We start from the raw sequence: 67,216 nt of genomic DNA, 5'->3' as shown, positions 1-67,216 counted from the left end.
TCTGTGAGGCAGCCGTCTTTCTCGACCAGTTGGGCTAAGATAGAGAGACAGCGTAGAAGGACAGATTGTAGACAGGGAGAGAGAAAACAGGAACCCGAGTGTTGAAACTGTTTGAATGCATTTTCAACAAAAACAAAAAAATGTGGTTTGCTGAACTGAAAATTGTAGTTACATGTATCATATATAAATATCCCCATGGGCCTCGTACTCGAGCTGAGTGTTGTGATTAAGGCACAAACAGAGAGAGAGATACAAGCCAAAGCCATTTCTGCTTTTGGCTGTGGAAATTGAATACTGTAATTGCTTTGATGGGAAGGCTGCCGCATTCGAACAAAAACACTATTTTGGGCAGGTTTTAACACTGACTGACAGCAAACACACTGTAATAAGTATATCTACATTTACATTCATGGCAAAACTGTGACGGCCCAGCTAGGTTTTTAAACCCCGAAACAGACAGGAGCGTTGTGAATGTTGTACAAAAACAATCTGCACATGCTCCAAACTTTTTTACTAGGAGCACAGTGGCCCCGAACTTAAAATATTACAAGCCAAATCTGAATTTTTAGGGACCACAAAATCGACGTGCAAAGAAATGTTCACATTTCTTATCATTTCCACTGTATTACTGATAAATACTTGAAAAATAAATAGCAACTGCCTTCACTAACCACCCTGTTTCGGTCACTAGCTTCTGGAAGGCCTCTTTGGTGGCATCATATACACCTTTAAAACGAAATCACATCTGTCATGTTATGACTGTAGTGGACAATTATTTACTACTCCTTTAATATTAACTGTCGACGAGAAACCACCAGTCTGTCATCACATCTAACAGCTTAATCATTATCATCATATGTTGACTTCAAACATAGTTTGAATTAAAACAGGGGTCCTCAACCACCGGGCCGTGGCCCGGTACCGGTCCATGGGCATGGCTGAACCAGACACATGAAAAACTTTCAGAAGCAGTGATAAAAAAAAAAAAAAAAATCTGTCTTATCTATCTGCTTAAACAGGACAGTATACATTCACATTCACATTTGAGAGGCTGAAATCAGAGGATATTTACATTTCTACTGTATATACAGTAGACGCCCCTACAACCAAAATAATCCGTTGCTAATCCGTTGCGAGAACGTTTATGTTATAGGGTTTTTATGTTACACGAAGCGTAAAATACATGTAAATAGCCTGATCCGTTCCAAGATCTTCCCAAAGTCACCCCTTTGGCCCTTCAAAATATTCAAAGTCAACCAAATATGGTGGGAAAATATAAGAAAACGTTAGCATAGACATAGTAGAGTAACATTCCAATATAAAATAAGGTAATAAATAAGATTACTGTAAATGAATAAAACTGAAAAACAAAAACAATCAACTAGTTTAAGGGCGACTACGATGAGGAAGGGAGAAGCCTGTCTCTCACACAAACTCACAGACGCCCTGGATAAGTCAGCCAATGAGATGAGAGCGTAGGCGTTGCCCCTATAATCAGCCAATGAGATGAGAGTGTAGGCGGTGCCCCAATAATCAGCCAATGAGATGAGAACGTAGGCGGTGCCCCGATAATCAGCCAATGAGAGCGTGAAGCATCAGAATTTCTGGATAATTTCCTGCTTGGTTTCTATCGACAACTTTTCCCTTTTTTGCTTATCACTTACACTTGGTTTAGGACCCATTATTACGGTAATTCTATGGTAAGTTAACACAAAGAAAAGTAAAAAAATTAAGAAGAGATTTCAATGCATGCAAACTTGTTTAAGGGCGACTACGATGAGGAAGGGAGAAGCTTGTTTCTCACACAAACTCATAAGTCAGCCAATGAGATTAGAGCGTAGGCGTGTCCCTATAATCAGCCAATGAGATGAGAGTGTAGGCGGTGCCCCGATAATCAGCCAATGAGATGAGAACGTAGGCGGTGCCCCGATAATCAGCCAATGAGAGCGTGAAGCGTCAGAATTTCTGGATAATTTCCTGCTTGGTTTCTATCGACAACTTTTCCCTTTTTTTCTTATCACTTACACTTGGTTTAGGGCCCATTATTACGGTAATTTTGCGGTAAGTTAACACAAAGAAAAGTAAAAAAATTAAGAAGAGATTTCAATGCATGCGAACTTGTTTAAGGGCGACTACGATGAGGAAGGGAGAAGCTTGTTTCTCACACAAACTCATAAGTCAGCCAATGAGATGAGAGCGTAGGCGTTGCCCCAATAATCAGCCAATGAGATGAGAACGTAGGCGGTGCCCCAATAATCAGCCAATGAGATGAGAACGTAGGCGGTGCCCCGATAATCAGCCAATGAGAGCGTGAAGCATCAGAATTTCTGGATAATTTCCTGCTTAGTTTCTATCGACAACTTTTCCCTTTTTTGCTTATCACTTACACTTGGTTTAGGACCCATTATTACGGTAATTCTATGGTAAGTTAACACAAAGAAAAGTAAAAAAATTAAGAAGAGATTTCAATGCATGCGAACTTGTTTAAGGGCGACTACGATGAGGAAGGGAGAAGCTTGTTTCTCACACAAACTCATAAGTCAGCCAATGAGATGAGAGCGTAGGCGTTGCCCCAATAATCAGCCAATGAGATGAGAACGTAGGCGGTGCCCCAATAATCAGCCAATGAGATGAGAACGTAGGCGGTGCCCCGATAATCAGCCAATGAGAGCGTGAAGCATCAGAATTTCTGGATAATTTCCTGCTTAGTTTCTATCGACAACTTTTCCCTTTTTTGCTTATCACTTACACTTGGTTTAGGACCCATTATTACGGTAATTCTATGGTAAGTTAACACAAAGAAAAGTAAAAAAATTAAGAAGAGATTTCAATGCATGCGAACTTGTTTAAGGGCGACTACGATGAGGAAGGGAGAAGCTTGTTTCTCACACAAACTCATAAGTCAGCCAATGAGATGAGAGCGTAGGCGTTGCCCCGATAATCAGCCAATGAGATGAGAACGTAGGCGGTGCCCCAATAATCAGCCAATGAGATGAGAACGTAGGCGGTGCCCCGATAATCAGCCAATGAGAGCGTGAAGCATCAGAATTTCTGGATAATTTCCTGCTTGGTTTTTATCGACAACTTTTCCCTTTTTTGCTTATCACTTACACTTGGTTTAGGACCCATTATTACGGTAATTCTATGGTAAGTTAACACAAAGAAAAGTAAAAAAATTAAGAAGAGATTTCAATGCATGCGAACTTGTTTAAGGGCGACTACGATGAGGAAGGGAGAAGCTTGTTTCTCACACAAACTCATAAGTCAGCCAATGAGATTAGAGCGTAGGCGTGTCCCTATAATCAGCCAATGAGATGAGAGTGTAGGCGGTGCCCCAATAATCAGCCAATGAGATGAGAACGTAGGCGGTGCCCCGATAATCAGCCAATGAGAGCGTGAAGCATCAGAATTTCTGGATAATTTCCTGCTTGGTTTCTATCGACAACTTTTCCCTTTTTTGCTTATCACTTACACTTGGTTTAGGACCCATTATTACGGTAATTCTATGGTAAGTTAACACAAAGAAAAGTAAAAAAATTAAGAAGAGATTTCAATGCATGCGAACTTGTTTAAGGGCGACTACGATGAGGAAGGGAGAAGCTTGTTTCTCACACAAACTCATAAGTCAGCCAATGAGATTAGAGCGTAGGCGTGTCCCTATAATCAGCCAATGAGATGAGAGTGTAGGCGGTGCCCCGATAATCAGCCAATGAGATGAGAACGTAGGCGGTGACCCGATAATCAGCCAATGAGAGCGTGAAGCGTCAGAATTTCTGGATAATTTCCTGCTTGGTTTCTATCGACAACTTTTCCCTTTTTTGCTTATCACTTACACTTGGTTTAGGGCCCATTATTACGGTAATTCTATGGTAAGTTAACACAAAGAAAAGTAAAAAAATTAAGAAGAGATTTCAATGCATGCAAACTAGTTTAAGGGCGACTACGATGAGGAAGGGAGAAGCTTGTTTCTCACACAAACTCACGGACGTGCTGGATAAGTCAGCCAATGAGATGAGAGTGTAGGCGGTGCCCCGATAATCAGCCAATGAGAGCGGGAAGCGTCAGAAGGCGTCACCAAGTGTACTCTGTTAGTCATGGAAAATGTTTCCCTCTCTCTGTCGCACGAGCTATTCAAATGAACTTGCACAGACTTGGCGCTTTACGTTACATGGAGTGTCTTATGTTATACGATTCAAAAACTTTACATAAATTCTTTACGTTCAGTGGAATTTACATAAAAGGAGGTTTACATTATGTACTATTACTATTACTAAAAGCAATTAATCGCATACCAAAATAGTTGTTGATTAATTGGGTGATCGATTCCTCAGTGATTCATTATTGCAGCTCTAATAATAAGCATCTATTTACTGAGTCTGGAAAAAGTATGGAATTTTGAAACGTCAAATCAGTAGGAACCCCGGGCCCAAATAAACCCACTGTATGGTCATGGTAAAATATATTTAAGTATACGTAGAGTATTATTATTTTTTAACATTAAAGGACCAAGTCTCAATGTCCCAAAGCAAAACAAAATATCTTCTAAAAGTCAGATGTGCATCAAATCCGCAAACCTTATTTGCTCATATCTCATAAATTATACAAATCAAGGAGTTTGAGTCTCCAGATGAGCAAGTGTGTTAGATTTGATTATTACATTTGCCCCAGATGCTACGTTATTGCTTTGGTATGCCCTGGAGAAGGGATCACTGTACTGAAAGTCTAACACTCAAATCAAGCATGACCCAAATGGGTCAGCTGTTGGCGTTGTTTACAACAGAAAGTAAAAAAAAGGACTTACTGTTTTATTGTATGAAGGAGCAGGAAGGAAGCAGGCGGCCTCAGTGCGAGAGTTCACTAGTGAATTAAAAATCCAAATTATATCTAATAGTACCAGGCCTGCACAGCTCCACCTTCCTTGGAGAAAGAAGATGTACTCACTGTGAATTTGATATAATGGCACCATATGAATCCACAGTCGATTATAACATAATGTATTTGGGTTGTGGCCTCTCAGTCGTCTTTGTCAATGAAGACAATGGAGGCTGCAGCCTGCGGAGACATTCAAACCCACAGAAAGATGATGTCTGAAACGACATTGGAAGCCTTCTTAACTTTATCACGATTGATTTTGGCAGTGATACATTTCAATGTTCGTACGGTAAATGATCGATACCGTGCACTTACAGAAAGCCGAGCCTGCAACAGAAATATCCTCAAACACAAGGGTGTCCAAACTTTTGCCACCGAGGGCCGTATGCAGGAAAATTAAAGGATGCGGATGTGTTTATGAAACCCACTAAAACCGATCCAATGTCAATCAACATATGCTCAGCAGTTAGATGGACAACATACAACAATAGAGAGCAATGCATTTTTAAAAAATCTTTTTTAACTTTTAAAGTAAAAAGTAACCAAAAAAAAGTACTAGACCGTGCAGCGTTCCTGTGGATATGACATTTCAAAATTACATACTTTTTCCAGACTCAGTAACTAGATGTGTATCGTTAGAGCTGCTGCAATTAATTCATGAATCGATGATTAATCAACTATCCAATTAATCAACAACTATTATGGTATTTGATAATTATTTTTTTATAGAACAAAAATTAAAATGTAAATATCCTTAGATATAGACTCGCAAATGTGAATATTTAAAATTTCCTTCGTAATCCACGAAAGCAGATCTATCTATCTATCTATCTATCTATCTATCTATCTATCTATCTATCTATCTATCTATCTATCTATCTATCTATCTATCTATCTATCTATCTATCTATCTATCTATCTATCTAACAAAATGCCTTCTCTTGTTCACATAGGTATGCATATTGTTAAGTACATTAACAAACATGCATCCATGAAGCAGTTGTGCTACCATGATATTGTTTGGAATAAAAGGATCCAAACAGATTATGGAGAGAAACATCAGCATCATAAAAAACTGAAAAACACAAGCAAAGGCAAACAGGAGGGTAAAAATGATTTCGAATTCCATAATTTCTCCTCTGGAAGAAAAATCAATTCCCCATTATAGAAATAGGATACAGAAATGGATTAAAAGTTAATGATGTCTTCCAGCTAGAGTCCACATGCTGTTAAGCCGAGACTCGGCAGCACTGCGGGCAGTGCTTGACGGCCTGCATCTGCCAGGTTACATGTGTGTTGTGAAATATTTTCCATATAAACTTGGTCCTAAACTTGGTCTCTCAGTGCTTGCCTGACAACAAGAGCAACAGAGATGCATCCTTCAAAGCGTGCAGGTATTCCTGCTCATTTGTCTCGCACTCAGATTTCTTTCTGTTGTCAGTACTGATCTCCCGTGGAGACGAGGTGACAAAAGACAAAGCTTTTCATGTGACAGGCAATTAGACGGCTGCGGTGCCTGCCACACGGCAACACTGGTCTTAATGCTGTAAGAAACGCAATAAGAAAAGATAATCTGCAACCGATTCCACTATGCTTACGCTCAACTTATCACTGTTTCCTCAAACATTGTTTGATTACCTTGAGAGCCTCGCAGCACATATTGATTTTGGTATTATTAGCTTTCATAAGAGACGTGCACAGTGGGATCCAGTGGCAAACCAATCAATCCACCCATCCATCTTCTAGCTGCTCATTATTGCCATCATGCAGACTCCGGTGTAATCACTGTCAAGCACACTGTTTATCACATTTGTCAGATTGACATGTTTTTGTAATCTGCGGACAGTAGTGTAGCTGTTGACGTAAGGTGACCAAATGTCTTGTTTTCCCAGGACCTTTTTTTTTTAAGTAATGAAAATATTCTGTTTTTCATTGTTTTTCAAATTAAAGTATCTATTTCATGTTTGTTGAAGTAATAAATTCTCATGCCAATCCTGGTGTGATTTGTTTTTGCACCTTTTCTCTTTTTGCCAACCGCTACTACTTAGTAAGTTCTTGTGCCTTTTGCCATTTATGGTTTTTTGCTACTTGTCAGTGTTTTCGTTGTACTTTATGTTGTACTTTTCTACTGCTTGTAGTGCGCCCTTTGTTCTTTTTATTAAACCATGTCAACTAGCTCCCTTCTCCGTCTCTACTGAAAAGTTTGTGTGAGTTATTCTTGTTAAAGCTGGATTTGCTAAAACAGTAATCCCTCGCCACTTTGCGCTTCGAATTTCGCAGCTTCACTCTATCATGCTGTTTCAAGGTTGAATACTGTCTTAGTCAAAAATCCGCATATTTAAGCCTAAATAAGCCATTTTTTTGCCTAAATGAAGCATTTTCCAAGCATAAAAATGGCTAAATGAAGCAAAATACAAATATAAGGCATTCACAACATGCATTCAAAGGAGGTCAGAGGTGTCAGTAATGTTACTGTAATGTTTGTGAGACACACAAGGACCAGTCTTGATCGCCGGAACAAGAGGCTTTTATTGCTTGCAGGTTTGAATTATCTCACAACAGGCACAATAATCCCTAACATGGGCTACTGTTGCGGCTGTAACCCACGACAAGCTAAAATTGAACCGTGATAAACGAGGGATAACTGTATAGCTAATATTGTTTTACATTGTTTTATTGTTTTTTAGTTACTGATTTGTCCAGTAAGGCATGAAAAGAAAGCTATTATTTTCTTACAGGCCGTTTTTTGTAATACAGAAGCGACATTATTTGTTTGATTATTTAATTTGATGGATTTTAAAGGTATTTTTGCACCAGTGAAACTTATGAAAGCGATATTACATTAGACATAGTAAAACGTTGGTTGTCTATATGTGCTTGCTATTCACTGGCGACCGCCTCTTGCCCGAAGTCAGCTGGGATAGGCTCCAGCGTACCCGCGACCCTAGTGAGGATAAGCGGCATAGAAAATTGATGGATGAATCGTAACTAGCTTTTTTCTAATTGACATTCAGGCAACAAAGAATACAGGAAGTAAAACACTCCTAACGGTATCGGTAGCTTAGCTAATGTTTCTAATGGGATGTCAGCCTCAGCACATGCTGCTACAACATCCTCACCAAACTGTAATGCCCGTGCTTGTGATTAAGGAACATGTAGTCACAGATGTACTGTAATTCCAATTGCGTTATTAATGTAATATATTTTAATGATACCCTTATTTTGTTTATACAATTAGACAAATGTGACAAAGAGCGCTCTTATTTTGAAGGCCGGAATGTGTTGAGAATGGCAATTGACGGTCAATACGCGCTGGGTGCGAGAATAAACATGCCTCTCGTTCTTTGTCACGAAGAACCTGCACGTCGTCTGTGGGTTTTGTAAATGGTAAATTAAAGCAGTAAAACACAACACAGGGAAAATATGCTCATCCCGCATGATTCGCGCGCACACACACACGCTCACACACACACAGCTGCACTAGCTAAACTAAGCGAAACTCGCTAGCTTCCATTCACGCTCCGTAACAGAGGAGTTTCCAAGGTTTTTTGGCGCTGTTTCAGCATGTTTAGTAGTTTTGTGCGGTCGCTATTATAGGCAATAAGACCGACACTTCCTGTGCGAGCTCCCTACACCATGACGCAGTGAGAGGGAACTACCGCTGGTAGACACGGAAGTGAATGTCCAACGTTCAACGTGAAATCACTTAACCACGGTACACCGCGGACATGTCTGCATGGTGGTGTTACATTTTCTTCTTCTTTCGGGTGGCGGGAGTCGCGTGGCAACCAGCTTTGAGGCGCTTTACTGCACCGACCATGTTGGAGCGTGTCTCAGAGTTACGAACGTGACACCGCCACCAGATCGGGCCGATCTCGTGGCGGAAACCGATATTATCCGATCTTCACAAATACAGTGGATCGGCAGCCGATCGGGACATCCCCAGTTGAAATAGTTGGAAAATAAAGAAAAAAGAGCAGATATGGGAATTTGAGGAGAAACAACAAAAAAGCTCAATTTTATGACAAAAAACGGAAAAAATAAAAAAATATTTTTGTAGCATAGAGTTGAAATAATAAAGAAAAAATATGTTGTTTTTTTTTAATTGTCATAATATTATGAGAAAGAAACAGAACAAAATTTGTCATTTTTAAAAAATTAAGTAGATGGGAATAAAGTCAAACTATTATGGGAATAAATTCATAATTTTATGAATTTTTTTATAAAGATTATTAATAAAGAAACATCAAAAATGGGAAAAAAATAGCAACAATCAAAGTGAACATTCATAACATGCTTTTTCACCTGTATCACAAAGCTGAGATGTCGTTAAATATATTTAAATTCTTACATGTGTTGGTTTACAAAATATCAAAGTCCCTTGCATCCTTTCATTTTTCAGTATGTTGCTCTCGTTGGAAAAAGTTTGGTCACCTCTGTAGTAGCTGGAGAGAAAACATTTATTTATTTTGGAAATGTTTTCTGTTTTTTTTTTAGCAAGTCGATCAAGCTTAAGGTTTAAGAAATGTAATAGGATGGCTTTTCGAAAGAGATGAGTCGTTTATCCCACATTAGAGAATGTGTAGCCTATGCTGAACGGAATTACCCCTTATCAAAGTAGACCCTTTGAAATGATCACAGTTTCTCAGAGAATGTGATAGGTGGCAGTCGACTTCAAAATTCAATCTAATGGTTGCATGTTAATGCTGTTTTAAATTTGATTGGTGGTGGTGAGCATAGCATTGTCTGTTTATAGCTGAAGATTAAAATGGATGTTTTGATACCAGGCCCTTTTGTGCTTTAAGCAAAATTATTAATTATGGTGGCTGTATCACATGCCAAGTGTAAAACATAAAATACACTCGTTGGTTTTTTTTTTTTTTACTGAAAAAACAACAAATTGATGACAATTTTGGGTAGTGGGTAGAGCTTGCCTAGGTTCATGGCCAAGACCAGGGCTCTTGGGCTCAGAAAAGTTGGTGACCACTGGCCAATAGTATCCAATCAGAAAGGAAAATAGAAACATATTCAATTATATTTTCAGAGCTGTTTATAGTGCAATGGTCCACAGGCAAAATACAAATATCAGGAAGTCATAGAAGATAAGAATGCAAAACAGTCTAAGAAAATAACTACGAAAGAACTAACCAAAAGCTACAACTCAAGAATTGCCAGGCGAAAAGATGCAACCGGCGCAGAGCAACAAGAACGGCAGGAAGATGAGGAATCAGTGGGAGAATTAAGCATAACATAAACTCCAAAAGTAGATACACAAATACTGGACTGGGATATAAGAAACTGTAGGATGAAAACACGATACAACGCTCGCAGTTCCTGTGCTTTTGGAACACCACTTTCTGGAACACCACTAACTGCCGGTAGTAAGTAAAGGAAATTGCAGAGGAAACACAAAAAAGGAACCAGTAGGAGGAAACAGCACAAAATAAAAAGCAGGAGGGTGGAAATATTGATACTTACATGCTAAAGCTGTAGAATCTTTTCCATGCAGAGCAGCAGCGATATTTGGAACCAGTGTCAAGTATAATGTTATACATTTTTGTCTAATGACGGGAGTTAAATGTCCTCTGTCAAACAGGGACAACTGTCCAATCTAATTAGGTGAATAAAAAAATATCGTTTGTCAGTGTTAATTCTGGATCTAATTTTTAACTTTATTGCAGAGGAGGCAAATGGGGGTAATACATAGCAGAATAAAGCCATTCATGTCCCCCCGCCTATTACTTATGTCTGTATAAAAGCGGGGAGATGTATTTAGCAGGCAATTAGGCTTTTCATTAAATCTATAAATGGAGTTTAATTTCTAGTAGATGAATTAAGACTTTACACACTATATCCAGACTGCACATTCACGATGTCGAAACATAGCAATGATTTGCCATTAAGCATTAGCACTGTTCAATATACAGTAATCCCTCGCCACTCCGCACTTCAAATTTTGCGGCTTCACTCTATCACAGGTTTTCAAAAATATATAAATTAATAAATCATACTGTTTTATGGTTTAATACGGCCTATTATCAGTGAAAACATTTGCAAACTAAAGCAAATTTTATGGATTTCTGGCCGAGATTAAACATTTTCAAACATAACAGTGGCTAAATGAACTAAAATATAAATCTGAGGCATTCAGAATACGCATTCAAATACAGTAATCCCTTGTTTATTGCGGTTATTTGGTTTCAGACCGGACCATGATAAGTGAATTTCCTCGGAATAGGATTCCTTATACTGTATATAAATGGAATATTTTCATAGTTAGAGCACTTAGAGCATAGAAAGCCTGTTTATGACCTTCTAAATACAGTTTTGGACATTATTAGTGTCACACTCCACATTGACACTGGTTTGGGTGCGCTGTTATTTTTGTATTTCTGTTGTCCTTGCATTTTCTTTGCCCGTTTGCTGACGTTGTGTTTCTTGTTTAGATTCTGGCGACTCCCATACGAGGCGGAGCTATGAGACGTGCTGCAGCATCGTCCTCTTAGGCCCACCTGTTGTGACTGGATGGCTTGAGACTTGAGACGCCAAGCCATGTGCCATCTCTTCATTTTCGTTTTATGCTAGTCTGCCTTTGACTGTTCATTGTGCCATCCAGTCCAGCTTGGTATTTCATCTGCTGCACGTCCAGTAGCTCCGCCAGGCCAGTTCGGCCATTTGTGTTACCATTTCCTTTTGCACATTTTCCCTGGTGCCCTTTTAGTTAATTTTTCTGGCACCGTAGCTTTTTGTTCTTGTATTTTTGAGGAAGTCATTAAAGAAGTATTTGTAATTACCTCTGTCCACTCTGCATCTTGCTATCCAATCTCTGTGTCCAATCTCAAGGAAAATGCTCGGTAAGGAGATTGTGCGGTCTTAGCTTGAATCTAGCTTGTATTCCTTTGCACCTAACTCTCATTTGTTTACGTTCTCGACGCCACCTGCGAGAACCTCCGCCCAGCTGTGTGTTGTGGGTTAACTGTGGTACTCTGGAAATCTCAGGGAAGAGTCGAAAATAATGAGTCGGTGATAAAAACGTAGCCCTTGGGAAATCCGATGTCCAAAAGCTCTTGTCGGGTGTAGGATGTTAAACCAATGTTGCTCTGTAGGGACAGACCCAATATGAGCAGAATAATAACTGCAAAACTTCAAATCTGAAAGGAACGCTGGGCTTCGCAGTATGTACGCACCGCCATCTTGCCAACTTTATTGCATATTATTTATTATATTGTACACTAACCAAAAAATGTATGCAAACCGAGGCAAAAATGTAGCTTAACTTTTTGATGTTAACCGAAACACATTCTAACGGTAACCAAGGTTCCACTGAATTGTAATTATTTAGCAAGTCAAGAGTTTGAGAGGAAATGTACTTCACTGTAACTTTTACAATTACGTTGTTTAAGCGCTTCAAAGTGTTTGGTGTTTACCAAGTGCTTTATTCTCCAGTTAACGGTCGAATGGAAGTGCACATTGATACAGCATATTGTTGAAGACCGTGTCGTGACTCTTCTGCTCACATACTTCTAGCATTAAATCTTCATTCACCTCTCGCATATCTCAAAAACACAGCTGCTTTTCAGGGAGCAAGTCGTTTAAATTAAATATTGTTCAGGATGAAACACGTGGGGGTGGTTTAGTGGTTAGCATGTTGGCCACACAGTCACAGTCTGGAGATCGGAAAGACCTGGGTTCGATTCTCCCTTGGAGTTTGCATGTGTGTGGAGTTTGCATGTTCTCCCCGTGCGTGCGTGGGTTTTCTCCGGGTACTCCGACTTCCTCCCACATTCCAAAAACATGCATGTTAGGTTAATTGGTGACTCTAGATTGTAAATTGAGAGTGAATGGTTGTTTGTCTATATGTGCCCTGCGATTGGCTGGCGACCAGTCCAGTACCCCGCCTGTCGCTCGAAGTCAGCTGGGATAGGCTCCAGCATGCCCCCGCGACCCTAAAGAGGAGCAGCGGTATAGTAAATGTATGGATGGATGAAATACGTGCTTTATTTTGTGGAATAAGCCAACAGAGGCTTTCTGCTAAGAGATTAATTAATTAATGAATTAGATTAATTAATGCAGGCTCCCCCCTTTCTGCTACATTCCTTAAATATGAGTGTTTAATTAAGCAGCAGCATTAATTAAGACTTCATGTGTGACTCAGGTCACAGGGAGGTGGGACATGTATATTAAATGACAAATTACGCTAATATAGCAACATGCCCACTAATAGCATGAGCAGTTAGTTTGCCAAAGCAATTTAACGCTTGTTATTTGGGGTTTTAGTAGATTAGGCCCTAAGTGGGCCAACTGAGACGCATCACACATACAAAGAACTTGCTAATTTAGTGCATATAGTTATGTATTGTCTTATGTATAGTTATGTATTCTCTCAAGCAAATGAGGTCGTGCTTACCCCGCACCCCTTTCACTGTCGGCTTTGCGTTTCCATGATGACGACTCGTCACACAACTCCTGGGAAAGCTACCATGGCGAGAGAGACACTCAAGCTAACAGACAGGATCAGGATGCTGCTGAATGGTTGGTTGCTAATGAACATTATGCCATCATGACGCTTGACGTAGCTAAAGTCCTTGCATGTTTTTCTGACTGTATGCTTGTGATTAAACATCAGTTCTGTGGATTTTGGCTCATTATATCAGAGAGCTCACCATATTTCAGACTAAGAGAATGACGTTTAGGGTATTTTTTACTTAATGTTTGTTATCAATCATTTCATGACAACAGTCGTACACTGTGTATAGGCCTACTGTACATTGCTCTGTCAGAATAGACACACGCAGAGATAATGAAAAAAAAGCATTTGCAGCTTTAGATGGGCTTCAGCATGCATTACTAACATTGATAGAGTAAACTGGCAAAATTGGATCGTTTGGAAAAAAAAAAACGTTTATCAGATTTCCACTGTTTCATTTCTTAATTGCCTGTGAGTTGTTAAGTTTGGGTTAATTACCAGTAGCATTTTAATGATGAAGTAGCATTTCATTTAAAGCTGAGAAGCTTTTTGTTATTGAATTCAATGCTCATTGTATAAATATTCTAATCCATTGGGTGATAAATTGGGTGCATGAAGCGTTGCATCATCGAGTTTCAAGCTGTACTGCTGTATTTTGTGTGTTATGTATTTTTTCAATGTCATTATCGTTGCACTCAAATTGTCAAATGTTAACGCTTTACTTTTACTATATGCACTTTACTTTGTTTACCTTATATTCCCCTTTTATGACGAAAGTGGAACCTTGGTTAGCGTCATTAATTCTTTCCAGAAAGTCCTCCTCTAACTGAAACGGACGCTAACCAAATAAATTTTTATCATATGAAATAATGTAAAGCCGATTAATTTGACCCAAAACCCGTTTGCACATGTTTTATATACAGGAAACAATTCTAAATGCGTAGAAATACAAATAAATGATGAACGAACGGGATAAATGAACATCTAAGTTTACTTTTACCTAAACACGTGACTGTTGTCAGAGATATGATGTGGGCAGTCAGATCAACACGGAAACCACCTTCGTGTTTTGCCATGAGTTATTTCTTGAATTCAGCATTGTTTCTCACCTTCAAGTCTCTGCTTTTCTTTTGATCATGGCTACAAAATACCGTATTTTCGCGACCATAAGGCGCACCGTATTAAAAGGCGCAGTCTCAGTTACCGGTGCTATTTCAGTCCACAAGCACAGGCATTACAGTTTCTTGAGGATTTTATAGCAATGTGTGCCGAGACTGACGTCCCATTAGAAAAGTAAGCGAATCTACATCCGTTTCTGAAATACTGGGTATTGTCTAATGATGTATAACATCAATAAATGTAAGGATTTCTGCAAGGCTGTCGACTCGCTGTGTAACAATTATGCAGGCGTCGAGTAGCGAGGTTTTAGCTATCTGTTACACGTGCACACTGCACATTTGCTTGTTGTATTCTGCCGTTCTAACAGTCAAAATTTAAAAAAAGAAAGTTTGCAGGCTGTGTTATGCTTTGCGGCTCCAGACTATTTGTCTTTCGTGGAAGAAGGGGCAAAATGGCTCTTTTGCTCATAAAGGTTGCTCACAACCTGGTCACATGGTGTAATATTAGATAGTTCTCTGCTCCGGGGAGTTTACTTTTTTTACCTTCCCCCTAATACTGGACTGTTATTCCAGTTCTCACCTGTGCTTTTGTCGAGACTCTTGTTCACACTCACGTTCTGGTTTGGCCCTGAAGTTGAAAAACTTAGAGGACATAAAGGTGAAGAAAGCATAAATACAGCAAATTAAAAAATAAAGGGAACTTTGAAAGGGACTTTGAAGAGTCCAACTGCCCTTTCCCCTGAGGCCATGTTTCCCACATGAGTTCTGGTAATCAGCAAAAGCATACTATGACATGTAACAGTCTAGTGTTCGGGGCGCACCAACCCCTCATAATACAATCGATAGCGTGGTGGTTATGGAGAACCAGTTAACTTGCCCCATCTGTCTCTGTGCAACGATGAATCCTAAAACATCTATCAAATTAAAAATGGAAAAGGGCTAAAAAAAAATATTGCTCCATCTTTATTTCTTTCTTTCTGCAAACAATAGACATTTTGTTGTTTAAAATATGAGATTGGTGTTTGGAGTGACATAGATTTAGGTTGTTTTTTTTTTTTTTCCTGCCTTGTGCTGTCACGCCAGATATTCTGAATTCATTGCATGGGTCTGCATAATGGGTTCCTGGGGACAAGCAAAGTGAAAGTGAACAAAGGGATGAAAAAAAGTAAACTCATTTGCAAAGGCCCACTAAACTTGTAATTAAATTTCATGCTAAAAGCCCCGTTCATCATGCACGCATTTGCATCCTGCTTAAATATGCATGACTTTATTTTGCATGAGCAGAAAGTGTCTACACATGAAACATACATACTTTGACGTTCGAAAGCAAAGCAATAAATGGCTATATTTACACTTTGTCCAGATATACTGTATGTGACCATAACTACGTTACCATCATTCTAACCATATACTGTATTTGCGACTCTTAGTTATAATTTCAGTGACGTGTGGTGAGGTTTCTGGCTGGTGAGGCGCTTACTTTTTTATCTTAATACAGGTTGCTCGATTATAACAAGAAAAAGGAGAGAATAATTTACTTTGGTTAAAAAAAAGTTGTAAAATTCTTTTCAAACACTCACATGTATTCTTTTTTTCTTAACTGAAAATCATTTGTGTTCTTGCCTTTTATTTGTATATGAAGTACATAAGTTCCCCAACTTACGAACATCCGACTAGCGAACACTCGCGGATACGAACACAAGCCGACTGGTCTATATTTTATTTTATTTTGCCTTGTAGTCAGTCGCTCAATCACTATTTATCCTGCTACTGTACATGCTTGACCAGTAGAGGGCACTGTGACACTGCTAATAGAGCTAATTAGAGCTAATGAGACCAACACAGGAAGAGTTAGACGCTGGGGAGCTAAATGGAACGCTAAATTGTACAACCCGGACAGAGCGTGTGATTAAAGTTCATGAAGAGTTAATAGTCCTGCTTAATTCTACACCACCCACAGAACACTACCTCTTTTAGAAGAGTCTAACGACGACGACGATTTGTCCTTTTTTTCAATATCTCCTCCTCCAACTCCTCCAAAACGACATATGTTCGACTACTCCTCTTCAAAGGTAAATAACATTTATCATTACGTATTATTATATCACTTTTATTATTGTTTTTTTCATTAATTATCCTCGTTTAATATTACTACTGCATCCAAACTCATATTTACATACATACGCATATACTGTATATGTATACACGTACATGTAGTACCTATATCATTGGTAATATTACCTTTTCCCCTACTTAAGAACGATTCAACATAAGAACGGTCGTCTGGAAACAATTGTGTTGGTTAGTTGGGGACTTTGTGTACATGCACCCTGTCCTTCTCCAGGAAAAGCTCTGATTTTTTTTTGTAAAAGCCTGATCACCTTCTAGTGACCTAAGGTATATCTATAGAGGATTATATAGTCAAGCTCACCAGAAGCGATCAGACTTTTACAACAAATTATCAGATATTTTTTTTCTGGAGAAGGACAGGGTGCGTGTATTCATATACAGGAAAAAGGTAGGAACACAAATGTCGTTGTCGCACCAGCCATGCACCTCACTGCATGTCACTGACGATAACCAAGACAGTGTACGAGAACCGAAAATGTTGAATCAAAAAATGAATCATATCAAAACCGGGGCATTCGAAAAACAAGGTTTGATTGTAGTAGTATTGATACTGGGTTACTGTACGACACTGGTGGGATCTCAGTGGCTGCCACTAAAAGGCATCACGTGTTTAAATCGCCACAGCAAATGTATTGTGTTCTCTAAACGTCTCACTCCCTTCCTATCAGCGTCACATTTAGGTGCAGTCTGAGGACAAGAGCATTTGACACGGCATTCTACTGCATATTTAACACTGCGGGATTAGCAAAGGGAGGTTCACACTGCGTGAATAAGTGAAACACTGAAGTCAGTTTGTGTGTCTGTGAGAATGGGGAGGGGCTTGTCTATGGGTAAAGCACAAACAATGTCTCTCTGTTGAAGGTTGCATAATTTAGAAGCCATCCCCATCCTGTTGCCTTGTCTTCTGCTTCATTTCATGTTGTGTTCTTTAGCGAGTGCTCCACCTCAAACTGCATTTTGCTAAATCCTCGTCAGAGCAAATCACAGTTCCGTGTTTACTGCACTCCGAGCCGTCGTTATATTATTTCCCAAAACACACTTTGCATTTTAATGAGGGCCTGTCCTGCATACTAAGTGCACATTAAGCTGGCTTTGCGGGGGCGAGCGCAGCGATATGCCGCCGTCAAATGAAGCGTTGCTCGTGAAATTTTTAAAATTTCAAAAGTTTCAGTCAAGTGGTTTTGAGTGGATGTTGTTATTTTGGTTTCAGTGGTGTGTTTGTTTCGGGACGTGGACCATTGGGGGTGGGTGTGGTGGAGGGCAATAGGAGAAGAGCACATTTTAAAAGGTGGTGACATCAGTTAGGTTTCAGGACTTTTTAAATAGTTTATTATGGATGGGATTAGAGCTGAAAGGGCTGGCAAACAGAATTACTGTTTAGGAGGCACTGAAAACAACACACATACATGCATACCGCCTAAGTCACATGTTGGAAACATTTAGGAGTGGTAGTCATGTGACAATCATGTGACTATCCCAGGATATGGCTTTTTTTTTACCATGAAAGCTCATTTTAAAAGCCATTTAACAATTGTAATGCTTTAATAGGCTGTCAAATATTACAGTTCAACTCTTATTATGTTTCTTCAAGGAATTTACAAAAACAAACTTAGCAAAATATCACTAGCAGGCATTTCTCTCTAAAATTGCTATGGAAATAATGACATTACATATTTGTCAAAATAGCAAAAATGCTAATAAGACATTCAATCAATGTCAGTTTCTCAATGATTTTATATGTCTCCACATAGCTCCACCATTGGTGGGGTGGCCTGTGAGTGACCAATGGTGTCCACTGGGGATGAGCTGGATACTCAAAAAAAAAAAAAGTTCTAAATGTTATAAATGAGTATTATGGATAATGCATTTTTGCCGAGAACGAGCATGAAACGAGTACATCTCGTCATTATGCGTAATTGTGATGAAAGAAAATCCTCATTATGTATTCACTCTGTGATTGGCTAGTCACACACAGCGACCGCCCCTCCTGAGACAGACTCTGCAGGCTGCAGGCTGCAGCCACGGAGGAACTGAGCGGTGCCTCATTCACGTACACGGTGCAATTGGCAAGTTGAAAACGGCTTATGTGGCGCTGCCCACTGCCTCCACTTTATTAGGTTTTCCTCAGCTACCCTCTATTTCGGTTTGTATCTAAAGTACTTGGTAAACTTGGTCAACGCTGTGTGTGACTGGCCAATCACAGAGCGTGAAGAGTGAATACCTAATGAGGATTTTCTTTAATCACGAATACGGATAATGACGAGATGCACTTGTTTAATGCTCGTATTCGCAAAAATGCATTATCCATAACTGATACTCGTTTACTATGAGTATCCAGCTCATCCCTGGTACCTACAGTGTAATAATTTGTTTAATTTTGAGTTGGCAGTACACAGACAGTGATAACAGTAACCTGCTTGACTGGCCACAACATTAGGTACACCTGCACAGTACAAGAGCTGCATCAAACATTCTTCCTGTATGGCTATCATACTACATTATTTACATAAGCGTGCTAAAATATTACACCCCTCTCAATACGTTGCAGTATGCATGTTGCAATCTTAAACATGTTTCGTAAAGCATGGGGTGCATTTCACAAGACAGCTGTACACCCGCTCGTGCGTCAGTCACTACCGGTGTTTTGGGTTTTTTTGTCTGCTTGCTTATAATTAGACTGGTGATATAAAGTCAGTTGGAAAACTTTGCTTGTAGTACTAAATGTGGTGCTTTTGAGAAAATACAGTTAACAAGGCTGACAGATTATTTCCCTGTTTGCCATCACTGGATGTTTGCATGAATCACCAACTTCACACAGACCATTAAAAAAGTCTTACAGATCACTTACACACATACACAGTACACATAAAGATGAATAATAAACAATAAATATAGCAACTTGTGATTAATCCATGTCAATTTCAGACTTAAAATAATGTGCTAATTTAAGGCCCACCCATTTCCGGTTATGCCCCGCCCACTCATAGTACATATACGGATAATTTAGATGGGTGAACAGCTACAGCTGCTGATAGTGGTGTATTCGCTCATCCCTAGTTTCCACAGCCACCACTGACTGTAGCTCCGCCACTGACTGTACAAGAGTTTTTCAAAAATATATACATTTAAAAATTATACTGTTTTGTGGTTGAATACGGCCTATTTTCAATAAAGATAATTTTGAGAATTTTCAAGCATAATAACAGCTAAATGAAAGATAATGCAAATGTAAGGCATTCAGAAGATTCATTCGAAGGAGCGAAAATATGTAGTATCCTATACTGGTCACTTGGTGTCAGTGATGTTACTGTAATGTTTGGTGAGGCACACATGAAACAGACTTGATGGCCTGAACAAAAGGGATTTATTGTAGGTTTGAATTATCTCACAGCAGGCACAATAATCCCTAACATGGGCCACTGTTGCAGCAGTAACACACACCAAGCTAAAACTTAACTCTGAACCCTCATCGTCACTTCCTGTCCGCTCGACACTCAGTTCTCCCAGCACCAGAACACACTTACAGCAACACACATGAGCACAAGTCTCATTTATGTCTTAAATTGCTTATTTTCTCTTATTGTCTCTACTATATTGGGTAATACGGGTGTAAAGGTGACTATAGGCTGACTATGCTATTTCCTGACTAGAGGGCTCTAATAATGTTCAAAAAAACATATTTAGAAGGCTGTAAACATAAACATATTTTATTTATAAGGAAGAATCCTATTTTGCGGAAATTCACTTATCACGATCGGGCCTGGAACTGCGATAAACGAGGCATTACTGTACATTTAGCATGACCAATGTAACATATATGTAACATCACACATGTTTGATTTGTAATATTTTCCAAAAAAACTCGAACAAATGTCTTTTATGTGTTCCAATTGGTCTGTGGTGTAGCCACCATCATTTTACTTTAAGCACAAATGGGTCTGTGTTCTTATGTCTTCTTATAGCTATTATTATTAAGCATTATACATTATCCATAATTATTATACTTATTACGTAGCTCTCGGATTGCAGTGAGTGTACAAACTGTGTGCATATGCAAATATCAAACAGCAAGCACACTATCATCTGTCTTCCTTAAAAAAATCCACAAGGGAAGTAACACAGTGTGACACTTGGTATAAGAAAAAAATCCATGTTTACTCCTTCATAGCATGTGTTTAGCTAAAAGGGATATCACACTTGATTTAACCACTAAACCTCTGGGAGGGAAACCTGGACCTGGGGGCAGTGCTGCTCCATGGCTATGCTGTGGGGGGATGGGGTAGGAGGAAGAGGTGTTCATGGATCATATCATATTTTCAGAGAGGTATGTCAGACCCACAAGCAATGTACTTTGCCTTAATCCCTTTTGACGGCTTGTATAAAATACAGACGGTATTTGCAGCAGTTGTAGACGATTGTAGGTTGAAAAGCTAAAGTTGAATTCTTATGGCTTGCAGATACATATAGCTTGTTCCAGGTTCAGAAGGAATGACAAGGTTTGTCAAAAAGGTTTTCATCAGCAAACATTGGATGGGTTTAGGCATAGTTTTACCTCAAACACTTTCTGAAAGGTCATCCATCATTATTGCAAAAACCCCAAAGTCAAGGTTGATTTATTACACTTGGTCAAGCTGCAGACTATAATGACTTTATATTTGAAGCAAATTTCCCTTTTCTGTGATGGCCCGCCTAGGATTTGGACTTCGATGCACACAAGAGACAGTAGACTTAAAATACCTAAAATTCCTATATTTATACCCCCCTGCACGGTTTCTGGTGCTATTTGGCATGAAAAAGCCGAATATCACAACCATTATTTTCTAAAACATTGGGAACCTTTGCCTCAAGCAAGAAGCTCTCATGTATACACATTTTCCAAAATGCTGGTTTCACAGCATTCGGAGGCTTATTTCCACCTATGTTTTTAATAATAAATTTGCACAAGCAGGTTATAGAAAGTAATTACACTCTGACTGATATAATAGAATGCATAGAAACATTTACAGAAGTATTTCTTATGATATTTAGTGAAAAAAAAACTGAAAAAATCTGCATTTTGGGGTGTTGAGAGAGTACAAAATCAGAGTAAACTCAACAGGAGAAACGGAAACATGCAGCACAGTCAGTCTTAAGTAATTTTCTTAATTATAGTTACAAATATAGGACGGTTTTTGCATGACATGTTATGATCTGTTGTGTTTGTAGCATATAACCACTGCACAGTTATTTCTCAAAACCCAATCTCAGCCTCAACAACAAGAAGGAACAAGATGCTGACGAGGTACCACATTAGTCAAGAATACATGACAGCCTTCAGTGAGGACCCTCCCCAGTACGCTGCTCTCCACTGGGATGGCAAGATGTTGAAAGATGTCTTGGAAAGTGACCCTGGGACCATGTCAGAGACTTGGCTGTGCTTGTCTCAGGTCCACCTACATATCCTGAAGGCAAGCTTCTGGGAGTACCGGTGATAGACAGCTCAACAGGAATGGCTCAGGCAGAAGCCTCCATGGATTTACTGGAGGCATGGGGGCTTGCAGGTGTGGTGACTGCCCTTGTGTTTGATACAACGTCTAGCAACAGTGGTGTACACAAGGGAGCTGCTAAACTACTGGAGCAACAGTTGGATAGAAAGGTCTTCTACTTAGCATGTAGACATCACATCCTAGAGGTTGTGGTTGGGGCTGCCTGGGAGAAGCTTTTTGGAAAGGTCAAGAGTCCAGACAATCCATGGTTCAAAGCATTCAAAGATGCACGGACAGATCTCACTACAGTCAACCCCAAGAACCTGTCCATCAGACAAGGATGGCTGAAGGAGTGTGATAAGAAGAAGAGAAGAAGGAGTGTGGGGAGCTGCTCCAGGGAATACTGACTTCTCAGAAGCCTCCAAGAGCAGATTATCGAGGCAGAGCTGACAGTCATACTGCTTGGTGGGACCCCTCCTTGTGGCATCCACTGGAGTCATCCTGGAGCCATTCATCAGGCTAGATGGATGGCCAGGAATATCTACTCTATGAAAATGTACATGTTTGCAGAGCAGATGCACTATGATGATGACACTGTGGCAAAGCTGGAACCCCTCAATGTCTTTCTCTCTCTGTTCTACACACCAATGTGGATGACTGCAACGTTTGCTGCTGATGCTCCCGTGAATTATCTGCAATTCAGGAAGGACATGCTCAAATTCAAGAGAAGGGACCCAGCAATTGCAGAAGCAGTGCTTCAGAAACTTCAGAACCACAGGTGGTACTTGACACAAGAGGTTGTGCCATTTGCTCTCTTCAGCACCAGGCTCAGTGATGGAGATAAACAGGACATTGCCACTAAGCTGCACGCCACTGAGAAGCCAGATAGTTTCAGGAGAGGGAGACCTGTGTTCCCTCAGGTTACAGCCAAGACAACTCTACCTGATCTGATTGGCCCAAAGAATCATCTTCTGCTTGACACCCTCGGCATCGAGTGCAACTGGCTCCTGCAACCTGTGTCCACATGGTCAGGGAGTGATGGTTACAACAAGGCACTGGAGTATGTCTGGAATGTGAAAGTAGTGAATGACATTGCTGAGCGGGGAGTCAAGACGATGAGTGATTTTGCAAACATCATTACTACAGATTCTCAACAGAGAGGGTACGTGCTTCAAGCTGTGGAATACAACCGTGAGCGATTTGACAGCTTCAAGAAGCAAACTCTGAACAAGTGACTGTGATGTCTAATTGCGACATGACCACAATATTTTTGTAATTTGGATATTTTTGTGGACATGATCTCTTTTTTGTTTTTTTCAAATGTATACTTGAATTGATTCTGCAAATTATTCAATTTCATACCCATCATGTTGTTCTATCCCTATTGTATCAAAAGTTTTGGGTGAAAAAAACGGCAAAATTTAGCGTTTTTCTACGGTCGCGGGATTTTTATCTTTATGTCCAATGAGGCAAAGGTTCCTGACATTTTAGCTCAAAATAGTTGTGATTTTCAGCTTTTTCATGCCAAATAGCATCAGAAACCGTGCAGGGGGGTACAAATATAATAATGTTATGTATTTTGAAGAAGTCTAAAGAGACAGTGATAGTAGTATAAAACAGTATTTTAGAAAGATATACAAAACGACAAAAAAAGCAATGCAGTGGAACCTCGGTTAGCGTTTGCCCTGGTTAGCGTTTTGTTTAACGTTAAAAATTTACACCAAAATTTACACCTCCGGAAGTGCCATTAGCACTTCCCTTTTATCACACCTCACACCTCCGGAAGTGCCATTAGCACTTCCCTTTTATCGGAGGTGCTAATGGCAGGATAGGATTATACCACCACTCCGCCCAGGCTTAGTGTAAGGAACCAATAGGAGGAGGGTGTTGGCACACCAATTCCGCCCACTCTTACTGTATTTAAGGCCTAAGCTACCAGCACTTATTAGTTCGCTGACGAAGCTCTTCGGATGAGGAGCGAAACGTCCGACACCTTCTTCACAGAAGTACAGATGACGTCTCAAGAAGCCTTTTCCTCAATAAACAGGGGTCTATGCGGCTCCTTTTCCCTTGTTCTTGGGTAAATGATCATCTCTTTGGTCTTATCTGTATTGAGAAGGAGATTGTTATCATGACACCAAGCTATGAGGTCCGCCACCTCTCTTCTGTATGATGTTTCAACATCACCAGTGATCAGTCCGATGACTGTAGTGTCATCCGCAAATGTAATGATGCTGGTGTTGTTCTGGGAGGCCACGCAATCGTAGGTGAAGAGCGTGTAGAGGAGCGGACTCAGCACACACCCCTGCGGGGTCCCAGTGCTCACAATTCTTGAGCTGGATGTGCGATTGTGGACTCTGACCGACTGGGGCCTGCCTGTTAGAAAGTTAAACACCCAGTTACAGAAGGAGGGTGACAGGCCAAGTGTGAGGAGCTTATTTGTGAGTTTGTGGGGGCTGACTTATTAAAAGCAGAGCTATAGTCTATAAATAGCATTCTGACATATGTGTCATGGCCCTGTAGGTGAGAAAGGGCTGTGTGGATGGCAGTGTTGACTGCATCATCTGTGGACCGGTTCTGGCGATATGCAAACTGTAGAGGGTCCACAGTTGCCGGGAAGCTCTTTTTGATGTGGGTCATGACTATTCTTTCAAAGCACTTCATAACAATAGGAGTGAGTGCTATAGGGCGATTGTTATTTAAGCAGGTCACGTTGCTCTTCTTGGGTACGGGCACTATGGTGGTGAACTTAAAGCAGGTCGGTACAGATGCTTGTGCAAGCGACAGGTTAAATATGTCAGCAAGCACATCAGCTAGCTCTGATGAGCAAACCCGAAGTGCACGTCCTGAGATGTTGTCTGGGCCTGCTGCTTTCCGGGGGTTTGTTTTGTTCAGAACCCTGCGCACATCAGCTGATGTCACCATGAGAGGTGAGTCCTGTGTGCTCCCCAAGTCCAGCCACCCTCTCTGCTCATCAGGAGTTTGGGTGTCAAAGCGGGCATAGAACTCATTCAGCTCATCTAGAAGTGTGGTTTGGCTGGATGTGGCTACGCTACTCCGCTGTCGATAGTCTGTGATGTGCTGGAGCCCCGCCCACATGCGCCAAGGGTCTGAGGTGGAATAGTAGCCCTCAAGCTTCTGTCTGTACTGTCTTTTGGCCTCTCGTATGGACCTCCTCAGGTCATATCTGGCCTTTTTGTAGTCATCAGTGGTGCCCATGACAAATGCAGTCAAACGAGCACATAGCTTAGCCCTTACTTGACAGTTTATCCACTGTTTTTGATTAGGGTATTTTCTGTAATACTTGGTGGTGGTAACAGTCTCTATGCATGTGCTAATGTAGCCAGTAACAGCAGACGCATATTCATCCAAATCAAAAGTACAATCTTCCCTCCCCGCTGCAGTTTTAAACACATCCCAGTTTGTGCAGCCAAAGCAGTCCTGAAGTACTGTACTTGATCAGTTCGTTCATTCCACACTTTAACTGCTGTACTTACAGGGGGAGCTTGTTTAAGAAGTTGTCTGTATGTTAGATAAAGGAATATGGAGATGTGGTCGGCCTTTCCAAAGTGGGGTCTTGGAACAGCCTTCAAAGCACTTTTCATGTTGCTGTAGACTTGGTCCAGGATGTTATTTTCCCTCGTGGGAAAGCTTACATGCTGGTAATATTTAGGTAGCACAGTCTTGAGGTTACAGTGGTTGAAATCGCCAGATATAATGAATACAGCGTCTGGGTGTTTGATCTTGTGTTTATCAATGATGTCATGCAGGAGGCCCAGTGCGTTAGCGGTGTTAGCTCGTGGTGGAATGTAAACACAGCGCAAAACTCACGAGGTAAATAAAAAGGTCTGCATTTCACCATCAGCAGCTCAATGTCCTGCGAGCAGTGCTTTTCCATCGTCTGTACGTCTGTGCACCACCTGTGCAATTTGTCGTATTTACTGTTTAGAACATCCATCCATCCATTTTCTATGCCGCTTCTCTTCATTAGGGTCACAGGGGTACGCTGTAGCCTATCCCAGCTGACTTCGGGTGACAGGCGGGGTAAACCCTGGACTGGGCACATATAGACAAACATTCTCACATTCATATGTAGAATCGCCAATTAACCCTAACATTCATGTGTTTGGATTGCGGGGAGAACATGCAAACTTCACACAGACATGCCCAAAGTAGATTCGAACCCAGATCTTACCAGGCCAACATGCTAACCACTAGGCCACCGTGCCTAGCTGGTCAGATTAGTGTTTTGCCAGAGAAATGGCGGTGGTGGGGTTTAAGGCCGTACCTACTGAGAGCCTGAAACTTAATTCAGTGCTGTAGACCGCCCGGCAAAACTACCTACGAAGTTGGCCAAGAGACCCCACCCCATTGTATTTTAAAGACTGTCACTCTACACCACAAAGGCGTTCTTGTACTTCCTGAGAAGACTGAGGAAATTTGGCATGTCCACCAACATCCTGAGTTGCTTCTACAGATGCACGATCGAAGGTGTCCTTACCGCCTCCATCACTGTTTGGTACGGCAACTGTACAACACGTGATAGGAAGGCACTCCAGCGGGTGATCAAGACCTCACAGAACATTGTTGGGGCAGTCCTCCCCTCATTGCAAGACATTTATAAAACTAGAGTCCTACGAAGAACACACAACCTCATCAAGGACAGCACAAATCCACAACACTCATTATTCACACTCCTACCATCAGGAAGACGCTACAGGAGTTTGAAGTCCAGGACCACAAGGCTGGCAAACAGCTTTTACCCACAGGCCATCAGGCTTCTCAACGAAGCACTCACACACGCCGCACGCAACACACGCACACACTCATAACACGACATATTTATTTATTTATTTATTAATTTGTATTAATGTCTCTTCTGTTGTTGTTGCTTAATTTATTGTTATTAATGTTTCTTCTTTACTTATTCATTTTCTTTTTTTCTTTCTTTTTTGGGAGAATGAACAGAATAACAATTTTATTGCATAGCATAACTACCTGTCTTACTGTGCATATGACAATAAAACTCTTGAATCTTGAATCTTGAATCTTGTCTGGGTGTGCCTGTACTTTAAATCGTGCACTAACCCTTCAGACTAGAATTGGAATAGCTGGTCAGATTAGAGCTATTAGTTTTGAGGATGAAATGATGAAGCCTGCTCGGATAAGAAACAGAATGCCTGCAAGGTTTTTTCCACGACTCAGATTTTAATAAGGAAACAAATACATGCATTATTTGGTCGGACATACAGTACCTTTACTTTAGCGGAAACATCTATTGGATCCTGCACCAACCCCTCAGAGGTGAGCCAGCCTATCAGAAACTGAACGCCTGCAAGGTTTTTTCCACGACTGACCTTTCAGAAAGGAAACAAATAAATGCACCACCAGAGAAATGGCAGTGGTGGGATCTGAACCCACGCCTCTTGAGAGACTGGAGCCTTAATCCAGCGCCTTGGACCACTCGGCCACACTACCGCGGAAACGAAAAACCTGAATGAGGGGAAACTTGGCATACCTACAAAATTGACCAAGAGGGCCAAATGCATTATATCTGAAAGACTTTGACAAAGGAGCGAAGGCGTTCTTGTCTGGGTGTGCCTTTACTTTAAATTCTGCACCAACCCTTCAGACTAGAGTTGGAAGACCTGAGCAGATGAGAGGTATTAGTTTTGAGCATGAAACGATTAAGCCTGCTCGGACCGGAAAAAAAAAATGGCAGTGGTGGTATATGAACCCACGCCTACTGAGAGAATGGAGCCTTAATCCAATACCTTGGACCACTCGGCCACACTACCTCGGAACCGTGAAGCCTGAATGACAGGAAATTTGCCATACCTTCAAAATTGGCCAAGCGGCGCCAATCCATTATATCTTAAAGACTTTGCACCACAAAGGAGTGAAGGAGTCCTTGTCTGGGTGTGCCTTTACTTTAAATCCTGCACCAACCCTTCAGACTAGAGTTGGAAGAGCTGAGCAGATTAGAGGTATTAGTTTTGAGCATGAAATGATGAAGCCTGCTCGGACCAGAAACTGAACGCCTGCAAGGTTTTTTTCCACGACTCACATTTGAATAAGGAAACAAACAAATGCATTACCAGAGAAATGGCAATGGTGGGATTTGAACCCACGCCTCCTGAGAGACTGGAGCCTTAATCCAGCGCCTTGGACCGCTCTGCCACACTACCGCGGAAACATGAAGACTGAATGAGGGGAAATTTGCCATACCTTCAAAATGGGCCAAGCTGCGCCAATCCATTATATCTGAAAGACTTTGCACCATAAAGGAGTGAAGGCGTTCTTGTCTGGGTGTGCCTTTACTTTAAATCCTGCACCAACCCTTCAGACTAGAGTTGGGAGAGCTGAGCAGATTAGAGGTATTAGTTTTGAGCATGAAATGTTGAAGCCTGCTCGGACCAGAAACAGAACGGCTGCAAGGTTTTTTTCCACGACTCACATTTGAATAAGGAAACAAACAAATGCATTACCAGAGAAATGGCAGTGGTGGGATTTGAACCCACGCCTCCTGAGAGACTGGAGCCTTAATCCAGTGCCTTGGACCGCTCAGCCACACTACACAGAAATGAAAAGCCTGAATGAGGAGAAATTTGGCATACCTACAAAATTGACCAAGAAGCCACAATCCATTACATCCGAAAGACTTTGCACCATTAAGGAGTGAAGGTGTTCTTGTCTGGGTGTGCCTTTACTTTAAATCGTTAGTAGTTTATAGTTTTAGTTTAATAGTTTTGAGCATAAAATGATGAAGCCTGCTCGGACCAGAAACAGAAGTGGCAGTGTGGGTATATGAACCCAGGCCTCCTGAGAGACTGGAGCCTTAATCCAGCGCCTTGGACCGCTCGGCCACACTACCTCGGAAACGAAAAGCCTGAATGAGGAGAAATTTGGCATACCTACAAAATTGACCAAGCGTGCCAATTCCATTATATCTGAAAGACTTTGCACCATAAAGGAGTCCTTGTCTGGGTGTGCCCGTACTTTAAATCCTGCACCAACCCTTCAGACTAGAGTTGGAAGATCTGAGCAGATTAGAGGTATTAGTTTTGAGCACGAAACGGTGACGCCTGCTCAGACCAGAAACAGAACGCCTGCAAGGTTTTTTTCCACGACTCACATTTTAATAAGGAAACAAACAAATGCATTACCAGAGAAATGGCAATGGTGGGATTTGAACCCACGCCTCCTGAGAGACTGGAGCCTTAATCCAGCGCCTTGGACCGCTCGGCCACACTACCTCGGAAACAAAAAGCCTGAATGAGGAGAAATTTGGCATACCTACAAAATTGACCAAGCGTGCCAATTCCATTATATCTGAAAGACGTTGCACCATTAAGGAGTGAAGGTGTTCTTGTCTGGGTGTGCCTTTACTTTAAATCGTTAGTAGTTTATAGTTTTAGTTTAATAGTTTTGAGCGTGAAATGATGACGCCTGCTCGGACTAGAAACAGAAACGGCAGTGGTGAGATTTGAACCCACGCCTCCTGCGAGACTGGAGCCTTAATCCAGCGCCTTGGACCGCTCGGACACACTACCTCGGAAGTGTAAAGCCTGAATGAGGAGAAATTTTGCATACCTACAAAATTGGCCAAGAGGCGCCAATCCATGATATCTGAAAGACTTTGCACCACAAAGGAGTAAAGGCGTCCTTGTCTGGGTGTGCCTTTACTTTAAATCCGGCACCAACCCTTCAGACTAGAGTTGGAAGAGCTGAGCAGATTAGAGGTATTAGTTTTGAGCATGAAATGATGAAGCCTGCTCGGACCAGAAACAGAACGCCTGCAAGGTGTTTTTTCCACGACTGACATTTTAGTATTGAAACAAACAAATGAATTACCAGAGAAATGGCAGTGGTGGGATTTGTACCCACGCCTCCTGAGAGACTGGAGCCTTAATTCAGTGCCTTAGAATGTTCGGCAAAACTACCTAAAAAGAGCTGAGCTGAGTAGATGAGAGGTATTAGTTTTGAGCATGAAATGATGAAGCCTGCTCGGACCAGAAACGGCAGTGGTGGGATTTGAATCCAGGCCTCGGACCAGAAACAGAACGCCTGCAAGATTTTTTTCCACGACTCACATTTTAATAAGGAAACAAACAAATGCATTACCAGAGAAATGGCAGTGGTGGGATTTGAACCCACGCCTCCTGAGAGACTGGAGCCTTAATCCAGTGCCTTAGATCGCTCGGCCACACTACCTCAGAACCTAATAGCCTGAATGAGGGGAAATTTGCCATACCTTCAAAATTGGCCAAGCGGCGCCAATCCATTATATCTTAAAGACTTTGCACCACAAAGGAGTGAAGGAGTCCTTGTCTGGGTGTGCCTTTACTTTAAATCCGGCACCAACCCTTCAGACTAGAGTTGGAAGAGTTGAGCAGATTAGAGATATTAGTTTTGAGCACGAAATGATGAAGCCTGCTCGGACCAGAAACAGAAATGGCAGTGGTGGGATTTGAACCCACGCCTCCTGAGAGACTGGAGCCTTAATCCAGCGCCTTGGACCGCTCGGCCACACTACCGCGGAAACATGAAGACTGAATGAGGGGAAATTTGCCATACCTTCAAAATGGGCCAAGCTGCGCCAATCCATTATATCTGAAAGACTTTGCACCATAAAGGAGTGAAGGCGTTCTTGTCTGGGTGTGCCTTTACTTTAAATCCTGCACCAACCCTTCAGACTAGAGTTGGGAGAGCTGAGCAGATTAGAGGTATTAGTTTTGAGCATGAAATGTTGAAGCCTGCTCGGACCAGAAACAGAACGGCTGCAAGGTTTTTTTCCACGACTCACATTTGAATAAGGAAACAAACAAATGCATTACCAGAGAAATGGCAGTGGTGGGATTTGAACCCACGCCTCCTGAGAGACTGGAGCCTTAATCCAGCGCCTTGGACCGCTCAGCCACACTACACAGAAATGAAAAGCCTGAATGAGGAGAAATTTGGCATACCTACAAAATTGACCAAGAAGCCACAATCCATTACATCCGAAAGACTTTGCACCATTAAGGAGTGAAGGTGTTCTTGTCTGGGTGTGCCTTTACTTTAAATCGTTAGTAGTTTATAGTTTTAGTTTAATAGTTTTGAGCATAAAATGATGAAGCCTGCTCGGACCAGAAACAGAAGTGGCAGTGTGGGTATATGAACCCAGGCCTCCTGAGAGACTGGAGCCTTAATCCAGCGCCTTGGACCGCTCGGCCACACTACCTCGGAAACGAAAAGCCTGAATGAGGAGAAATTTGGCATACCTACAAAATTGACCAAGCGTGCCAATTCCATTATATCTGAAAGACTTTGCACCATAAAGGAGTCCTTGTCTGGGTGTGCCCGTACTTTAAATCCTGCACCAACCCTTCAGACTAGAGTTGGAAGATCTGAGCAGATTAGAGGTATTAGTTTTGAGCACGAAACGGTGACGCCTGCTCAGACCAGAAACAGAACGCCTGCAAGGTTTTTTTCCACGACTCACATTTTAATAAGGAAACAAACAAATGCATTACCAGAGAAATGGCAGTGGTGGGATTTGAACCCACGCCTCCTGAGAGACTGGAGCCTTAATCCAGCGCCTTGGACCGCTCAGCCACACTACACAGAAATGAAAAGCCTGAATGAGGAGAAATTTGGCATACCTACAAAATTGACCAAGAAGCCACAATCCATTACATCCGAAAGACTTTGCACCATTAAGGAGTGAAGGTGTTCTTGTCTGGGTGTGCCTTTACTTTAAATCGTTAGTAGTTTATAGTTTTAGTTTAATAGTTTTGAGCATAAAATGATGAAGCCTGCTCGGACCAGAAACAGAAGTGGCAGTGTGGGTATATGAACCCAGGCCTCCTGAGAGACTGGAGCCTTAATCCAGCGCCTTGGACCGCTCGGCCACACTACCTCGGAAACGAAAAGCCTGAATGAGGAGAAATTTGGCATACCTACAAAATTGACCAAGCGTGCCAATTCCATTATATCTGAAAGACTTTGCACCATAAAGGAGTCCTTGTCTGGGTGTGCCCGTACTTTAAATCCTGCACCAACCCTTCAGACTAGAGTTGGAAGATCTGAGCAGATTAGAGGTATTAGTTTTGAGCACGAAACGGTGACGCCTGCTCAGACCAGAAACAGAACGCCTGCAAGGTTTTTTTCCACGACTCACATTTTAATAAGGAAACAAACAAATGCATTACCAGAGAAATGGCAATGGTGGGATTTGAACCCACGCCTCCTGAGAGACTGGAGCCTTAATCCAGCGCCTTGGACCGCTCGGCCACACTACCTCGGAAACAAAAAGCCTGAATGAGGAGAAATTTGGCATACCTACAAAATTGACCAAGCGTGCCAATTCCATTATATCTGAAAGACGTTGCACCATTAAGGAGTGAAGGTGTTCTTGTCTGGGTGTGCCTTTACTTTAAATCGTTAGTAGTTTATAGTTTTAGTTTAATAGTTTTGAGCGTGAAATGATGACGCCTGCTCGGACTAGAAACAGAAACGGCAGTGGTGAGATTTGAACCCACGCCTCCTGCGAGACTGGAGCCTTAATCCAGCGCCTTGGACCGCTCGGACACACTACCTCGGAAGTGTAAAGCCTGAATGAGGAGAAATTTTGCATACCTACAAAATTGGCCAAGAGGCGCCAATCCATGATATCTGAAAGACTTTGCACCACAAAGGAGTAAAGGCGTCCTTGTCTGGGTGTGCCTTTACTTTAAATCCGGCACCAACCCTTCAGACTAGAGTTGGAAGAGCTGAGCAGATTAGAGGTATTAGTTTTGAGCATGAAATGATGAAGCCTGCTCGGACCAGAAACAGAACGCCTGCAAGGTGTTTTTTCCACGACTGACATTTTAGTATTGAAACAAACAAATGAATTACCAGAGAAATGGCAGTGGTGGGATTTGTACCCACGCCTCCTGAGAGACTGGAGCCTTAATTCAGTGCCTTAGAATGTTCGGCAAAACTACCTAAAAAGAGCTGAGCTGAGTAGATGAGAGGTATTAGTTTTGAGCATGAAATGATGAAGCCTGCTCGGACCAGAAACGGCAGTGGTGGGATTTGAATCCAGGCCTCGGACCAGAAACAGAACGCCTGCAAGATTTTTTTCCACGACTCACATTTTAATAAGGAAACAAACAAATGCATTACCAGAGAAATGGCAGTGGTGGGATTTGAACCCACGCCTCCTGAGAGACTGGAGCCTTAATCCAGTGCCTTGGACCGCTCGGCCACACTACCTCAGAACCTAATAGCCTGAATGAGGGGAAATTTGCCATACCTTCAAAATTGGCCAAGCGGCGCCAATCCATTATATCTTAAAGACTTTGCACCACAAAGGAGTGAAGGAGTCCTTGTCTGGGTGTGCCTTTACTTTAAATCCGGCACCAACCCTTCAGACTAGAGTTGGAAGAGCTGAGCAGATTAGAGATATTAGTTTTGAGCACGAAATGATGAAGCCTGCTCGGACCAGAAACAGAAATGGCAGTGGTGGGATTTGAACCCACGCCTCCTGAGAGACTGGAGCCTTAATCCAGCGCCTTGGACCGCTCGGCCACACTACCGCGGAAACATGAAGACTGAATGAGGGGAAATTTGCCATACCTTCAAAATGGGCCAAGCTGCGCCAATCCATTATATCTGAAAGACTTTGCACCATAAAGGAGTGAAGGAGTCCTTGTCTGGGTGTGCCTTTACTTTAAATCCTGCACCAACCCTTCAGACTAGAGTTGGAAGAGCTGAGCAGATTAGAGGTATTAGTTTTGAGCATGAAATGATGAAGCCTGCTCGGACCAGAAACTGAACGCCTGCAAGGTTTTTTTCCACGACTCACATTTGAATAAGGAAACAAACAAATGCATTACCAGAAAAATGGCAGTGGTGGGATTTGAACCCACGCCTCCTGAGAGACTGGAGCCTTAATCCAGCGCCTTGGACCGCTCAGCCACACTACACAGAAATGAAAAGCCTGAATGAGGAGAAATTTGGCATACCTACAAAATTGACCAAGAGTGCCAATTCCATTATATCTGAAAGACTTTGCACCATAAATGAGTGAAGGAGTCCTTGTCTGGGTGTGCCTGTACTTTAAATCCTGCACCAACCCTTTAGACTAGAGTTGGAAGATCTGAGCAGATTAGAGGTATTAGTTTTGAGCATGAAATGATGACGCCTGCTCGGACCAGAAACAGAATGCCTGCAAGGTTTTTTTCCACGACTCACATTTTAATAAGGAAACAAACAAATGCATTAGCAGAGAAATGGCAATGGTGGTATATGAACCCACGCCTACTGAGAGAATGGAGCCTTAATCCAATACCTTGGACCACTCGGCCACACTACCTCGGAAACGTGAAGCCTGAATGACAGGAAATTTGCCATACCTTCAAAATTGGCCAAGCGGCGCCAATCCATTATATCTTAAAGACTTTGCACCACAAAGGAGTGAAGGAGTCCTTGTCTGGGTGTGCCTTTACTTTAAATCCGGCACCAACCCTTCAGACTAGAGTTGGAAGAGTTGAGCAGATTAGAGATATTAGTTTTGAGCACGAAATGATGAAGCCTGCTCGGACCAGAAACAGAAATGGCAGTGGTGGGATTTGAACCCACGCCTCCTGAGAGACTGGAGCCTTAATCCAGCGCCTTGGACCGCTCGGCCACACTACCGCGGAAACATGAAGACTGAATGAGGGGAAATTTGCCATACCTTCAAAATGGGCCAAGCTGCGCCAATCCATTATATCTGAAAGACTTTGCACCATAAAGGAGTGAAGGCGTTCTTGTCTGGGTGTGCCTTTACTTTAAATCCTGCACCAACCCTTCAGACTAGAGTTGGGAGAGCTGAGCAGATTAGAGGTATTAGTTTTGAGCATGAAATGTTGAAGCCTGCTCGGACCAGAAACAGAACGGCTGCAAGGTTTTTTTCCACGACTCACATTTGAATAAGGAAACAAACAAATGCATTACCAGAGAAATGGCAGTGGTGGGATTTGAACCCACGCCTCCTGAGAGACTGGAGCCTTAATCCAGCGCCTTGGACCGCTCAGCCACACTACACAGAAATGAAAAGCCTGAATGAGGAGAAATTTGGCATACCTACAAAATTGACCAAGAAGCCACAATCCATTACATCCGAAAGACTTTGCACCATTAAGGAGTGAAGGTGTTCTTGTCTGGGTGTGCCTTTACTTTAAATCGTTAGTAGTTTATAGTTTTAGTTTAATAGTTTTGAGCATAAAATGATGAAGCCTGCTCGGACCAGAAACAGAAGTGGCAGTGTGGGTATATGAACCCAGGCCTCCTGAGAGACTGGAGCCTTAATCCAGCGCCTTGGACCGCTCGGCCACACTACCTCGGAAACGAAAAGCCTGAATGAGGAGAAATTTGGCATACCTACAAAATTGACCAAGCGTGCCAATTCCATTATATCTGAAAGACTTTGCACCATAAAGGAGTCCTTGTCTGGGTGTGCCCGTACTTTAAATCCTGCACCAACCCTTCAGACTAGAGTTGGAAGATCTGAGCAGATTAGAGGTATTAGTTTTGAGCACGAAACGGTGACGCCTGCTCAGACCAGAAACAGAACGCCTGCAAGGTTTTTTTCCACGACTCACATTTTAATAAGGAAACAAACAAATGCATTACCAGAGAAATGGCAGTGGTGGGATTTGAACCCACGCCTCCTGAGAGACTGGAGCCTTAATCCAGCGCCTTGGACCGCTCAGCCACACTACACAGAAATGAAAAGCCTGAATGAGGAGAAATTTGGCATACCTACAAAATTGACCAAGAAGCCACAATCCATTACATCCGAAAGACTTTGCACCATTAAGGAGTGAAGGTGTTCTTGTCTGGGTGTGCCTTTACTTTAAATCGTTAGTAGTTTATAGTTTTAGTTTAATAGTTTTGAGCATAAAATGATGAAGCCTGCTCGGACCAGAAACAGAAGTGGCAGTGTGGGTATATGAACCCAGGCCTCCTGAGAGACTGGAGCCTTAATCCAGCGCCTTGGACCGCTCGGCCACACTACCTCGGAAACGAAAAGCCTGAATGAGGAGAAATTTGGCATACCTACAAAATTGACCAAGCGTGCCAATTCCATTATATCTGAAAGACTTTGCACCATAAAGGAGTCCTTGTCTGGGTGTGCCCGTACTTTAAATCCTGCACCAACCCTTCAGACTAGAGTTGGAAGATCTGAGCAGATTAGAGGTATTAGTTTTGAGCACGAAACGGTGACGCCTGCTCAGACCAGAAACAGAACGCCTGCAAGGTTTTTTTCCACGACTCACATTTTAATAAGGAAACAAACAAATGCATTACCAGAGAAATGGCAATGGTGGGATTTGAACCCACGCCTCCTGAGAGACTGGAGCCTTAATCCAGCGCCTTGGACCGCTCGGCCACACTACCTCGGAAACAAAAAGCCTGAATGAGGAGAAATTTGGCATACCTACAAAATTGACCAAGCGTGCCAATTCCATTATATCTGAAAGACGTTGCACCATTAAGGAGTGAAGGTGTTCTTGTCTGGGTGTGCCTTTACTTTAAATCGTTAGTAGTTTATAGTTTTAGTTTAATAGTTTTGAGCGTGAAATGATGACGCCTGCTCGGACTAGAAACAGAAACGGCAGTGGTGAGATTTGAACCCACGCCTCCTGCGAGACTGGAGCCTTAATCCAGCGCCTTGGACCGCTCGGACACACTACCTCGGAAGTGTAAAGCCTGAATGAGGAGAAATTTTGCATACCTACAAAATTGGCCAAGAGGCGCCAATCCATGATATCTGAAAGACTTTGCACCACAAAGGAGTAAAGGCGTCCTTGTCTGGGTGTGCCTTTACTTTAAATCCGGCACCAACCCTTCAGACTAGAGTTGGAAGAGCTGAGCAGATTAGAGGTATTAGTTTTGAGCATGAAATGATGAAGCCTGCTCGGACCAGAAACAGAACGCCTGCAAGGTGTTTTTTCCACGACTGACATTTTAGTATTGAAACAAACAAATGAATTACCAGAGAAATGGCAGTGGTGGGATTTGTACCCACGCCTCCTGAGAGACTGGAGCCTTAATTCAGTGCCTTAGAATGTTCGGCAAAACTACCTAAAAAGAGCTGAGCTGAGTAGATGAGAGGTATTAGTTTTGAGCATGAAATGATGAAGCCTGCTCGGACCAGAAACGGCAGTGGTGGGATTTGAATCCAGGCCTCGGACCAGAAACAGAACGCCTGCAAGATTTTTTTCCACGACTCACATTTTAATAAGGAAACAAACAAATGCATTACCAGAGAAATGGCAGTGGTGGGATTTGAACCCACGCCTCCTGAGAGACTGGAGCCTTAATCCAGTGCCTTGGACCGCTCGGCCACACTACCTCAGAACCTAATAGCCTGAATGAGGGGAAATTTGCCATACCTTCAAAATTGGCCAAGCGGCGCCAATCCATTATATCTTAAAGACTTTGCACCACAAAGGAGTGAAGGAGTCCTTGTCTGGGTGTGCCTTTACTTTAAATCCGGCACCAACCCTTCAGACTAGAGTTGGAAGAGCTGAGCAGATTAGAGATATTAGTTTTGAGCACGAAATGATGAAGCCTGCTCGGACCAGAAACAGAAATGGCAGTGGTGGGATTTGAACCCACGCCTCCTGAGAGACTGGAGCCTTAATCCAGCGCCTTGGACCGCTCGGCCACACTACCGCGGAAACATGAAGACTGAATGAGGGGAAATTTGCCATACCTTCAAAATGGGCCAAGCTGCGCCAATCCATTATATCTGAAAGACTTTGCACCATAAAGGAGTGAAGGAGTCCTTGTCTGGGTGTGCCTTTACTTTAAATCCTGCACCAACCCTTCAGACTAGAGTTGGAAGAGCTGAGCAGATTAGAGGTATTAGTTTTGAGCATGAAATGATGAAGCCTGCTCGGACCAGAAACTGAACGCCTGCAAGGTTTTTTTCCACGACTCACATTTGAATAAGGAAACAAACAAATGCATTACCAGAAAAATGGCAGTGGTGGGATTTGAACCCACGCCTCCTGAGAGACTGGAGCCTTAATCCAGCGCCTTGGACCGCTCAGCCACACTACACAGAAATGAAAAGCCTGAATGAGGAGAAATTTGGCATACCTACAAAATTGACCAAGAGTGCCAATTCCATTATATCTGAAAGACTTTGCACCATAAATGAGTGAAGGAGTCCTTGTCTGGGTGTGCCTGTACTTTAAATCCTGCACCAACCCTTTAGACTAGAGTTGGAAGATCTGAGCAGATTAGAGGTATTAGTTTTGAGCATGAAATGATGACGCCTGCTCGGACCAGAAACAGAATGCCTGCAAGGTTTTTTTCCACGACTCACATTTTAATAAGGAAACAAACAAATGCATTAGCAGAGAAATGGCAATGGTGGTATATGAACCCACGCCTACTGAGAGAATGGAGCCTTAATCCAATACCTTGGACCACTCGGCCACACTACCTCGGAAACGTGAAGCCTGAATGACAGGAAATTTGCCATACCTTCAAAATTGGCCAAGCGGCGCCAATCCATTATATCTTAAAGACTTTGCACCACAAAGGAGTGAAGGAGTCCTTGTCTGGGTGTGCCTTTCCTTTAAATCCTGCACCAACCCTTCAGACTAGAGTTGGAAGAGCTGAGCAGATTAGAGGTATTAGTTTTGAGCATGAAATGATGAAGCCTGCTCGGACCAGAAACAGAAATGGCAGTGGTGGGATTTGAACCCACGCCTCCTGAGAGACTGGAGCCTTAATCCAGCGCCTTGGACCGCTCGGCCACACTACCGCAGAAACATGAAGCCTGAATGAGGGGAAATTTGCCATACCTTCAAAATTGGCCAAGCTGCGCGAATCCATTTTATCTGAAAGACTTTGCACCATAAAGAAGTGAAGGCGTTCTTGTCTGGGTGTGCCTTTACTTTAAATCCTGCACCAACCCTTCAGACTAGAGTTGGGAGAGCTGAGCAGATTAGAGGTATTAGTTTTGAGCATGAAATGTTGAAGCCTGCTCGGACCAGAAACAGAACGGCTGCAAGGTTTTTTTCCACGACTCACATTTTAATAAGGAAACAAACAAATGCATTACCAGAGAAATGGCAGTTGTGGGATTTGAACCCACGCCTCCTGAGAGACTGGAGCCTTAATCCAGTGCCTTGGACCGCTCGGCCACACTACCTCAGAACCTAATAGCCTGAATGAGGGGAAATTTGCCATACCTTCAAAATTGGCCAAGCGGCGCCAATCCATTATATCTTAAAGAGTTTGCACCACAAAGGAGTGAAGGAGTCCTTGTCTGGGTGTGCCTTTACTTTAAATCCGGCACCAACCCTTCAGACTAGAGTTGGAAGAGCTGAGCAGATTAGAGATATTAGTTTTGAGCACGAAATGATGAAGCCTGCTCGGACCAGAAACAAAAATGGCAGTGGTGGGATTTGAACCCACGCCTCCTGAGAGACTGGAGCCTTAATCCAGCGCCTTGGACCGCTTGGCCACACTACCACAGAAACATGAAGACTGAATGAGGGGAAATTTGCCATACCTTCAAAATGGGCCAAGCTGCGCCAATCCATTATATCTGAAAGACTTTGCACCATAAAGGAGTGAAGGAGTCCTTGTCTGGGTGTGCCTTTACTTTAAATCCTGCACCAACCCTTCAGACTAGAGTTGGAAGAGCTGAGCAGATTAGAGGTATTAGTTTTGAGCATGAAATGATGAAGCCTGCTCGGACCAGAAACTGAACGCCTGCAAGGTTTTTTTCCACGACTCACATTTGAATAAGGAAACAAACAAATGCATTACCAGAAAAATGGCAGTGGTGGGATTTGAACCCACGCCTCCTGAGAGACTGGAGCCTTAATCCAGCGCCTTGGACTGCTCAGCCACACTACACAGAAATGAAAAGCCTGAATGAGGAGAAATTTGGCATACCTACAAAATTGACCAAGAGTGCCAATTCCATTATATCTGAAAGACTTTGCACCATAAATGAGTGAAGGAGTCCTTGTCTGGGTGTGCCTGTACTTTAAATCCTGCACCAACCCTTTAGACTAGAGTTGGAAGATCTGAGCAGATTAGAGGTATTAGTTTTGAGCATGAAATGATGACGCCTGCTCGGACCAGAAACAGAATGCCTGCAAGGTTTTTTTCCACGACTCACATTTTAATAAGGAAACAAACAAATGCATTAGCAGAGAAATGGCAATGGTGGGATTTGAACCCACGCCTCCTGAGAGACTAGAGCCTTAATCCAGCGCCTTGGACCGCTCGGACACACTACCTCAGAAACTAATATCCTCAATGAGGGGAAATTTGCCATACCTTCAAAATTGGCCAAGCGGCGCCAATCCATTATATCTTAAAGGCTTTGCACCACAAAGGAGTGAAGGAGTCCTTGTCTGGGTGTGCCTTTACTTTAAATCCGGCACCAACCCTTCAGACTAGAGTTGGAAGAGCTGAGCAGATTAGAGATATTAGTTTTGAGCACGAAATGATGAAGCCTGCTCGGACCAGAAACAGAAATGGCAGTGGTGGGATTTGAACCCACGCCTCCTGAGAGACTGGAGCCTTAATCCAGCGCCTTGGACCGCTCGGCCACACTACCGGAGAAACATGAAGCCTGAATGAGGGGAAATTTGCCATACCTTCAAAATTGGCCAAGCTGCGCGAATCCATTTTATCTGAAAGACTTTGCACCATAAAGAAGTGAAGGCGTTCTTGTCTGGGTGTGCCTTTACTTTAAATCCTGCACCAACCCTTCAGACTAGAGTTGGGAGAGCTGAGCAGATTAGAGGTATTAGTTTTGAGCATGAAATGTTGAAGCCTGCTCGGACCAGAAACAGAACGGCTGCAAGGTTTTTTTCCACGACTCACATTTTAATAAGGAAACAAACAAATGCATTACCAGAGAAATGGCAGTGGTGGGATTTGAACCCACGCCTCCTGAGAGACTGGAGCCTTAATCCAGTGCCTTGGACCGCTCGGCCACACTACCTCAGAACCTAATAGCCTGAATGAGGGGAAATTTGCCATACCTTCAAAATTGGCCAAGCGGCGCCAATCCATTATATCTTAAAGACTTTGCACCACAAAGGAGTGAAGGAGTCCTTGTCTGGGTGTGCCTTTACTTTAAATCCGGCACCAACCCTTCAGACTAGAGTTGGAAGAGCTGAGCAGATTAGAGATATTAGTTTTGAGCACGAAATGATGAAGCCTGCTTGGACCAGAAACAAAAATGGCAGTGGTGGGATTTGAACCCACGCCTCCTGAGAGACTGGAGCCTTAATCCAGCGCCTTGGACCGCTCGGCCACACTACCGCGGAAACATGAAGACTGAATGAGGGGAAATTTGCCATACCTTCAAAATGGGCCAAGCTGCGCCAATCCATTATATCTGAAAGACTTTGCACCATAAAGGAGTGAAGGAGTCCTTGTCTGGGTGTGCCTTTACTTTAAATCCTGCACCAACCCTTCAGACTAGAGTTGGGAGAGCTGAGCAGATTAGAGGTATTAGTTTTGAGCATGAAATGTTGAAGCCTGCTCGGACCAGAAACAGAACGGCTGCAAGGTTTTTTTCCACGACTCACATTTTAATAAGGAAACAAACAAATGCATTACCAGAGAAATGGCAGTGGTGGGATTTGAACCCACGCCTCCTGAGAGACTGGAGCCTTAATCCAGTGCCTTGGACCGCTCGGCCACACTACCTCAGAACCTAATAGCCTGAATGAGGGGAAATTTGCCATACCTTCAAAATTGGCCAAGCGGCGCCAATCCATTATATCTTAAAGACTTTGCACCACAAAGGAGTGAAGGAGTCCTTGTCTGGGTGTGCCTTTCCTTTAAATCCTGCACCAACCCTTCAGACTAGAGTTGGAAGAGCTGAGCAGATTAGAGGTATTAGTTTTGAGCATGAAATGATGAAGCCTGCTCGGACCAGAAACAGAAATGGCAGTGGTGGGATTTGAACCCACGCCTCCTGAGAGACTGGAGACTTAATCCAGCGCCTTGGACCGCTCGCCCACACTACCGCAGAAACATGAAGCCTGAATGAGGGGAAATTTGCCATACCTTCAAAATTGGCCAAGCTGCGCGAATCCATTTTATCTGAAAGACTTTGCACCATAAAGAAGTGAAGGCGTTCTTGTCTGGGTGTGCCTTTACTTTAAATCCTGCACCAACCCTTCAGACTAGAGTTGGGAGAGCTGAGCAGATTAGAGGTATTAGTTTTGAGCATGAAATGTTGAAGCCTGCTCGGACCAGAAACAGAACGGCTGCAAGGTTTTTTTCCACGACTCACATTTTAATAAGGAAACAAACAAATGCATTACCAGAGAAATGGCAGTTGTGGGATTTGAACCCACGCCTCCTGAGAGACTGGAGCCTTAATCCAGTGCCTTGGACCGCTCGGCCACACTACCTCAGAACCTAATAGCCTGAATGAGGGGAAATTTGCCATACCTTCAAAATTGGCCAAGCGGCGCCAATCCATTATATCTTAAAGAGTTTGCACCACAAAGGAGTGAAGGAGTCCTTGTCTGGGTGTGCCTTTACTTTAAATCCGGCACCAACCCTTCAGACTAGAGTTGGAAGAGCTGAGCAGATTAGAGATATTAGTTTTGAGCACGAAATGATGAAGCCTGCTCGGACCAGAAACAAAAATGGCAGTGGTGGGATTTGAACCCACGCCTCCTGAGAGACTGGAGCCTTAATCCAGCGCCTTGGACCGCTCGGCCACACTACCACGGAAACATGAAGACTGAATGAGGGGAAATTTGCCATACCTTCAAAATGGGCCAAGCTGCGCCAATCCATTATATCTGAAAGACTTTGCACCATAAAGGAGTGAAGGAGTCCTTGTCTGGGTGTGCCTTTACTTTAAATCCTGCACCAACCCTTCAGACTAGAGTTGGAAGAGCTGAGCAGATTAGAGGTATTAGTTTTGAGCATGAAATGATGAAGCCTGCTCGGACCAGAAACTGAACGCCTGCAAGGTTTTTTTCCACGACTCACATTTGAATAAGGAAACAAACAAATGCATTACCAGAAAAATGGCAGTGGTGGGATTTGAACCCACGCCTCCTGAGAGACTGGAGCCTTAATCCAGCGCCTTGGACCGCTCAGCCACACTACACAGAAATGAAAAGCCTGAATGAGGAGAAATTTGGCATACCTACAAAATTGACCAAGAGTGCCAATTCCATTATATCTGAAAGACTTTGCACCATAAATGAGTGAAGGAGTCCTTGTCTGGGTGTGCCTGTACTTTAAATCCTGCACCAACCCTTTAGACTAGAGTTGGAAGATCTGAGCAGATTAGAGGTATTAGTTTTGAGCATGAAATGATGACGCCTGCTCGGACCAGAAACAGAATGCCTGCAAGGTTTTTTTCCACGACTCACATTTTAATAAGGAAACAAACAAATGCATTAGCAGAGAAATGGCAATGGTGGGATTTGAACCCACGCCTCCTGAGAGACTAGAGCCTTAATCCAGCGCCTTGGACCGCTCGGACACACTACCTCAGAAACTAATATCCTCAATGAGGGGAAATTTGCCATACCTTCAAAATTGGCCAAGCGGCGCCAATCCATTATATCTTAAAGGCTTTGCACCACAAAGGAGTGAAGGAGTCCTTGTCTGGGTGTGCCTTTACTTTAAATCCGGCACCAACCCTTCAGACTAGAGTTGGAAGAGCTGAGCAGATTAGAGATATTAGTTTTGAGCACGAAATGATGAAGCCTGCTCGGACCAGAAACAGAAATGGCAGTGGTGGGATTTGAACCCACGCCTCCTGAGAGACTGGAGCCTTAATCCAGCGCCTTGGACCGCTCGGCCACACTACCGGAGAAACATGAAGCCTGAATGAGGGGAAATTTGCCATACCTTCAAAATTGGCCAAGCTGCGCGAATCCATTTTATCTGAAAGACTTTGCACCATAAAGAAGTGAAGGCGTTCTTGTCTGGGTGTGCCTTTACTTTAAATCCTGCACCAACCCTTCAGACTAGAGTTGGGAGAGCTGAGCAGATTAGAGGTATTAGTTTTGAGCATGAAATGTTGAAGCCTGCTCGGACCAGAAACAGAACGGCTGCAAGGTTTTTTTCCACGACTCACATTTTAATAAGGAAACAAACAAATGCATTACCAGAGAAATGGCAGTGGTGGGATTTGAACCCACGCCTCCTGAGAGACTGGAGCCTTAATCCAGTGCCTTGGACCGCTCGGCCACACTACCTCAGAACCTAATAGCCTGAATGAGGGGAAATTTGCCATACCTTCAAAATTGGCCAAGCGGCGCCAATCCATTATATCTTAAAGACTTTGCACCACAAAGGAGTGAAGGAGTCCTTGTCTGGGTGTGCCTTTACTTTAAATCCGGCACCAACCCTTCAGACTAGAGTTGGAAGAGCTGAGCAGATTAGAGATATTAGTTTTGAGCACGAAATGATGAAGCCTGCTCGGACCAGAAACAGAAATGGCAGTGGTGGGATTTGAACCCACGCCTCCTGAGAGACTGGAGCCTTAATCCAGCGCCTTGGACCGCTCGGCCACACTACCGCGGAAACATGAAGACTGAATGAGGGGAAATTTGCCATACCTTCAAAATGGGCCAAGCTGCGCCAATCCATTATATCTGAAAGACTTTGCACCATAAAGGAGTGAAGGAGTCCTTGTCTGGGTGTGCCTTTACTTTAAATCCTGCACCAACCCTTCAGACTAGAGTTGGAAGAGCTGAGCAGATTAGAGGTATTAGTTTTGAGCATGAAATGATGAAGCCTGCTCGGACCAGAAACTGAACGCCTGCAAGGTTTTTTTCCACGACTCACATTTGAATAAGGAAACAAACAAATGCATTACCAGAAAAATGGCAGTGGTGGGATTTGAACCCACGCCTCCTGAGAGACTGGAGCCTTAATCCAGCGCCTTGGACCGCTCAGCCACACTACACAGAAATGAAAAGCCTGAATGAGGAGAAATTTGGCATACCTACAAAATTGACCAAGAGTGCCAATTCCATTATATCTGAAAGACTTTGCACCATAAATGAGTGAAGGAGTCCTTGTCTGGGTGTGCCTGTACTTTAAATCCTGCACCAACCCTTTAGACTAGAGTTGGAAGATCTGAGCAGATTAGAGGTATTAGTTTTGAGCATGAAATGATGACGCCTGCTCGGACCAGAAACAGAATGCCTGCAAGGTTTTTTTCCACGACTCACATTTTAATAAGGAAACAAACAAATGCATTAGCAGAGAAATGGCAATGGTGGGATTTGAACCCACGCCTCCTGAGAGACTAGAGCCTTAATCCAGCGCCTTGGACCGCTCGGACACACTACCTCAGAAACTAATATCCTCAATGAGGGGAAATTTGCCATACCTTCAAAATTGGCCAAGCGGCGCCAATCCATTATATCTTAAAGGCTTTGCACCACAAAGGAGTGAAGGAGTCCTTGTCTGGGTGTGCCTTTACTTTAAATCCGGCACCAACCCTTCAGACTAGAGTTGGAAGAGCTGAGCAGATTAGAGATATTAGTTTTGAGCACGAAATGATGAAGCCTGCTCGGACCAGAAACAGAAATGGCAGTGGTGGGATTTGAACCCACGCCTCCTGAGAGACTGGAGCCTTAATCCAGCGCCTTGGACCGCTCAGCCACACTACACAGAAATGAAAAGCCTGAATGAGGAGAAATTTGGCATACCTACAAAATTGACCAAGAGTGCCAATTCCATTATATCTGAAAGACTTTGCACCATAAATGAGTGAAGGAGTCCTTGTCTGGGTGTGCCTGTACTTTAAATCCTGCACCAACCCTTTAGACTAGAGTTGGAAGATCTGAGCAGATTAGAGGTATTAGTTTTGAGCATGAAATGATGACGCCTGCTCGGACCAGAAACAGAATGCCTGCAAGGTTTTTTTCCACGACTCACATTTCAATAAGGAAACAAACAAATGCATTAGCAGAGAAATGGCAATGGTGGGATTTGAACCCACGCCTCCTGAGAGACTAGAGCCTTAATCCAGCGCCTTGGACCGCTCGGACACACTACCTCAGAAACTAATATCCTCAATGAGGGGAAATTTGCCATACCTTCAAAATTGGCCAAGCGGCGCCAATCCCTTATATCTTAAAGGCTTTGCACCACAAAGGAGTGAAGGAGTCCTTGTCTGGGTGTGCCTTTACTTTAAATCCGGCACCAACCCTTCAGACTAGAGTTGGAAGAGCTGAGCAGATTAGAGGTATTAGTTTTGAGCATGAAATGATGAAGCCTGCTCGGACCAGAAACAGAACGCCTGCAAGGTGTTTTTTCCACGACTGACATTTTAGTATTGAAACAAACAAATGAATTACCAGAGAAATGGCAGTGGTGGGATTTGTACCCACGCCTCCTGAGAGACTGGAGACTTAATTCAGTGCCTTAGACTGTTCGGCAAAACTACCTAAAAAGTTGGCAAAGAGGACCCACTCCATTGTATCTTGAAGACTGTCACTTTGCACCACAAAGGAGTGAAGGCATTCTTGTCTGGGTGTGCCTTTACTTTAAATCCTGCACCAACCTTTCAGACTAGAGTTGGAAGAGCTGAGCAGATGAGAGGTATTAGTTTTGAGCATGCAATGCTGAAGCCTGCTCGGACCAGAAACACAAATGGCAGTGGTGGGATTTGAACCCACGCCTCCTGAGAGACTGGAGCCTTAATCCAGCGCCTTGAACCGCTCGGCCACACTACCTCAGAACCGAAAAACCTGAGTGAGGGGAAACTTGTCGTACCTACAAAATTGACCAAGAGGGCCAAATCCATTATATCTGAAAGATTTTGCACCATAAAGGAGTGAAGGCGTTCTTGTCTGGGTGTGCCTTTCCTTTAAATCCTGCACCAACCCTTCAGACTAGAGTTGGAAGAGCTGAGCAGATGAGAGGTATTAGTTTTGAGCATGAAATAATGAAGCCTGCTCGGACCAGAAACGGCAGTGGTGGGATTTGAATCCAGGCCTCGGACCAGAAACAGAACACCTGCAAGGTTTTTTTCCACGACTCACATTTTAATAAGGAAACAAACAAATGCATTAGCAGAGAAATGGCAATGGTGGGATTTGAACCCACGCCTCCTGAGAGACTAGAGCCTTAATCCAGCGCCTTGGACCGCTCGGACACACTACCTCAGAAACTAATATCCTCAATGAGGGGAAATTTGCCATACCTTCAAAATTGGCCAAGCGGCGCCAATCCATTATATCTTAAAGGCTTTGCACCACAAAGGAGTGAAGGAGTCCTTGTCTGGGTGTGCCTTTACTTTAAATCCGGCACCAACCCTTCAGACTAGAGTTGGAAGAGCTGAGCAGATTAGAGATATTAGTTTTGAGCACGAAATGATGAAGCCTGCTCGGACCAGAAACAGAAATGGCAGTGGTGGGATTTGAACCCACGCCTCCTGAGAGACTGGAGCCTTAATCCAGCGCCTTGGACCGCTCGGCCACACTACCGGAGAAACATGAAGCCTGAATGAGGGGAAATTTGCCATACCTTCAAAATTGGCCAAGCTGCGCGAATCCATTTTATCTGAAAGACTTTGCACCATAAAGAAGTGAAGGCGTTCTTGTCTGGGTGTGCCTTTACTTTAAATCCTGCACCAACCCTTCAGACTAGAGTTGGGAGAGCTGAGCAGATTAGAGGTATTAGTTTTGAGCATGAAATGTTGAAGCCTGCTCGGACCAGAAACAGAACGGCTGCAAGGTTTTTTTCCACGACTCACATTTTAATAAGGAAACAAACAAATGCATTACCAGAGAAATGGCAGTGGTGGGATTTGAACCCACGCCTCCTGAGAGACTGGAGCCTTAATCCAGTGCCTTGGACCGCTCGGCCACACTACCTCAGAACCTAATAGCCTGAATGAGGGGAAATTTGCCATACCTTCAAAATTGGCCAAGCGGCGCCAATCCATTATATCTTAAAGACTTTGCACCACAAAGGAGTGAAGGAGTCCTTGTCTGGGTGTGCCTTTACTTTAAATCCGGCACCAACCCTTCAGACTAGAGTTGGAAGAGCTGAGCAGATTAGAGATATTAGTTTTGAGCACGAAATGATGAAGCCTGCTCGGACCAGAAACAGAAATGGCAGTGGTGGGATTTGAACCCACGCCTCCTGAGAGACTGGAGCCTTAATCCAGCGCCTTGGACCGCTCGGCCACACTACCGCGGAAACATGAAGACTGAATGAGGGGAAATTTGCCATACCTTCAAAATGGGCCAAGCTGCGCCAATCCATTATATCTGAAAGACTTTGCACCATAAAGGAGTGAAGGAGTCCTTGTCTGGGTGTGCCTTTACTTTAAATCCTGCACCAACCCTTCAGACTAGAGTTGGAAGAGCTGAGCAGATTAGAGGTATTAGTTTTGAGCATGAAATGATGAAGCCTGCTCGGACCAGAAACTGAACGCCTGCAAGGTTTTTTTCCACGACTCACATTTGAATAAGGAAACAAACAAATGCATTACCAGAAAAATGGCAGTGGTGGGATTTGAACCCACGCCTCCTGAGAGACTGGAGCCTTAATCCAGCGCCTTGGACCGCTCAGCCACACTACACAGAAATGAAAAGCCTGAATGAGGAGAAATTTGGCATACCTACAAAATTGACCAAGAGTGCCAATTCCATTATATCTGAAAGACTTTGCACCATAAATGAGTGAAGGAGTCCTTGTCTGGGTGTGCCTGTACTTTAAATCCTGCACCAACCCTTTAGACTAGAGTTGGAAGATCTGAGCAGATTAGAGGTATTAGTTTTGAGCATGAAATGATGACGCCTGCTCGGACCAGAAACAGAATGCCTGCAAGGTTTTTTTCCACGACTCACATTTCAATAAGGAAACAAACAAATGCATTAGCAGAGAAATGGCAATGGTGGGATTTGAACCCACGCCTCCTGAGAGACTAGAGCCTTAATCCAGCGCCTTGGACCGCTCGGACACACTACCTCAGAAACTAATATCCTCAATGAGGGGAAATTTGCCATACCTTCAAAATTGGCCAAGCGGCGCCAATCCCTTATATCTTAAAGGCTTTGCACCACAAAGGAGTGAAGGAGTCCTTGTCTGGGTGTGCCTTTACTTTAAATCCGGCACCAACCCTTCAGACTAGAGTTGGAAGAGCTGAGCAGATTAGAGGTATTAGTTTTGAGCATGAAATGATGAAGCCTGCTCGGACCAGAAACAGAACGCCTGCAAGGTGTTTTTTCCACGACTGACATTTTAGTATTGAAACAAACAAATGAATTACCAGAGAAATGGCAGTGGTGGGATTTGTACCCACGCCTCCTGAGAGACTGGAGACTTAATTCAGTGCCTTAGACTGTTCGGCAAAACTACCTAAAAAGTTGGCAAAGAGGACCCACTCCATTGTATCTTGAAGACTGTCACTTTGCACCACAAAGGAGTGAAGGCGTTCTTGTCTGGGTGTGCCTTTACTTTAAATCCTGCACCAACCTTTCAGACTAGAGTTGGAAGAGCTGAGCAGATGAGAGGTATTAGTTTTGAGCATGCAATGCTGAAGCCTGCTCGGACCAGAAACACAAATGGCAGTGGTGGGATTTGAACCCACGCCTCCTGAGAGACTGGAGCCTTAATCCAGCGCCTTGAACCGCTCGGCCACACTACCTCAGAACCGAAAAACCTGAGTGAGGGGAAACTTGTCGTACCTACAAAATTGACCAAGAGGGCCAAATCCATTATATCTGAAAGATTTTGCACCATAAAGGAGTGAAGGCGTTCTTGTCTGGGTGTGCCTTTCCTTTAAATCCTGCACCAACCCTTCAGACTAGAGTTGGAAGAGCTGAGCAGATGAGAGGTATTAGTTTTGAGCATGAAATAATGAAGCCTGCTCGGACCAGAAACGGCAGTGGTGGGATTTGAATCCAGGCCTCGGACCAGAAACAGAACACCTGCAAGGTTTTTTTCCACGACTCACATTTTAATAAGGAAACAAACAAATGCATTACCAGAGAAATGGCAATGGTGGGATTTGAACCCACGCCTCCTGAGAGACTGGAGCCTTAATCCAGCACCTTGGACCGCTCGGCCACACTACCTCGGAAACAAAAAGCCTGAATGAGGAGAAATTTAGCATACCTACAAAATTGACCAAGCGTGCCAATTCCATTATATCTGAAAGACTTTGCACCATTAAGGAGTGAAGGTGTTCTTGTCTGGGTGTGCCTTTACTTTAAATCGTTAATAGTTTATAGTTTTAGTTTAATAGTTTTGAGCATGAAATGATGACGCCTGCACGGACCAGAAAAAAGAAATGGCAGTGGTGGTATATGAACCCACGCCTCCTGAGAAAATGGAGCCTTAATCCAACGCCTTGGACCACTCGGCCAAACTACCTCGGAAACGTGAAGCCTGAATGAGGGGAAATTTGCCATATCTTCAAAATTGGCCAAGCGGCGCCAATCCATTATATCTTAAAGACTTTGCACCATAAAGGAGTGAAGGAGTCCTTGTCTGGGTGTGCCTGTACTTTAAATCCTGCACCAACTCTTCAGACTAGAGTTGGAAGAGCTGAGCAGATTAGAGGTATTAGTTTTGAGCATGAAATGCTGAAGCCTGCTCGGACCAGAAACAGAACGCCTGCAAGGTTTTTTTCCACGACTCACATTTTACTTGCCTTTACTTTAAATCGTTAGTAGTTTATAGTTTTAGTTTTTAGTTTTACTTGCCTTTACTTTAAATCGTTAGTAGTTTTTTGTTTTAGTTTAATAGTTTTGAGCATGAAATGATGACGCCTGCTTGGACCAGAACAAGAAATGGCCGGGGTGGGATATGAACCCACGCCTCCTGAGAGAATTGAGCCTTAATCCACCGCCTTGGACCGCTCAGCCACACTACCTCTGAAATGTGAAGCCTTAATGAGGGTAATTTTGGCATACCTACAAAATTGTCCAAGAGGGCCGGATCCATTTTATCTGAAAGACTTTGCACCATAAAGAAGTGAAGGCGTTCTTGTCTGGGTATGCCTTTACTTTAAATCATGCACCAACCCTTCAGACTAGAGTTGGAAGAGCTGAGCAGATGAGAGGTATTTGTTTTGAACATGAAATGATGAAGCCTACTCGGACCAGAAACAGAACGCCTGCAAGTTTCTTTTCCACGACTCACATTTTGGTAATGAAACAAACAAATGCATTACTTGAGAAATGGCAGTGGTGGATTTTGAATCCACGCCTTCTGAGAGACTGGAGCCTTAATCCAGCACCTTGGACCGCTCGGCCACACTACCTCAGAAGCAAAAAGCCTGAATGAGGAGAAATTTTTTCGGACATGCCTCAGAGGTGAGCCAGCCTATCTCGTCAGATTGGAGCTACTGTATGCTATCTGGGATTTGAGCATGAATGGATGAAGCCTGCTCAGATGTAAGGCAAAGCACCAGTCAGGGAATAAACAAGGACATTTCTTCAATTTTCTGTGTGGAGTTTGCATGTTCTACCCGTGCGTGCGTTGGTTTTCTCCGGATACTCTGGTTTTCCTCCCACATTCCAAAAACATGCATGTTAGTTTAATTGGCGACCCTAAATTGTCCATAGGTATGAATGTTAGTGTGAATGGCTGTGTGTCTATATGTGCGATTGATTGGCGACCAGTCCAGGGTGTACCCCGCCTCTTGCCCGAAGTCAGCTGGGATAGGCTCCAGCATACCTAATTAGGATAAGCGGCATAGAAAATGAATTGATGGCGTACCACAGGAGTCAATACTGTGTCCAAAACTGTTTGACTTGCATATTAATGACATATGTAAAGTGGGGAAAGACTTAAAGCTAGTATTATTTACAGATGGTATACTGCTTTTTGTTCTGGGGAAAGCACAAAAGAGCTAATTAATAAAGTCACAGATGAAATGGCCATACAAAAAAGATTTTTTTGATGAAAATAGATTACCCTTGAACTTAAGTAAAACAAAAATAATGCTATTTGGTAATAGCAGAGAGGAACACGCACAAATACAAATTGATGATGTGGACATTGAATTGGTGAATAAACTTATTTTTGGGGGCATCATAATTGATGAAAAAATGAGCTGGAAATCTCACATTAAAAATATGGATTAGAATTGTACTTTATTAATCCCACAGCGGGGAAATATACCACATCAGGTGGCAAGAAACACTTAAATATTAAATAAAGCAAAATTTGCCCTTGACCAAAAATCACTCCATACTCTTTACTGCTCTCTGGTACTACCATATCTAACTTATTGTGTGGAGATATGGGGTAATAATTGTAAAAGCAATTTTCACTCTCTAAATGTCCTGCAAAAAAGATCAGTTAGGAAAATCCATAGTGCCGCGTATAGAGCTTTTATTTCTAAAATCACAAATATTAAAATTTGCTGATTTAGTAAATTTTCAAACAGCTAAAATTATGCACAAAGCAAACAATAAGCTGTTCAATACTTTCTATAAAAGAGGAGAAATATGATCTCAGGGAAAAACTAAACTCCGGAATGGACTAAGTAAGAAATTCAAACAAAACACTAAAATGAGCGATTTCAAGAAACAATACAAACAGTTGATGTTTGCAAAATTCAGGGAAGAAGAGTCTTGAACTTGTTCTGTTATGTCTGTTTGTATTTATTATTATTTATGTATTATTATAATGATTATTATGTTATATATGATTATTATTTATTATGACTGTGAGGAAACCCTGACATTTATATGACCACATCAATACAATACTATTTTGTGTCTTAAAAAGATCACATGATATACAGGAAGTGAATAAATGTACTGCAACAGCTGTAAAACGGATGGGGTGGGGGGTGGGGGGTAGAATTAAATAAGCCTTGCTTATTCCTACTCCTTTTGGACATGTGGAACTGCGAATTGCACTATGTGATATATTCCATTGTAACTTGCATGGCTGTTCAAATAAAATTAAACCATTACTAACGTCACATAATTGTATCATTGCTGAATCATGTAGTTAATACTGTGCCGCTCACAAGCCTGTGAGGAGGAAGAAGTAACTCTTTATTTAGTAAGCAGAGTAACAACAGAGCTGACAATGAACTTACCGGTATTAGCATTCCACATACCATTCTTACTCACGGTGTCTTTAAAGAAACAGTGAAAAAAAACCATCACGCAGCAACGTAATAGGTAGATAACAACAGACAAGACACTACCAATGAATAACCAACAACTATGTGAGCCCTAAACGTGTAACTTAGCAGTCATTTACAACAACAGTACAGCAAAGCATGCTGGGAAACAGGAAGAGCTGTTGTCTAAACCACATACGTAGACTTCGCGTCGAGCGCTGAGCCTTAAGTCAACGTCGCCACCATATTGGATGTGGCAAGGCTGCGCTGTAAGTGAATATAACCCGCCCTGTTTCAAACTGCCCGCACCGGGGCTCGAACGCAGGACCTTCGCAATGGGAGACGAGAGCGCTGACCACGCCACAAGTCCGGACTGTCGACCGCGTGTTCAGCGCAGCTCTCAAGGCAGTGGGAGTGAGGTTTACCAACGTATACTTGCGCAGCCTCACAGGCTGGCATCCGTTACATGAATACAAACAAATGTACTTACTTTCATAAAGCGCATTTGTACAAAGAAATTTAATTTAATGCCTCTCGTTTATACATTCACACACACACTAATATACTTGGAAAACAGCTAGGCACAAAAAACAATGTATTTGATCTGCTCAGATGGCTAAGATGACAACATTATTGATCCCACACAAGTAGTAATTCACATCACATCAGCTATAGCACACAAATTACTGCCCAAAAGCCATACACAGTACACACATATACTGTATATATAGTATACAGTATATTGTATATATATATATATATATATATATATATATATATATATATATATATATATATATATAGTAGTGGCCGATCGGTGGTCGATCAATCGGAGCATCCCAAGTATATACAGTATTTGTAAGACTACAGTAAAAACAGACTACAGACTACAGAAACACAAAATAACAGCATTCTGTCATGGAGTAGAAAGCACTTCCCTCACTCCAAAATAAAATACTGCTCTCCGGCTAAAATACTTGGCCATAGTTGAAGAATAAAAATCAACACTATGGGGCCATTGCAACTAAAAAGTATGACCTCTTGTCGCATACACAAAACCACAATTCAAGCTGAAGGTGACGTGTGGGTGTCCACCACCTGATCACACCAGGATTAGTCAACTGTCCAGAAGCAAAAGAACAAGAAAGGATTCGGTTCATTTCAAATTGTCAAATCTGTTTTTGCAACGTTCCTTGGTTAATCTCCAGGTCAGAGTTCTTCAATCAAATAACCTGAATGGATTTCAGATGTCAGATTGGCAGTGAAATTGAAATGAATTGGATTGCGAGATCAGATCTGATTGTGTTATCCCATCTTGTTTATGATCTGGGTCAAACTGTTTATTTATGTTAATCTTGGGTAAACCCTCATCCGTGTATCATCTATTTATTACACACATTTGCAGGGTATTGTCAGTGACTACGGATGAGCCAGATACTTGTTATAGACGAGTATCCGTTACAAATAATGCATTTTTGCCGAGTACGAGCATGGAACGAGTATTCATTACGTCATTATCCATATTCGTGACGAAGAAAAATCCTCATTGGTATACTCTTCTGTATACTTGTTATGAATAAAGTTTATTAAAAAAAATCCTTATTGGGTAACTACTTATGTATTTACTCTTCACGCTCTGTCATTGGCCAGTCACACACAGCGACGGCCCCTCCCTAGACAGTCTCGCTAGCGAGAGGAGCCATGCCCCTCACACACAAACACAATACCGTCAGTGACTCTCTGCTCGAGTTGCTCACCTCAGGCTCACATTACCCCCTCTGTAACTGTACTTATAGTATTGGTTAATCACACTTTATTTTTGTTTATCTTTATTTAATTTTTTCATTACAGTTCAATGTTTACTCTACAGTACTGTTTACAACAGGGATCACTTTTTTACAGTACCATATTGCTATTTCATGTGAAATAAGTACTTTTTATATCTTTATACCTACATTTTATCTTACATTATTTTGCACTCTTTACTTGCGTATCTTGCTTGCTGCTGTAACAAGTGAATTTCCCCGCTGTGGGATTAATAAAGTACAATCCTATCTTATTCTCTATTTCGCTCTATTTCGGTTTGTATGATATTTAAAGTTAGTTGGTAGACTTGTGTCGTTACATACGCGATGCATTTTTTCATCTGCTTGCTTCTAATTTGGCGAGTGATATAAAGTCAGTTGGAAAACTTTGCCCATTGTACTGAACGCGGTGCTTTTGAGAAAATACAGTGAACAAGGCAGACAGACTATTTTCCTGTTTGCCATCACTGGATGTTTGCATGAATCACCAACTTCACACATATAATTAAAAATAATGAAATAATAAAGTCTTACATATTACTTACACATATACACCGTACACATATACATAAATAATAAACAATAAATATAGCAAGTTCTGATCAATCCATGTCAATTTCAGACTTAAAATAATGCACCGATTTAAAACCCACCTATTTCCGTTTAAACAACGCCCACTTCTGGTTTATGCCCTGCCCACTTTGAGCACAGATACAGATAATTTAGATGGGTGAACAGATGCAGATACAGATATAGATAATGGCGTACTCGCTGATCCCTAGTAGACATGTCGAGGTATCAACAAGTCGTACAAAACTTGCAGGTGTTTTACTGAATCGGGACTCATGGGTTCTCATCTCCATTAACTCACTCACTTACTCATCCCTGCTACGGCTAGCTACAAGAAAAAAGGAAACCACCAAACATGTCATTGGTGGTTCAACTGTTTTGCACATGCATGTGTAACCTGCCTGTTTTAGCCAGCCCGGCACTGGGCGCAAACAAAGAACCTTCAGAATGGAAGTCGAGAGTGCTGACCACTGACCCAAAAGCTCTGTCTGTCAACCGAGCATTCAGCGTGGCTCCTAAGGCTGAGGGAGTGAGGTTTACCAACATACACGTGTGCAGCCACACTGGCTGGCATCCATTACACATGCGCAGTCTTGTCTTTACACCGGAACAACCGTCTTTTATTGCAGGTTTGGATTATCCCACAGAAGGCACAATAATCCCTAATAAAAAATAAAAATAAAAACACGGGCTACTTCTGCAGTCATTACTCACTCAACTCAACCCCCAACTGAAACCCTGACGTCACTTCCGGTCTGTCCCTCTTTCAGGTCCCGTAATGAAAGACTTATGTATAGTCTTTATAGAGTCATAGTAACACACATGAGTAGGAGTATTATTTAGTTTGTTCAGAAACACACTCACATGACGTTATTTACCATCCAACCATCCATAGTCTTCCACTTCAGATAACTTAATTTCAGTGTCACAGTTTGTAGCCATAGCTATTTTACAAGGAAACATGTATTATTGCATAAAAGTCCAACTTACTGTTTGTGCAATTTCTCTGTTCTCTGTTGTCTGTTATTCCGGTACTGCAGGTTTTGCACACAGAAATTAGTTTTTTTGTTTATGACCTCTTAATGTGGATATGCAAATCAAATTTATTCTCGGTAGTGTGTTGACACATCTCGGTGTTATTCACTGCCACTGCCCAGCAGTCTGAAGCTCGCAGATATGAAATCCATACCCTCACTGTTTGTTCTTAAACCTGATTGGATGCATTGAGTAAGGTAGATTCTGTGGGAAAATTTGTTGTCTTGTAAATACGACTGTGAATGGGGACAAATTTTACTCAACACACTCACTGAAAAAGTATTTTCAAGTCATCAGAGTCATCGAGTCCCCACCTCTTCTAATGGGTACTGTATAAAGACTGAAGTTTCACTGACTCACGAGTATGCTACACAGACTGAAGTTTCACTGACTCACGGGTACGCTACGCAAACTCAAGTTTCACTGACTCACGGGACTTGACAAAGACTTGAGTGTTACTGACTTACAGTCACCAGAGGGTTACTCAACAAAGACTCAATTTCACTGACTCACGGGTACGTTTTGCAAACTCAAGTTTCACTGACTCACAGGTACTCGATGAAGACTCCAGTTTCAATGACTCACAAATATTCTATCCAGACTGACTTACGGGCACTCGACGAAGATTCGATTTCACTGGCTCACGGGTACTTCATGAAGACTGCTGAAACTGTTGCACATGCACTCTGTGACAGGTGACTCGATGGAACCAAGTACCTGATTCACTTTTGTGTCTGACTCATAAGAACTCGAGTCAGTGAAAGGAATCAAGTTTCCCATCACTAACACACACTACTTGTAATAAGTAAGTACTGAAAATAATGTATGCATGGCACATGAGAACGCTGTAAACAGAATTTCATTATTTCAACACTTCTGTTGAAATAATAGGTCCTGTATTGAGTGGCTTCTTTACACAAAAAAATCCCTTATCTTATGACATGTTGGACAATACAGACCATTTATACAACACAATTGATAAAAAATTAAAAAGATCTCCCCAAACACTGTGCATTCATCAGAAAACAATTACTATCCTATGGCGGCGGCATAGCTCAGGTGGTGGAGTGGTCGTCTCCCAACCTGAAGGTTGTGGATTCGATCCTCCATCCTACCGTGAACGTGTCGAAGTGTCCTTGGGCAAGATACTGATCCCCCACTTTCTCCTGATGCTGCGTCATCAGTAGATAAATGTGCTAGCACTCAAAGCTCTTTGAGTGCCTTAGAGGTGGAAAAACACTACACAAGTGAGAGACCATTTACCATCCCATTCCCTTTTAAAATGTTAACAGTTGTTAAAAATATATCCCAGAATATTTGGCATACAAGTTACCTAGTGTTCCCTGTGTTGTCCACTGCTGTGACAATTTTGACAATTTGTTGTGGATTTTATTAGATATTTATTACTTGTCATGTTAATTATATTATTGAAGTATTTGAATTGCTATTCTGTTCAACATGCATGACACTAAATTGACAATTTAGAGTTGCCAATTAACCTAACACGCATGTTTTTGGAATGTGGGAAGAAACCGGAGTACCTGGACAAAACCCAAGCACGGGGAGAACTTGCCAGTCCACACAGAGATACCCAAGCAGGTATTTGAATCCAGGTCTTCTCGATCTCCTTCCTGTGTGGTCAACATGTTAACCAGTCGGCGACCCTATCGCCAGTTTGGGACTCAAATAAAAAAAAAGTCTGTTTGTCCAGTCCCATATTTTGTCATCGTAGTTTTCTTAAAAGTAAGGTTGAAATATAGCCTTGTGTCATTCTCATAAACCCAATATAATGTATCGTCTTGTCTCGTGAGCTGAGTTTATCGTGACATCTCTAAACGGCACCGTTTCAAAAGTACCAATTTGGCACTGATATCGGATAAAATATAAACGATACTCAACAATGGTCTAAAATAGAATCAATGCTTTTATGGGCGTATCACTTACTGGCAGTTATTCTCCATTTGTGGGTGATGGAGAATGCCGTTTCCCAACCCCAATGGTTTCTGGTTTGATCTTAGATCCTGCTGTAAATCTGACATTTGTAGTCTGCTAAAAAATGAGTAGACAAATTAGACGGTGCCCCCTACTGGTGAAAAAACATTTCACATTTTACATTACTTTAACAGCCACTAATTTTACAGGGTGCCATGACTCAGAGACATGTAAATTCTGATTTTTATAAAACTCTGTGTATATGTCCATGTGTGTGTAACATGGGAAATGAGAAATGAACACATCACGACAAGATGTCAGCCCAATCAACTGCAGTAAAAGGTTAACTGCCACTTGAACTGTTGCTGAGGACCGTGATCCCTCTATAGTTGAAACACACCCTCCGGTCCCTAACCTTAGTCAACTAATTAGGATATACCAACGTCTAGATAGATGCAATGTTGAAGAGATTTGTCCACCATGACAGTCCAGTCATCCACTGCTTTGAGGAATTTTGGGCCAAACTCGTCAGTGTTGCAACCAAGGAACTACCTCAGCCTTGGTAAATAATGGATAATGGTTAATATTTTTTCTTTTTTTTTTTCTTATGCATGGAAATGACACAAAATTGCAGCTACAGTATATCAACAATAATATCAGGTAGTCTGTTTTTGTAATTGTTTCTGGCCAAACAATCAAATATTCATTTTTGAACGAGTGATTAAAACCATCCCTCTTGTACTCAGACAAAAAGCACTCAAGCTTCAAGGGATTATTTTAATCCATAATCTGTCAAAGGTCAAGCCTGTGTTAGGGAAATGCCATTTGACTGAATTAACATGCATTCCTCAAGTTGGGGTTTGAGAGACAATTTGATAATTGAAATTGCTGAGTTGGTCCACAGATTAGAATCGAATAGGCCTTTATTAGTGAGAAATTCAAGTTTCACAGCAGCAAAGTGGACAGTAGAAGCACACTCAAATAAATATTAGTGTCAGCAAAATTCAAAATCAATAAAATCTATGTTCATATATGGGTCAATGGCAAATCCAACTTTGAAAATTGTAAAAAAAAAATACAGTCAAACTTTTCTATAGCGGCCACTAGAGGGAGTCTGCAATAGTGGCCGCTATAGACAGGTGGCCTCTATAGACAGGTTGGCGTCCAGTTTGAATGTTGACCTGTAGAGGGCACTGTGGGACTGCGGATAAAAGTTGTACAGCACTACTAGACTTGTTATTATCCACGACCCACAGAACAAAGCTGTGGTAGCATTGTATTTTGTTATGCTTGTTTTTAATATTTTACTTTTTATACGGCAGAGCGTCATTACAGCTTTAGTTCATGAAGAAGTGACGGGAAGTGACGGTGGGCGTCCTGAGCAGGAGAGCGAGGCTCAGTGCTAGCTGTCAGTGTGGAGAGAGTTGGGAAGTGTGTTTATGTTGGCGTGGATGTAAAGTCCTGCAGTGTTCTCCGCTGTTAATAAAGCGATTAAAGTGCATCGGTGACGTGAGTCTCTCCTTCCCCACAACAAGCGGCATTACAGTATTGACCAGTGCACATTGTCTCACACCAGGAAATAAACGGTGTCACTTGTTACAGGCATTGCCTGGACAGCTATGTAGTGGGGCTTGTTTAACCTTTGCCTTGTGGGCAAGCAGGAAGGAGAGACGATGCTGAGAGATGTGTGTGTGTTCTGAGCTGCTGTCTGGTGGCCGCGTTCAATAAATAAAGTTGGCAGAAGCAACAGGAGAAGTTTCCTTCTTTGCTTTGGAGCTGAATAACACTGACAAGTTAACAGACTAGTAGCGAACGGGAAAGAAGACAGCTTTGTTTGTGTCGAATACAGAAGATGAGGACTTTGATGGATTTGTGGATGAGGATTGATGAAAAATAACGTGAGTACATTCTAAAATACTTCAATTAAGTACAACCGAACTCAGTTTTGCTCCCGCTGCCGCATGCATGCTAGCGTATGTTTTTTTTTTATTGTAGCGTCGCTGGGAGCACGTCCTGTTCCCAGCCTACTTTGTGGTAATGTTTTGGTGCAAATGCTCTTAAAGTTACATGTTTGACCAGGAAATAGCAAGCTCAAAAGAAGACGGCTTTTTTATGTGGAACAACTGACAGTTTGTGTGGATCTTGTGAATGATTGTGACTGAGCTAGGACTCAGTAGTTAAAGTCTACACACGACGGCTTCATTGATTGAAAAACGAAATTTTTTTGTGCATGAAGCTTCTACTTGAGTCGGTATTTTGGCCGCTATATGCGGTCAGATATTGATCAAGGGAGACAAAATGGGTGGCCGCTGGCCGCGTTGGACAGGTGACTGCTATACACAGGGTCTATAACATGTCAATTTGCTGCGTGGGATTTTTCAGTGGCTGCTATAGGCAGGTGGCCGCTCTATAAAGGTGGCCTCTAAGACAGGTTTGACTGCGTATATATATATATATATATGTATGTATGCATAACATGCATAGTTTGTATTTTGCATTATTTGTTGACAATACTAATATTTTTCACTCTGTGGATAACATGGTAAAATTGCAGGAGGACATAATGACAGAAATGAACAAAACAATGGTTTGACAGTATCAAGTTATCGCTAAATTTAGGAAAGACAAAAATAATGTTATTTGGAAATTATAGAATTAACACGCAGTTAAAGATACATGTACAGGGGGTAGAAATTGAGAGAGTTCATGAAATCAAATTTTTTAGGGGTGATTATAGATGACAAAATTGGCTGGAAACCACATATCAAACAAGTACAGAGTAAAGAATCAAGAAACATTGTAGTAATAAATAAAACAAAAAAGGTCTCCACACTCTATACTGTTCACTAGTCATACTTTATTTGCAGTACTGTGCTGAGGTTTGGGGCAACTACTACAAAACATCATTGTATTCATTAACTATCCTTCAGAAGAGAGCAATACGAGTTATCCACGAGTTATCAGGAACACACAAACCCATTATTTCTGAAGTCAAAGTTACAAAGCTTACTGACATTGTCCAATATCAAACAGCACAAATAATGTAAAACTATTACCAAGAAAATCCAGCAATTGTACAAATTGCCTTTACTGAAATTGTCGTTCAGTAAACAAATTAACAAAAGGTGAAACAAATTAGCATTTCATGAAACATTTGACCAAAAGACAAGAAATTACACTCACACAAACTGAAAAGGGAATAGATCAAAGCTCAGACTGACAGTAAAGGACTCTCTAAAAGTATGACTGTGCATGATGTGTTGAGTAAAGACATGAAGTAGTTGAAAACAAGGCAGTTAAAAAGCGATGAACGCTTATCTTTCGCATCACCCATAATGCATGTAGCAGATGATGAAAGTGCTTCCAATATGTCTATCTGCATCCTTACACATCAGCCTGCATGAATACATTCTTGTATGTGTCCTGCATCATTTTGCTGCGCTGCTATTCCATGTGATTGTCATGAACATGCAGTAATGTGTTGTAAGACGTATTTATAGTAGGTGCAGTCCATACTTTCCACCAAAAGATGCCATTGTTAGGACACTGCTGTTACAATCTACCTGGGTGTATCAATAAAGAAGTAGTTTTCTAAATGGCATTCCATCTCAGTGACGCGATAACGATCTTGAATTAACTTGCATCGCTTTGCTTACAAATATTTGATTTTAAACTGCAGAAAAAGTGTTCCCCAACAGTCATGTGGTTAATGACGAGAGCACTGTCGTTTTAACTTTACTACTTTGCATCACAGGTTCCAATACGGCTGATGCAGACCCTTCCCCCTGCTTTTATATGTTACTTCTCTGTTTTACTTTCTTGCAACAGACCAGGTTTTGTAATTGTAATACCCTCCTGATCAAAATTTTATGACCAGTTGAAAAATTGCAATAATTTAAGGAAGTTCTGAAAACGTGGGGAGGACGACCTTCCGAGGTTCCCCAGAAGTACCTGCTGCTGCTGTCTCAAGATGCCGGCCATTCCACCGAAGAGACTCCAGGTTCTGATGCGGCAAGAGCAGCTTCAAGTGGCAGCGCATGAGCTTCTTCGCTCCTTTTCTCCTCTTCCTCTCATCTTCCGTGGCCCTTTTCTTTTGGGCCTCTCTTTAACTTCCTCTGCCTTTTGACCTGCAGACGCAGCTGACCCCTTCCTCTGTATCTTCGGCATCTTGGAGACAAAATGTTGGCACTCGTCCGTCATTTAGGCATGCACATATGGGGGAGGGGGCAGTCAGAAATGTGAAGGGTGGCATTATGCATACACATCATGCGCCAACAATTTTTTTTTTTTTTTTTATAGCAGTGTTTTTTTCACGGCATTAGTTGTTAGCATTTTCAGTCCTCAAACTGGAGAAGTGGATTGCACTTTGTCAGGCCTGTGACCTGGCCAACTTAGGTGTCCCACCTGAAGACTCAATTCATGGCAGTCTGATGCATGCAGTGCTTGTGTAGCTAAGAAACGCTCCCACTGGGGAAAAACACCTATTTATTAACTATTCCCCCAGCGGATTAAACAAATATATTACATAGATGTTACATCAACCATTGTTTTTAGTTGTTAATTATTAGTTGTCTAACAGGTTGTCTAACGGGTCGCTTTCTCTGTTTCCTCAAAGTGTCTTCACAGCCAAGATCAGTACAGTAAACAGTAAACAAGAGTATATCAGTTTGGGCTGTTTAGACAAGAAAGTAAATGAGGGTTAATAAAACTTCACATACATACCTATTGAATGGTCTCAGGGAACGGATCACACCAGACCTCTGGTGAAGCCTTGGCCCCTTTCTCCAGATTCAGCAATGTTTCGAAAAGCCCCCAAAAAGTACAAGTGGCATCAGCGAGTTTGTTTTTCTTCTTCACCACAACCACCGTCTTTCCGAGAGAAGCTCGGCAGAGATTCACATCATCTCCTTCAACACCATAAAATTGCTCGACACTGGCGTGACAAGGAGATCCCACCTGAGATGTTTTCCACACGGCACAGTGGAGGGGGTGCCACCAGTGGCAGAGCCAGACGTTTTTCACTGGGGTGTCCAAGGTGAGACCATTACTCACATTGGAGTGGCAATAAGTTGATACCTGAATTGTCTACATGGCCGGTGAGGTGGCCGGAGAGTGACCAGGGGTGGCCACCCCGTAGCTCCGCCACTGCTTTTGGATTGTCTATTAGAGCAATGAATAGCTGAGCAGTGTGCTGAGGACATCTTTTCAATGCATAGTTTCTTGTGTGAATGCTGGGTAAATGCATGCCAACAGGCACACATTTTGACCTCTGAATACGCCCGTACGCTTCACCACTCTCCAGGCACACTTGAATCGGTTCATGGCCATGGACGTTGGTGGCCACTGTCTTCGAGTGTCTGTACTTTCTAACACATTATTATTCCGTGAATGTGTATGGCATCGTAGAGAGTTAGTAATTTTACCATTCAATTTTTCATGTAAAGACAGAAAAGAAGTCGTCATAATATACAATGAAAAGCATTCAATACAACAGCATCATGTTTATCAACCATTTATTCACATGGGACTATTTTAAGTAGTTTTAAATACACATTTTCATATCTTGTATAAAGTATATATAAGCGGTCATGGTCCAGGTTGAGCAATCATTAACATTTCACATACAGTATATTGCTTATTGAAATAAAGCTCTAGAATATACTGTATAATACAAAAAACGCAAGTCTATTGCTCCTATTTAACTTACATAAATGGTTTTATAATGTTGGCCCAAGAAAATGAATCACTAAGAGCATTAAGATATGTCCTTATTAGATGTACTGATACTGATGCTGACCTTCCCAATTCAGTAAATCCCACCCTCTGAAAATAAACACCTATAATTTTAAAATGGGTATTTTAGTCATAAATATCCAAGAAAACATGACGCTTGGAAAATGCACTCTAAACATAAGCATGAAATACAGTATATACACAAATCCTTTGTGATGTAATGCAGCAGGAGCAGAAAATCAGACATCCCTTCTGATCTGCATGGTTTACTTAATCCACCATTACTATAATGAAAACCCATCTAATCAAATCAAAGGTCTGGTCTTAAAAGGATTAATAAAGCAATAGACATATACTACAATAATGAGGGAGAATGGATGCCAAACCAAAATAAATTGTTGGACTTATTGAGGTCAGTTGGAAACACTGTGAGAATGAGACTTGGTTTATAAGGTCAGCTTTAGAATGTTTACAGAGGTTTGAAAATATAAATATTTCATACAATAATAACACAACAGTGGTTCACGTCATAAAATAACACATATAGTGGAACCTCGGTTAGCGTACAGCCTGTGTTAGAGCCAAAACTGTATTCTATTTGTCTGTGTTCATTAAGTTTCACTACTTTGATTGGTCGCTAGATGGTGGTAGAGGTACACTGTTTGGGGGGATATTTAGGTCGGGTTTTGACGTCTTTCCGGCTCGCTACTGGAAGGAAGTAACGGTCTTTAACCGTTGCCGAGAGGTGTACAACGTGAATGATATGGACCTGATATGGATTTTCAGCAGTAGATTTTACTCTATAGACTTTTAAAGGAATTTCAGTAAAGTTGTAAGTGCATTTTTTCTACTTCAATTTCTATTGATGTACACCTCGCTCTTAAGCAACGTGTCGGACAGATCTTCCTGGTACTGCTATACACAGGACACTACACCCCGGTTAGCATGTTTTTTGGTTAACATAAAGAAAATGTACTACAAAATTTGTTAGCTTCCTGTTAGCATCCTATTGGCTTGCTAATACGTGGAAACAGGAAGCGGACACAATGACGGCAGCAAGATCAACACAGACATGAGGAGGTGAAATGTGGTTTTCGTCTAGGGTGATAGCCGTTTGAGCGTATATCCCTCATGGTGCCCAGTGGGGGATGCTCCAGGAATATGCGGTTTAGGGCAGGAGCTGGGGTTGCATTTCTGGCAGTAAGTCAAGCCTATTCACAGTGAACGTTGGCCTCCACCAAGGCTGCCCTATGTCACCAGTTCTGTTTACAGTCGTCCCTCGCTACATTGCAGTTTGAACATCGCTCCCTCTCTCCATCGTGTTTTTTAAAAAATGTATTACATAATCAATCAATATTTTGAAAGACAAGTATTCTAGTCACTAGGCGTCAGTAATGTTACATTGATGAGACATGACATCGCTGCATGGAGTCAGCCATGGAATGTCCGTGATCACAAAAGTTCTCCCATTCCATGTGGAAGTGGTACGTTTTTGGCTTCTTACTTTGTCCTTCTTTCCCACTCTGTTTGAAACCCTTTTTGTTTAGAATAAACAAATTGGAGGCTAACAAGTTAGCTCAGTAGCATGCTATGTTTATTGCTTGTATGAAATACAAGTGATATGTAATATTCTGCTCAATAGGCGGCAGTACTTACACAAAGCTATACCTAGCTATACCTTACCAGCTACTGGCTTACTAATTATACTTACTAACTATACTATCTCGATTCCCTACAGCATAAGAGATGTGCAATGTGTAAAGGTGAGTGGAAAGGTGACCATACACGTGTTATTTCACATCCACAGGGCTCTAATAATGTTAAAAACTGTATTTACAAATCATAAACAGGTTTTCTATGCTGTAATTACAAAAATATTCAATTTATTAACATTGAATCCTATATCGCGGATATTCATTTATCAACTAATGATATTAATGAGGGACGACTGTATTCCATGTATGAATACTCACTTTATTAATACTGGTGAATTTCCCTGCTGTGGGATTAATAAAGTACTACTACTACTGAATCCTACTTTGGAGAAACGAGGGCCGACTGTATTCTGTTATTTTTATAGATAGAATGTTTAGTTGTGATTCATGTGATTATTTTCTTGTTTCCTGTCTGGTGTTTCCTGTCCTCTGCTCTGTTTGCAGGCAACTTGATCTGGTGACTGAGCAACGAGGCAGGTGGACTATTTTGCACTATAGTATGTATAATATGTGTAATTATTCACGGCTTGCTTTAACCCCTCCAAACCCTCCTGCTAGCTTGACATTGGCGTTCTCCTCCATTTTGGATCTACATTTGACTTTTGTAATTATTGCTTGAGATTCAGCTCCAGACTCCTTCCTGTCTCTGTTCAATAAGCCTCACACACTTATTAAACACATTTAAAGTATACAATGTGTAGCTACTCACCACTGATAAATGATAATGTAAGATGATCCATGAACAGATGGAATCCAATTCCATCCATCAATCCATCCATCTTCTACCGCTTATCCGAGGTCAGGTCGCGGGGACACCAGCCCAAGCAAGGAAGCCCAGACTTCTCTCTGTCCGGGCTTTCCCAGGCCAGTTGAGAGACATAGCTTCTCCAACGCGTCCTGGGTCTTCCTCAAAGCCTCCTAATGGTCGGACGTGCCCTCTCCAGGGAGGCGTTCGGGAGGCATCCTGACCAGATGCCCAAGCCACCTCATCTGGCTCCTTCCAATGCGGAGGAGCAGCGGTTCTACTTTGAATTTCTCCCGAATGACAGTGCTTCTCACTTTATCTCCAAGGGAGAGCCCAGCCACCCTATGGAGAAAACTCATTTCGGCTCATTACCACCACGACAGGCACCGACCACCTTACGGCCACAGCTGTGATCAGCCATCTGTACAATGGAGGCACGGAACATGGCTCATTCTGACTCAATGTCCGCCACCTCCCTCAGAACATGGTCGAAGCTCTGCCAGAGGTGGGAGTTGAAACTCCTTCTGACA

The 67,216-nt window shown here is 42.3% G+C and overlaps 51 non-coding genes across 51 annotated transcripts; all 51 read right to left on the bottom strand.

Annotated features, from left to right (window-relative positions):
* Positions 1–27,448: 27,448 nt before the first annotated feature.
* On the bottom strand, positions 27,449–27,530 carry trnal-aag (transfer RNA leucine (anticodon AAG)). Its single transcript has one exon. It is a non-coding gene; the product is annotated as a tRNA-Leu (tRNA).
* A 628-nt stretch (positions 27,531–28,158) lies between these two features.
* On the bottom strand, positions 28,159–28,240 carry trnal-aag (transfer RNA leucine (anticodon AAG)). The gene has a single exon. It is a non-coding gene; the product is annotated as a tRNA-Leu (tRNA).
* Positions 28,241–28,548: 308 nt separating this feature from the next.
* On the bottom strand, positions 28,549–28,630 carry trnal-aag (transfer RNA leucine (anticodon AAG)). Its single transcript has one exon. It is a non-coding gene; the product is annotated as a tRNA-Leu (tRNA).
* A 596-nt stretch (positions 28,631–29,226) lies between these two features.
* On the bottom strand, positions 29,227–29,308 carry trnal-aag (transfer RNA leucine (anticodon AAG)). The gene has a single exon. It is a non-coding gene; the product is annotated as a tRNA-Leu (tRNA).
* A 215-nt stretch (positions 29,309–29,523) lies between these two features.
* On the bottom strand, positions 29,524–29,605 carry trnal-aag (transfer RNA leucine (anticodon AAG)). Its single transcript has one exon. It is a non-coding gene; the product is annotated as a tRNA-Leu (tRNA).
* Positions 29,606–30,184: 579 nt separating this feature from the next.
* Positions 30,185–30,266, bottom strand: trnal-aag (transfer RNA leucine (anticodon AAG)). The gene has a single exon. It is a non-coding gene; the product is annotated as a tRNA-Leu (tRNA).
* Positions 30,267–30,507: 241 nt separating this feature from the next.
* trnal-aag (transfer RNA leucine (anticodon AAG)) lies at positions 30,508–30,589 on the bottom strand. Its single transcript has one exon. It is a non-coding gene; the product is annotated as a tRNA-Leu (tRNA).
* Positions 30,590–30,897: 308 nt separating this feature from the next.
* On the bottom strand, positions 30,898–30,979 carry trnal-aag (transfer RNA leucine (anticodon AAG)). The gene has a single exon. It is a non-coding gene; the product is annotated as a tRNA-Leu (tRNA).
* A 596-nt stretch (positions 30,980–31,575) lies between these two features.
* On the bottom strand, positions 31,576–31,657 carry trnal-aag (transfer RNA leucine (anticodon AAG)). The gene has a single exon. It is a non-coding gene; the product is annotated as a tRNA-Leu (tRNA).
* A 596-nt stretch (positions 31,658–32,253) lies between these two features.
* On the bottom strand, positions 32,254–32,335 carry trnal-aag (transfer RNA leucine (anticodon AAG)). The gene has a single exon. It is a non-coding gene; the product is annotated as a tRNA-Leu (tRNA).
* A 215-nt stretch (positions 32,336–32,550) lies between these two features.
* On the bottom strand, positions 32,551–32,632 carry trnal-aag (transfer RNA leucine (anticodon AAG)). Its single transcript has one exon. It is a non-coding gene; the product is annotated as a tRNA-Leu (tRNA).
* A 579-nt stretch (positions 32,633–33,211) lies between these two features.
* trnal-aag (transfer RNA leucine (anticodon AAG)) lies at positions 33,212–33,293 on the bottom strand. The gene has a single exon. It is a non-coding gene; the product is annotated as a tRNA-Leu (tRNA).
* Positions 33,294–33,534: 241 nt separating this feature from the next.
* trnal-aag (transfer RNA leucine (anticodon AAG)) lies at positions 33,535–33,616 on the bottom strand. The gene has a single exon. It is a non-coding gene; the product is annotated as a tRNA-Leu (tRNA).
* A 308-nt stretch (positions 33,617–33,924) lies between these two features.
* trnal-aag (transfer RNA leucine (anticodon AAG)) lies at positions 33,925–34,006 on the bottom strand. Its single transcript has one exon. It is a non-coding gene; the product is annotated as a tRNA-Leu (tRNA).
* Positions 34,007–34,636: 630 nt separating this feature from the next.
* trnal-aag (transfer RNA leucine (anticodon AAG)) lies at positions 34,637–34,718 on the bottom strand. Its single transcript has one exon. It is a non-coding gene; the product is annotated as a tRNA-Leu (tRNA).
* A 308-nt stretch (positions 34,719–35,026) lies between these two features.
* Positions 35,027–35,108, bottom strand: trnal-aag (transfer RNA leucine (anticodon AAG)). Its single transcript has one exon. It is a non-coding gene; the product is annotated as a tRNA-Leu (tRNA).
* Positions 35,109–35,704: 596 nt separating this feature from the next.
* On the bottom strand, positions 35,705–35,786 carry trnal-aag (transfer RNA leucine (anticodon AAG)). The gene has a single exon. It is a non-coding gene; the product is annotated as a tRNA-Leu (tRNA).
* Positions 35,787–36,382: 596 nt separating this feature from the next.
* On the bottom strand, positions 36,383–36,464 carry trnal-aag (transfer RNA leucine (anticodon AAG)). Its single transcript has one exon. It is a non-coding gene; the product is annotated as a tRNA-Leu (tRNA).
* A 215-nt stretch (positions 36,465–36,679) lies between these two features.
* On the bottom strand, positions 36,680–36,761 carry trnal-aag (transfer RNA leucine (anticodon AAG)). Its single transcript has one exon. It is a non-coding gene; the product is annotated as a tRNA-Leu (tRNA).
* A 579-nt stretch (positions 36,762–37,340) lies between these two features.
* trnal-aag (transfer RNA leucine (anticodon AAG)) lies at positions 37,341–37,422 on the bottom strand. The gene has a single exon. It is a non-coding gene; the product is annotated as a tRNA-Leu (tRNA).
* Positions 37,423–37,663: 241 nt separating this feature from the next.
* On the bottom strand, positions 37,664–37,745 carry trnal-aag (transfer RNA leucine (anticodon AAG)). Its single transcript has one exon. It is a non-coding gene; the product is annotated as a tRNA-Leu (tRNA).
* A 308-nt stretch (positions 37,746–38,053) lies between these two features.
* Positions 38,054–38,135, bottom strand: trnal-aag (transfer RNA leucine (anticodon AAG)). Its single transcript has one exon. It is a non-coding gene; the product is annotated as a tRNA-Leu (tRNA).
* A 630-nt stretch (positions 38,136–38,765) lies between these two features.
* On the bottom strand, positions 38,766–38,847 carry trnal-aag (transfer RNA leucine (anticodon AAG)). Its single transcript has one exon. It is a non-coding gene; the product is annotated as a tRNA-Leu (tRNA).
* A 308-nt stretch (positions 38,848–39,155) lies between these two features.
* trnal-aag (transfer RNA leucine (anticodon AAG)) lies at positions 39,156–39,237 on the bottom strand. Its single transcript has one exon. It is a non-coding gene; the product is annotated as a tRNA-Leu (tRNA).
* Positions 39,238–39,478: 241 nt separating this feature from the next.
* On the bottom strand, positions 39,479–39,560 carry trnal-aag (transfer RNA leucine (anticodon AAG)). Its single transcript has one exon. It is a non-coding gene; the product is annotated as a tRNA-Leu (tRNA).
* Positions 39,561–40,257: 697 nt separating this feature from the next.
* On the bottom strand, positions 40,258–40,339 carry trnal-aag (transfer RNA leucine (anticodon AAG)). Its single transcript has one exon. It is a non-coding gene; the product is annotated as a tRNA-Leu (tRNA).
* Positions 40,340–40,580: 241 nt separating this feature from the next.
* On the bottom strand, positions 40,581–40,662 carry trnal-aag (transfer RNA leucine (anticodon AAG)). The gene has a single exon. It is a non-coding gene; the product is annotated as a tRNA-Leu (tRNA).
* A 308-nt stretch (positions 40,663–40,970) lies between these two features.
* trnal-aag (transfer RNA leucine (anticodon AAG)) lies at positions 40,971–41,052 on the bottom strand. The gene has a single exon. It is a non-coding gene; the product is annotated as a tRNA-Leu (tRNA).
* A 241-nt stretch (positions 41,053–41,293) lies between these two features.
* trnal-aag (transfer RNA leucine (anticodon AAG)) lies at positions 41,294–41,375 on the bottom strand. Its single transcript has one exon. It is a non-coding gene; the product is annotated as a tRNA-Leu (tRNA).
* Positions 41,376–41,683: 308 nt separating this feature from the next.
* trnal-aag (transfer RNA leucine (anticodon AAG)) lies at positions 41,684–41,765 on the bottom strand. Its single transcript has one exon. It is a non-coding gene; the product is annotated as a tRNA-Leu (tRNA).
* A 241-nt stretch (positions 41,766–42,006) lies between these two features.
* trnal-aag (transfer RNA leucine (anticodon AAG)) lies at positions 42,007–42,088 on the bottom strand. Its single transcript has one exon. It is a non-coding gene; the product is annotated as a tRNA-Leu (tRNA).
* Positions 42,089–42,396: 308 nt separating this feature from the next.
* trnal-aag (transfer RNA leucine (anticodon AAG)) lies at positions 42,397–42,478 on the bottom strand. The gene has a single exon. It is a non-coding gene; the product is annotated as a tRNA-Leu (tRNA).
* Positions 42,479–42,719: 241 nt separating this feature from the next.
* Positions 42,720–42,801, bottom strand: trnal-aag (transfer RNA leucine (anticodon AAG)). The gene has a single exon. It is a non-coding gene; the product is annotated as a tRNA-Leu (tRNA).
* Positions 42,802–43,109: 308 nt separating this feature from the next.
* On the bottom strand, positions 43,110–43,191 carry trnal-aag (transfer RNA leucine (anticodon AAG)). Its single transcript has one exon. It is a non-coding gene; the product is annotated as a tRNA-Leu (tRNA).
* Positions 43,192–43,498: 307 nt separating this feature from the next.
* Positions 43,499–43,580, bottom strand: trnal-aag (transfer RNA leucine (anticodon AAG)). The gene has a single exon. It is a non-coding gene; the product is annotated as a tRNA-Leu (tRNA).
* A 241-nt stretch (positions 43,581–43,821) lies between these two features.
* trnal-aag (transfer RNA leucine (anticodon AAG)) lies at positions 43,822–43,903 on the bottom strand. The gene has a single exon. It is a non-coding gene; the product is annotated as a tRNA-Leu (tRNA).
* Positions 43,904–44,211: 308 nt separating this feature from the next.
* Positions 44,212–44,293, bottom strand: trnal-aag (transfer RNA leucine (anticodon AAG)). The gene has a single exon. It is a non-coding gene; the product is annotated as a tRNA-Leu (tRNA).
* A 241-nt stretch (positions 44,294–44,534) lies between these two features.
* On the bottom strand, positions 44,535–44,616 carry trnal-aag (transfer RNA leucine (anticodon AAG)). Its single transcript has one exon. It is a non-coding gene; the product is annotated as a tRNA-Leu (tRNA).
* A 308-nt stretch (positions 44,617–44,924) lies between these two features.
* trnal-aag (transfer RNA leucine (anticodon AAG)) lies at positions 44,925–45,006 on the bottom strand. Its single transcript has one exon. It is a non-coding gene; the product is annotated as a tRNA-Leu (tRNA).
* Positions 45,007–45,313: 307 nt separating this feature from the next.
* Positions 45,314–45,395, bottom strand: trnal-aag (transfer RNA leucine (anticodon AAG)). The gene has a single exon. It is a non-coding gene; the product is annotated as a tRNA-Leu (tRNA).
* Positions 45,396–45,636: 241 nt separating this feature from the next.
* trnal-aag (transfer RNA leucine (anticodon AAG)) lies at positions 45,637–45,718 on the bottom strand. The gene has a single exon. It is a non-coding gene; the product is annotated as a tRNA-Leu (tRNA).
* A 307-nt stretch (positions 45,719–46,025) lies between these two features.
* trnal-aag (transfer RNA leucine (anticodon AAG)) lies at positions 46,026–46,107 on the bottom strand. The gene has a single exon. It is a non-coding gene; the product is annotated as a tRNA-Leu (tRNA).
* Positions 46,108–46,704: 597 nt separating this feature from the next.
* trnal-aag (transfer RNA leucine (anticodon AAG)) lies at positions 46,705–46,786 on the bottom strand. The gene has a single exon. It is a non-coding gene; the product is annotated as a tRNA-Leu (tRNA).
* A 348-nt stretch (positions 46,787–47,134) lies between these two features.
* On the bottom strand, positions 47,135–47,216 carry trnal-aag (transfer RNA leucine (anticodon AAG)). Its single transcript has one exon. It is a non-coding gene; the product is annotated as a tRNA-Leu (tRNA).
* A 241-nt stretch (positions 47,217–47,457) lies between these two features.
* trnal-aag (transfer RNA leucine (anticodon AAG)) lies at positions 47,458–47,539 on the bottom strand. Its single transcript has one exon. It is a non-coding gene; the product is annotated as a tRNA-Leu (tRNA).
* Positions 47,540–47,847: 308 nt separating this feature from the next.
* Positions 47,848–47,929, bottom strand: trnal-aag (transfer RNA leucine (anticodon AAG)). The gene has a single exon. It is a non-coding gene; the product is annotated as a tRNA-Leu (tRNA).
* A 241-nt stretch (positions 47,930–48,170) lies between these two features.
* On the bottom strand, positions 48,171–48,252 carry trnal-aag (transfer RNA leucine (anticodon AAG)). Its single transcript has one exon. It is a non-coding gene; the product is annotated as a tRNA-Leu (tRNA).
* A 308-nt stretch (positions 48,253–48,560) lies between these two features.
* trnal-aag (transfer RNA leucine (anticodon AAG)) lies at positions 48,561–48,642 on the bottom strand. Its single transcript has one exon. It is a non-coding gene; the product is annotated as a tRNA-Leu (tRNA).
* Positions 48,643–48,949: 307 nt separating this feature from the next.
* Positions 48,950–49,031, bottom strand: trnal-aag (transfer RNA leucine (anticodon AAG)). The gene has a single exon. It is a non-coding gene; the product is annotated as a tRNA-Leu (tRNA).
* A 597-nt stretch (positions 49,032–49,628) lies between these two features.
* trnal-aag (transfer RNA leucine (anticodon AAG)) lies at positions 49,629–49,710 on the bottom strand. The gene has a single exon. It is a non-coding gene; the product is annotated as a tRNA-Leu (tRNA).
* Positions 49,711–50,058: 348 nt separating this feature from the next.
* On the bottom strand, positions 50,059–50,140 carry trnal-aag (transfer RNA leucine (anticodon AAG)). Its single transcript has one exon. It is a non-coding gene; the product is annotated as a tRNA-Leu (tRNA).
* Positions 50,141–67,216: the final 17,076 nt, after the last annotated feature.

The sequence above is a fragment of the Dunckerocampus dactyliophorus genome, chromosome 11 (assembly GCF_027744805.1).
Source record: "Dunckerocampus dactyliophorus isolate RoL2022-P2 chromosome 11, RoL_Ddac_1.1, whole genome shotgun sequence".
Lineage (NCBI taxonomy): Eukaryota > Metazoa > Chordata > Actinopteri > Syngnathiformes > Syngnathidae > Dunckerocampus > Dunckerocampus dactyliophorus.
Note: the sequence above shows the minus strand (reverse complement) of the source record. Positions and strands in the feature narration are given on the sequence as shown.